The sequence below is a fragment of the Mercenaria mercenaria genome, chromosome 13 (assembly GCF_021730395.1).
Source record: "Mercenaria mercenaria strain notata chromosome 13, MADL_Memer_1, whole genome shotgun sequence".
Lineage (NCBI taxonomy): Eukaryota > Metazoa > Mollusca > Bivalvia > Venerida > Veneridae > Mercenaria > Mercenaria mercenaria.
In genome coordinates this window covers 6,134,232-6,206,320 of record NC_069373.1, presented here as the reverse complement: position 1 = coordinate 6,206,320, position 72,089 = coordinate 6,134,232, and the positions used below count along the sequence as shown (strand labels likewise).

General features: G+C 37.3%; 2 protein-coding genes across 2 annotated transcripts; one reads left to right on the top strand and one right to left on the bottom strand.

The window, feature by feature from the left end:
- Positions 1–12,161: 12,161 nt before the first annotated feature.
- On the bottom strand, positions 12,162–31,915 carry LOC123530027 (elongation factor Tu-like). The gene is made up of 2 exons (XM_045310711.2): positions 31,457–31,915; positions 12,162–19,232 (listed from the first exon to the last, which is right to left on the bottom strand). The coding sequence occupies exons 1-2, from the start codon at positions 31,881–31,883 to the stop codon at positions 18,247–18,249; spliced, it is 1,413 nt and encodes a 470-aa protein (XP_045166646.2). The 5' UTR covers positions 31,884–31,915; the 3' UTR covers positions 12,162–18,246.
- A 14,675-nt stretch (positions 31,916–46,590) lies between these two features.
- Positions 46,591–69,874, top strand: LOC123530118 (mitochondrial carnitine/acylcarnitine carrier protein-like). The gene is made up of 8 exons (XM_053520699.1): positions 46,591–46,644; positions 49,749–49,876; positions 53,543–53,633; positions 56,530–56,647; positions 59,927–59,999; positions 60,965–61,074; positions 65,740–65,864; positions 68,673–69,874. The coding sequence occupies exons 1-8, from the start codon at positions 46,591–46,593 to the stop codon at positions 68,736–68,738; spliced, it is 765 nt and encodes a 254-aa protein (XP_053376674.1). The 3' UTR covers positions 68,739–69,874.
- Positions 69,875–72,089: the final 2,215 nt, after the last annotated feature.

The following is a 72,089-nucleotide window of genomic DNA, read 5'->3' as shown; positions in this document are numbered from 1 at the left end:
ACACTGAATTGTTGATCTACGTTAGTTTTAAATAGGCAGTACGACATCTGATATGTATCCCAATCCTTGATTCAATTACCTCCCCTGACGGTCAGTCTCCGACCGATTCGAAGTAGGCCCCTAGTTACAGGTAAGCATCCATATTCTAGGTAGATGCGTACCTTGTTTGCCACTTGCTAACTTTATTTAATAACTTCAAACTAGGTTAAACGGAAAGTTTCAGTTTACAATATTTCTCCCGACTTCCTTCTTTAAACGACCAGTTTACATCACTTTGGTACAAAGGGAATTTTTATCAAAATTTTAAAAATATTTGTGTTACGGCCATACCAAAATAGATCTATGTTTAGCGTCCTCCGTATAGTGCAAATAAATTTTCTAAATATTTTCGACTTTCAATGGTTCTTAAAATTTAGCAGACGTGTGTTGTTATACCCTTGCTGTAGTTTCTTGGAGTATTTTCAACAACGAATATTGTCGCTTTTATTATTTGAGTTGCCGGAGTCTATAGGCTATCGTTATTAACCTTTAGCCTGCTGGCGGCTAGTGAGTCTGCCTTTGCGGCCAGTGCAAACTAAGATCAGCCTGCACGTCACTGTTCGCTATTCAGCCAGTAAATTTTCAGTGAACACCCCTTTGATGAACAAGAGGCACTGCCCCAACTGAATGATGGACTAGTCCTTTTTAAAACTTTAGCAGGCTAAAGGTTGAAGTTGGTACAACTAGAATGGAATGAATATAACTGTGTGTTTACCGGATCAGTGAAGTTTTACCAATAACTAAGAAACATTAAGTCTGGTCTGGACTAATGCAGAAGACTCATTGGTACTAGTATCATTGTCCAAATGTCTTTAGAATAAATATATATTACTGATTAGTGATTACATTTTAAAACCAGTGAAATTCCTGCAACTAAACATTGTCTTTGCTGATCTTGATTATATTTATAAAGAATCGTTCTTACCTATTTAATGGAGAAAAAATCCGTGACACAGACCTGCTCAAGTCAGAACACTGTATAATTATATCTCCGACATAAAACTATCTCTTCCTAATTCGCCTTGTTTAGCAATAAATGTTTAACAATGATGGAAAAATAAACCTGGTCTTAATCTTGTTTAACACGACATGGTTGAGATATCCGAGTGAAATCGGTACTTTAAAAACAGTTTTTAAACCAGAGCTTGACTTCCTTGTCCAAAACAGAATTATTTGTAAAAAAAAATAAATACTTTGATAAACTTTCATGAAATCTCAACCAATCCAGTGGAATAGTTTGTAGGTTTTTAGCTTCTTGCATAAAAAAACAACAGATTCAAGTAAATCAGGTATAGATGTTACGTTCACAGTGTTAACAGGGTTTTCTACAATTTGACCTAGTGTCCAATTTGTTGACCCCAGATGACCAAGTTTCGAATTCATCCAAGATATAATTAAGGCGAAAATACTGGCCAAATTTAAGACAAAATTTTGGCCTCTGGAGTTTTAACCGAATCATCTACCCATACTTACAGTTGATCCTGAATATTTCATTCTGATGAGCTAAAATAAACCTTAAAGTAGATAGAGTTATTGGTAAAAGACTGTGCCTATTCCAATGACCACAATAGGACCACGACGGCCCTTAATCGCTCACCCTACTGACATGTGGATTGAAAAAAAATGGTAGAGGGTCACCTAAGGAACATTGCTGTGAAATTATTACGAAATAAAGACATTCTGATGTTTTCAAAAAGTCATATAAAGGAAATTAGTGCGAGCGCTGGTGGCCAATTTTTACTGCACAAATGACAATGAATTGAAAGAATATGGCCGAGATTCACCTAAAGAACACTGATGTGAAATTATTTCGAAATCGGGACAGCTGTATCCGAGGAAAAATATTGGGAAAACTAGCCCCCCTCTTCTGACAGCAATGTTTTAATGAAACGTAATTTCAAGTGTAAATGGTCACCTAATCCTACTGTGGAATTATTTTGAACCTGGGACTGCTGTTTCTGACGAGAATTTTGAAGTTTTCAACATAGATGTCTAGAGAAAATTAGCCCTTCCCCTTATGACAATGTTGAGTAATGTGAAGGAATTGAATAAATGAACTATACCGTGAATTTATTCTGAACTCAAACCAGTGGATGCAGGGAGAAGACGTATATAGCGTTAACTAACCTTTAATTGTTGTTTTCAAACGAAACAAAATCATTTGGCGGACTTTGGTAGGACATTATTAAATATTTTTTTTTTTTAAATCGGCCCAGCGGTTTCTGAGAATATTTGTAAGCTTTTCCTTTTGGTATTCATGGCAACCAGGATTCTGCATGTATATAACCTACAATTCAAGGAAATTAAGACGGGACCAACCAAGGAATATTCTGTGAAGTTTGGTTGTGATGATGGTTGGACGATGGACATCCAGCAATCCTGAAAGCTCAAAGACAGCACTTTGTGTCCTCGGTCAGCTGAAATATTTGTTCCTGTATTGATTATGCTGATTCAAATCCTATCTTGAAAACTGGACAGGGTTGAAAGTTTGGCCCACCAATATCCGAACTTCGGAGGCACACCTGCGTTAATGGCAAAATCTGACTGTAAAAGGTCTCCCCGTACTTAGATTCAGTGTTGTTGTATTTTCTGGTCTTTTGGGATCATGGAGTGCACTAATTTTTATTATAATAGTCTTAGATTTTTCGCTTAATCCGATGCTAGGGGCGTGAGAAGTGTTGCACATTTTATCAGTACATTATTGGAGTTTTTTTTTTGTCATCTTTTACACAAAAAAGTTGCAAAACTGCACTTTTTATGCTGTGATGTTGGAAATCAACTTACTGATGCTTTATAGGCATAACCCCCTCATTTGTATTCATTTTTTGACACAAAAATGATTTCCGAAAAGTCTCACTTAATAAAACAAGAGGGCCAAGAAGACCCTAGATCGCTCACCTGAGTATTTATTTGGGTTTTACGGCGCAACAACACAGTATAGGTTGTATGGCGCCACACAGGACTACAAATTTTGGTTCCACATCTCATTTACATCGAAATAAAAACATGAGGTATGGAATCAAAATTTGCATACCTGCCGGAATAACAGAGTTACTGCAAAACCAAGTGTTATGACCCTATTAATCGCGTCTTACGATCATGCAAGGGTTCCAATTCTTTTCATACACAGATCGTTCCAGAACCACATGGGGCTCACCTGAGTAACATACCATAACAGTGTAAACATGTCTGACCTAGTGATTTCATAGAGACAAATATCCTGACCAATTTTCATTAAGATTGAGTAAAAAATGTGGCCTCTTCAGTGTAAACAAGCATGTTCTTTGACCTGACTCTAGTGACAAAGTTTTTGACCCGACAGACTCACTTCGTACTTGTCAAAGCTTTCATAAAAGCAAACATTCTGACAAAGTTTGGGGAAGATTGGAGCAAAAAGTGGCCTCTAGAGTGTATACAAGCTTATTGTTTGATTTGACCTGCATGGTGACCTAGTTTTAGACCCTACGTGGCCCAGATAAAAATTCGTTCGAGATTTCGTGCATACAAACATTCTGACAAAGTTTCATGCACATCAAATGAAAAATGCAGGCCCTTCTTCGATTTTAACAGGTGACCTAGTTTTTTACCCCAGATTCAAACTTGGGCTAAAAATTATCAAGATAAACATTTTGACCAAGTATCATGAAGATATAGTCATAAACATGGCCGGTAGAATGTTAATCAGTTTTTCTTTTGATTTGACCAAGTGACCTAGCTTTTGACCACATGACCCAGATTCAAACTTAATCTAATGGTCATCATGACAAACATTCTGGCTAATTCTCATGAGTTTCAAACTTTAAACTGTGGACTTTATAGAGTGTTAACAAAATTTTCCTTTGATCAGGCCTAGTGACCTAGTTTTGGACACCACATGACCCAGTTTCAAAATTGACCTAGAGATAATGAAGACAAAAACTCTGACCAAGTTTCGTAAAGACCGATTCACAACTGTGACCTCTAGTGTTCACAAGCTTTTCATTTGATTTGACCCGGTGACCTAGTTTTTGATCCCACATGACCCAGATTCGAACTTGACCTAGAGGTTATCAAGACAAATATTCTAACCAATTATCACGAGTTTCAAACTTGAAATGTGGTCTCTACAATGTAACAATATTTTCCTTTGATCTGGCCTATTGACCTAGTTTTTGACTCCACATAAATCAGATTCTATCTTGGACTAAAAATCATAAAAAAAAAAATTCTGACCATGTTTCATGAAGATAGGATCATAAATATGGCCTCTAGTGTAAACAAGATTTTCCTCTGATTTCACCAGGGTACCTAGTTTTTGACCCCACGTGACCCAGATTCGAACCTGAACTAGAGGTCATCAAGACAAACATTCTGACCAATTCTCAAGAGTTTCAAACTTCAAATGTGGTCTCTAGAATGTGGAACAACTATTTTAAGCTTGAATCAAATTCATTTAGTAATAACTGAGATAGAATGAAAGTGCATCAAAACTTAAACCTGAAATTCTAAGTAAAAAGGGGGGGGGGATAATTCATGAAATATTGGTGCAAGAGTTATGACCATTGTGTCATATGATGTGAGTGATGATGTTGAACAACTAAATTAAGTCTGAATCAAATCCATATAGTAATAACTGAGATAAGAGTGAAAGTGCATGAAAACTTTAACCTGAAATTCTAAATAAAATGGGAGGGGGGATACTTCATGAAATATTGGTGCAAGAGTTATGGCCCTTGTGTCATATGATGTGAGTGATGATGTTGAATTACTATTTTAAGTTTGAATCAAATCCATTTAGTAATAACTACATCATGTAAGATAGAGTGAAAGTGCATCAAAATTTTAACCTGAAATTCTTAGTAAAAAGGGGGGATAATTCATGAAATATTGGTGCAATATTTATGGCCCTTGTGTCACATGATGTGAGTGGTGATGTTGAATAACTATATACAGTCTGAATCAAATCCATATAGTAATAACTGAGATAAGAGTGAAAGTGCATGAAAACTTTGACCTGAAATTCTAAGTAAAAGGGGGCATAATTAATGAAATATTGATACCAGAGTACTGGACCTTGTGTCATATGATGTGAGTGATAAGGTGGAACAACTATTTTAAGTTTGAATCAAATCCATTAGTAATAACTGAGATAGAAAGAAAGTGCATCAAAACTTTAACCTGAAATTCTAAGTAAAAAGGGGGGATAATTAATGAAATGTTGGTGTGAGAGTTATGGCCCTTATGCCATATGAAGTGGGTGCTGATAAGGAATAACTATTTTAAGTTTGAAAGAAATCCATGAAGTTATTACAGAGATTACGTGAAAGTGAACCAAAACTTTAAGTGTGGACGCCAACGCCGGGTCGAGTAGGATAGCTTTCCATACTTCGTATAGTCGAGCTTAAAAAAAACGTAGAGGAAAAGTAGGAACAGACCGAAAAAGTAGGAAAAGTAGGACCACTTGAAACCCTAAGTTTTGACCACTTTAAGCCTGAACATTCACATAGTATTAATCAGAAACACCAAAATGTCTACCGGACAGATATGAACAATATATCCAACATCCTCAAAGTCGGCATAGCAACTAGGAAGATAGACACAGGGTCACACCACATGATCTCTCCTTGTGAACTTTTTACTTAAGGCAAGCTAAAAATTACTGCAGCTGTCTGCGATTTTAACCGACAAGTGGAAACACCGTTATGATACAGAAAATTGGACATCCAATGGGATCATTCTTACTATATTGTAATCTATAATTGCTTTAGTTTCTAAGTTGCAGTTCAAAGGATCTGTAAAAAAATGCATCTTGATCTTAGTTAAAACATTTGTACCCACCTTTTATTTGTCACACATTTAACAAATCTAACGTAATACTTGACTGAAAGCAATTTATTAAAAAATACATTTTTGAACTTTATTACACTAAAAGATATGCTTTTAATATAATGATGTAAATTTCAAAGAAATTGAATTAAGCAAAATTAAACAAGAGGGCCATGATGGCCCTATATCGCTCACCTGAGTTTAATTGCTTTCTTAAAAAAAATTCTTTGCTAAAGCTAAACAAGCAAATTCGATGAATTGGTATCCCCCGCCGAAAGGGTTTGTGGTGAGGAATGGCAAAAACATATATCCGGCAAAAAGTTAAGGATGTTAGTAAGAAGCAGATAATTTCATTAGTCAAAATCAATTTAACAGAAAACAAATGTTTAATTAAAGAGTACACAATAAATGTATGATAGTCTGATCTGGACTAAAGAATTTATTTTGAATGGGATATGCTTACTGTAATAAGCTTAGCTTTTAAAATTAAATGCAGTTAATTGAAATGTGAGCTTGAAGTTTAACTGGAATGAAATATTGTCTTTGAGTGGTTTGGCACCAGGTGTTGCTGTTTTACATGTACATTTGAACTTAAAAGATCAGATGTCCTTAAGAGAACACAGATAAGATATCTTGAACATGGCTGAGGGCAAGGTTTGTGCAGTCACAACTTAACATGTTGAAGGTTTGAACATTTAAAAAAAAAAAAAAAAAGGATGGAAATATATATATCTATATATAGATATATGTTTATATATATTATTTTAGGGGGTGGGGGTGCAGGGGAATGGGAGAGGAAACAAAATTTCACATGCTGATTATAAATATTGATTGAAAATTAAAAATGAAAAAAAAAAGGTAAAAGGGGGAAGTTGGGGGTGGGGGGCAGAGGATGCATGATCAGTGGTGGGCATGACTGGGTGGAGAAGTGAGGTGGGGGAATAGTACAACTTGGAAGGTTTGAAAAAAATCTAAAATAAATGAAAAAAAAAAAAAAAATTGGGAGGGGGGGGGGGTGGGGTTGGGAGGGGGAGGGGGTGTGACCAAGGCAAGTGGGTGACCAGGTGTGGGTGCGCAACTTCACATGTTTATAATAAATGTTCACAGAAAAGAATGAAAGAAATTTAATGAAATTCTGCAAAATGGTAAGTTTGTTATGTACAAATATGTGGATTTTTAGACAATTAAAGGGCAATAACTCTGAAGTTACAAAAAGAAATCCTTACAAAATTGTCTGTGCACAACCACATTATAGTGCTCTAAATTCTGTTAAAGTTTCAAAGTTTTAGGTCAAATATATCAAAAGTTATGATGCAGAAATTGGCATATCTATAGTACCCTATATAGTTAACACTAGAAACTTCTAAGGGCCATAACCCTGGTGTTACTTGGGCAATCTGTCTGAAACTTGATGGGCCCCATAACCTCATAGTGGTGAACATGTATATGAAGTTTGTTTGAAAAAAATCTAAAATAAGGAATGAATTTTTTTTTTTTTTTTTTTTTGGGGGGGGGGGGGGGGGAGTGTGTGATCAAGGTAAGGGGCGACCAGGTGTGGGTACACAACTTCACATGTTTACAATAAATGTTCATGGAAAAGAATGAAAGAAATTTAATGAAATTCTACAAAATGGTAAGTTTGTTATGTACAAATATGTGGATTTTTATACAATTAAAGGGCAATAACTCTTAATTTACAAATAAATCCAAATGAAATTGTGTGTACACAACCACATTATGGTGATCTAAATTCTGTTTAAGTTTCATAGTTCTAGGTCAAATATATCAAAAGTTATGATGCAGAAATTGCCATATTTATAGTACCCTATATAGTTAACACTAGAAACTTCTAAGGGCCATAACTCTGGTGTTACTTGGGCAATCTGACTGAAACTTGACGGGCCACAAGAACTCATTGTGGTGAACATGTATATGAAATTTTAAATAAATATTCCCAACCATTTCCTAGATATGGCTCCGGACGGACGGACGGACAACGCCAAAACTATATCTCTCCGACTTTCGTCAGGGGATAACAAGTAACCCCATGGGGTGGGGTCTATTTGACCCCGGAGGTCATGTTTTGAACAAATTTTGTAGAAGTCTACTAGGCAATGCTACAGGTCAAATATCTAAGATCTAGGCCTTCTGGTTTATTTCTAGAAAATTTTTGAAGATTTTCCTATGTAAAATCAAGTGACCCCTGGGGCGGGGTCAATTTTGACCCCAGGGGTCATGATTTGAACAAATATGTAGAGGTCCACTAGGCAATGCTACATGTGAAGTATCCAAGCCCTATGCTTTCTGGTTTATTTTTAGAAATTTTTTGAAGATTTTCCTACATAAAACCAAGTGACCCCTGGGGTGGGGTCAATTTTAACCCCGGGGGTCATGATTTGAACAAATTTTGTAGCGGTCCACTAGGCAATGCTACAGGTCAAATATCTAAACTCTAGGCCTTCTGGTTTATTTTTAGAAATTTTTTGAAGATTTTCCTATGTAAAATCAAGTGACCCCTGGAGCAGGGTCAATTTTGATCCCGGGGTTCATGATTTGAATAAATTTTGAAGAGGTCCACTAGGCAATACTACTTGTGAAATATCTAAGCTCTAGGCCTTCTGGTTTATTTTTAGAAAATTTTTGAAGATTTTCCTATGTAAAATCAAGTGATCCCTGGGGCGAGGTCAATTTTGACCCCGGGGTCATGATTTAAACAATTTTAGTAGACGTCCACTAGGCAATGCTACATGTCAAATATCTAAGCTCTAGGGCTTCTGGTTTTTGAGAAGATGACTTATGAAGATTTTCCTATGTAAAATCAAGTGACCCCTGGGGCGGGGTCAATTTTGACCACGGGGTCATGATTTGAACAAATTTGGTAGAGCTCCACTAGGCAATGCTTCACACCAAATATCTAAGCTCTAGGGCTTCTGGTTTTTGAGAAGAAGATTTTTAAAGTTTTTCATTTTGGTTGCCATGGCAACCAGAGTTCTGCATGGAATTCAATTCTTTGAATAATTTTGAAAGGGGGCCACCCAAGGATCATTTCTGTGAAATTTGGTGTAATTCTGCCCAGTGGTTTTCATGGAAGAAGATTTTTTTAGAAATTGTTGACGCACGACGGACATCAAGCGGTCACAATAGCTCACCTTGTCACTTCGTGACAGGTAAGCTAAAAAGTCATTGAACAAATCTGACAGAGGATCAACAAAACAGGGATGATACAGACCAAGTCTGATGAAGATCTACCAAATGGTTCATATGAAGTCTTTTTAAGATTTTCTATTTTAGCTACGGCATCCACTGAAAGGGTCCGGCTGAAACTTTGAATGAATCCGACAGAGGACCATACAAGGAGTGGTTCATGAAAAAAGATGTTTAAAAGTTTTTCCATTTTTATCTTTGGTGCCCCCTTAAAAGAAGCTAAGCATTTAATAACTTGCATTTGTTGGATTTAACTTCGCATCAACACAATTATACATGTAGGTCATAATGGAGGAAGACCCCAGGTGCCCCTCCGTGCATAATTTCAAGAGCAGGCAGCTGGGTAGAACCACCAACCTTCCGTAAGCTAACTGGATGGCTTCCTCACATAAAGAATTCAATCCCCGAGGGAGGCTCAAACTCACATCTATGAGGGGCAAGTGATTTGAAGTCAGCGACCTTAACCACTCGGCCACTAATAATTTGAAAGAACTTGAGATAGGTCTATACAAGTTTGCTACAGACTAAGACTGATGAAGATCCATCTGCTCAGGTTCATTAGAACAGCCCTAAAAGGGGCCAGACAAATCTGACAGTCAATACTATGATGCTACAGGCCAAGCTTGGTGAAGATCCATAAAGTAGTTCATCCGAAGTCCTTTAAGCTTTTATAATTTTTAGCTCAGGTGCAAGTCCCTAAAAGGGGAAAAGCAGAACCATTTGAATAAAACAAGAGGACCATGATGGTCCTGAATCGCTCACCTCTTCCCACATGACCCAGTTTTGAGTATGACGTCGTTTTTTTCTATTATTTGACATAGTGACCTAGTTTTTGAGCTCATGTGACCCAGTTTTGAACCTGACCTAGATATTATCAAGATAAAAATTCTGACCAACTTTCATGAAAATCCATTGAAAAATATGGTCTCTAGAGAGGTCACAAGGTTTTTCTATTATTTGACCTATTGACCTAGTTTTCGAACTTTACCTAAATATCATCAAGGTGAACATTCTCACTAATTTTCATGAAGATCTCATGAAAAATATGGCCTCTAGAGAGGACACAAGGTTTTTCTATTTTTATACCTACTGGCCTAGTTTTTGACCACACGTGACCCAGTTTCGAAACTGACCTAGATATCATCAAGGTGAACATTCAGATCAAATTTCATGAAGATCCATTGAAAAATATGGCCTCTAGAGAGGTCAAAGATTTTAATAATTTTAGACCTTCTGACCTAGTTTTTGACCGCAGTTAACCCAGTTTCGAACTTGACCTAGACATCATCAAGACTAACATTAAGACCAACTTTCATACAGATCCCATGAAAAGTATGGCCTCAAGAGAGGTCACAAGGTTTTTTTATTATTTGACCTACTGACCTAGTTTTTTATGGCATGTGACCCAGTTTCAAACTTGACCTAGATATCATCAAGGTGAACATTCTGACCAATTTTTATGGAGATCCATTCATAAGTATGGCCTCTAGAGAGGTCACAAGGTTTTTCTATTTTTAGACCTACTGACCTAGTTTTTGACCGCACATGACCCTGTTTCGAACTTGACCTAGATATCATCAAGATGAACATTCAGACCAATTTTCATACAGATCCCATGAAAAATATGGCCTTTAGAGAGGTCACAAGGTTTTTCTATTATTTGACCTACTGACCTAGTTTTTGAAGGCACGTGACCCACTTTTGAATTTGACCTAGATATCATCAAGATGAACATTCAGACCAACTTTCATACAGATCCCATGAAAAATATGGCCTCTAGAGTGGTCACAAGGTTTTTTATTATCTGACCTACTGACCTAGTTTTTGAAGGCACGTGACCCACTTTCAAACCTGACCTAGATATCATCAAGGTGAACATTCTGACCAATTTTCATGAAGATCTCATGAAATATATGGCCTCTAGAGAGGTCACAAGGTTTTTCTATTTTTAGACCTACTGACCTAGTTTTTGACCACACGTGACCCAGTTTCGAACTTGACCTAGATATCATCAAGATGAATGTTCAGACCAACTTTCATACAGATCCCATGAAAAATATGGCCTTTAGAGAGGTCACAAGGTTTTTCTATTATTTGACCTACTGACCTAGTTTTTGAAGGCATGTGACCCACTTTCGAACTTGACCTAGATATCATCAAGGTGAACGTTCTGACCAATTTTCATGAAGATCTTATGAAATATATGGCCTCTAGAGAGGTCACAAGGTTTTTCTATTTTTAGACCTACTGACCTAGTTTTTGACGGCACGTGACCCAGTTTCAAACTTGACCTAGATATCATCAAGGTGAACATTCAGATCAACTTTCATGAAGATCTTGTGAAATATATGGCCTCTAGAGAGGTCACAAGGTTTTTCTATTTTTAGACCTACTGACCTAGTTTTTGATGGCACGTGACCCAGTTTCGAACTTGACCTAGATATCATCAAGATTAACATTCTGACCAACTTTCATAAAGATCCGATGAAAAATGTGACCTCTAGAGTGGTCACAAGCAAAAGTTTACGGACGGACGCACGGACTGACTGACGGACGGACGACGGACACCGCGCGATCACAAAAGCTCACCTTGTCACTTTGTGACAGGTGAGCTAAAAACATCATACAGGGATGCTAAAGTTCAAGCTTTGTGAAGACACATGAAGTGGTTCTTGTGAAGTTGTTTAAAACATTTCTATTTTTAGCTCTTGACAGCCCCTTAAAGGGGTCAAGCAGAACCATTTTGATTTAACAATAATTAGAGAAAAGACAAGGATGCTGCTGGCCAAATTTCGCACAGATCAATCAAGCTGTTTGTGAGAAGAAGTTCTAAGTTGTTAAAATGTTTTTTCTCTATTTTTAGCTCTGGTGAGCCATCAAAAGGATCAAGCTCAACCATCTGAACAATTTTGAGAGATGTTCATTCCAGAATGCTACAGATCAAATTTGGTGTAATTCTTATCTGTAGTTTCAGAGATGTTCAAGTAAAAATGCTGACACAGGACAATGGCAAAACAGCCAACTTTACAGACAGCTCTTCCTGAACTATATTCAGATGAACTGTTTACATTCTGCATTTAATTAGAATATCAAAGAAATACAAAAGACAAAAATACACAAACTCTTAATTTTAATATACTGCTATATCACATGATTTCCAGCAATTGAACTATTATTAATACAATACAGAAAACTCAGTAACAATTATACATTAAATTCTTTCAACAGTTGATTCAACATTCAAATTCCAGTTCAAAGCTCATATTTATGTTAACATTTTTAAAGTGTTAATAATAATACCATTTACAGTCAAACTTCATTAGTTAGAACTTGAATAATTCAAACACTGTATGCTAAGCACTCTCTAGCCCTTTAATTTAATATCCTGCTTAATTTCTATAATGAACATGTCCATCTTTCAATTTGGGCAGATGATTAATACCAAAGATACTGACTGAATGGCAAACAGTGTAGATCATGATCAGACTACATGGATGTTCAGGCTGATCAAGATCTACACTATTTGCAAATGCAGAATCAATTATGTCCAGCATGTTAAGGGCTTGTTATTCATTGTAAACTAAATAGTCTAGCTTCCAACTGACTGACATGAGGACAGAAAATGACAAAGAATGAGCAAAACAATGGCATTTGAAATTATTTATAACACTGATTTCTGATTTTCAGCATTTCTAAACTTCCAAGACCTCACTAAAATATAAGAAGTCCTTGGTTTCTGTAATTAGTTTTCTCAAAGCAGCATGCCCCAATATTCATTACATTTCTTTTTTTTTAATTTGGAACAAGTAAATTGAGCAAGCACATTTGTGCAACTTGTTATTGGAAGTTACAGGTTATAATTCTAATGTAACACTAGTAACATGCTGCAAGATTAAAGCATACCTTCAAAGTGATAATAAAAAATAATCATTCTGACCAATACTCATGAAGATCAATTGAAAAATACAGCCTCTATCGCATACACAAGGTTTTTCCTTGATTTGACCTAGTGACCTAGTTTTTGACCCCGGATGACCCATTTTCGAACTCGGCCTAGATTTCAAGGTAATCATTCTGACCAATATTCATGAAGATCAATTGAAAAATACAGCCTCTATCGCATACACAAGGTTTTTCCTTGATTTGTCCTAGTGACCTAGTTTTTGACCCCGGATGACCCATTTTCGAACTCGGCCTAGATTTCAAGGTAATCATTCTGACCAATATTCATGAAGATCAATTGAAAAATACAGCCTCTATCGCATACACAAGGTTTTTCCTTGATTTGACCTAGTGACCTAGTTCTTGACCCCAGATGACCCATTTTCAAACTCGGCCTAGATTTCATCAAGGTTATCATTCTGACCAATATTAATGAAGATCAGTTGAAAAATACAGCCTCTATTGCATACACAAGGTTTTTCCTTGATTTGACCTAGTGACCTAGTTTTTGACCCCAGATGACCCTTTTTCAAACTCGACCTAGATTTCATCAAGGTAATCATTCTGACCAATATTCATGAAGATCACTTGAAAAATACAGCCTCTATTGCATACACAAGGTTTTTCCTTAATTTGACCTAGTGACCTAGTTTTTGACCCCAGATGACCCTAGATTTCTTCAAGGCAATCATTCTGACAAAATTTCATGTAGATCAGTCGAAAAATACAGCCTCTATCGCATACACAAGCTAAATGTTGACGGACGACAGATGACAGACGACGGACATCGAGCGATCAGAAAAATTGCTCAGGTGAGCTAATAATCAGAATTGTAACTGGCAATTTTCTCATGAAATCTCCTGCATGAACCAACCTGACCAATTAAATTAGAAGATCCTTTTTTGGATTCATGTACTGTGAAATTTTCGTGGGGGATTAATTTACGTGGATTTCGTGGTTTAGTCAATCCACGAACTTAAATCCCAACGAACAAGTAAAGTTCCCATTCATCATTTTTTCAAAAGTTGAAATCCACGAATTCATATCCCTACGAAATTGCTGTTTTAACCAATACCACGAAATTTCATGCCCACGAAATTAAATGATTTTACAGTATACACATCACTAGGCCAAAGGTTAGCATCTAATCAAATGGTGATTGGTTTCACTCATTGTAAAATATTTAAGCACATCCTGTTTACATCCCTAGGCCAAAGGTTAGCATCAAATATATCACAATTTTTAAAACATACTGATATACATCTACATCTTTCACTCAACTGTAGATTTCCGACTATCACTGGGTGGCACCGTCACAGAAACAGTCGTTAAAGAAATGAATATGCTACTACAAATGTTATGAGAATAAAAGCTAAAAAGACAGTGTGCTAGTTAAAATAGGACAGATGAGGTATATCAAGATATCAGAAGTCAGTAATCAATCTTATTTAAAGTGGAATTATGCACATTCACATTTTTTAAGTAAAAATCCAGCTGAAATAGTTGTGTGTAAAAAGGGTGGACGACATTATAGCTTTTAACCCAATATACCAAACTCTTCTGTTACCAGTATGAAATAATAACTTTTTAAATATGATTTTTCTTATTTTGACTGGGGCAGTCTTTTTAACAAGAGGGCCAAGATGTCCCTAGGTTGCTCACCTGAGAAACACACCATAACAGTGTAAGCTTGTTTGACCTAGTGATTTCATGGAAACAAATATTTTGGCAAATTTTCATTAAGATTGAACCAAAAATGTGCTCTTATGAATTTAAGTAAGTATTTTCTTAAATATATCCTGGTGACCTAGTTTTTGACCCAAGATGACCCATATTCAAACTTTACCTAGATTTTATCAAGGCAATCATTCTGACCAAATTTCATAAACATCAATTGAAAAATACAGTCTCTATCACATACACAAGATTTTCTATAATTTGACCTAGTGACCTAGTTTTTGACCTCAGATGACCCATATTCAAACTCGACCTAGATTTCATCAAGGCAATCATTCTGACCAAATTCCATAACAAGAGCTGTCCATAAGGCAGCCAAGCTCGACTATTCGAAATATTGTCACAGAAGCTGGAAATTATTACCCAAAATGTTAAATATCAAAAGAGTTTTAAGTTCAAAAGGGGACATATCAGAGTTATGGGACTTGATGCTATCAACTAGTTTTATAACCCCGAAGAAACATGTTAAGTTTCAATTCAATATCTGCATTAGTTTTGGGGATAGTAAGTTGCATGTAAAACTTTAACCAGAATTTTCTAAGTCCAAAAGGGGGCATAATTTGCTCAAAATACATGTTAAGAGTTATGGAACTTGACCCAGTGAGGTAGGTAATTGATCTAGAAAAAGAATAAATAAGTTCCAAATCTATATGCCTTTTAGTAATAGCTGTATGTACTTGCACGCAAAACTTTAACCAGAATTTTCTAAGTCCAAAAGGGGGCATAATTTGGCCAAAATACATGCCAGAGTTATGGGACTTGACCCAGTGAGGTAGGTAATTGATCTAGAAAAAGAAAAAATAAGTTTCAAATCTATATGCCTTTTAGTAATAGCTGTATGTACTTGCACGCAAAACTTTAACCAGAATTTCCTAAGTCCAAAAGGGGGCATAATTTGGCCAAAATACATGCCAGAGTTATGGGACTTGACCCAGTGAGGTAGGTAATTGATCTAGAAAAAGAAAAAATAAGTTTCAAATCTATATGCCTTTTAGTAATAGCTGTAAGTACTTGCACGCAAAACTTTAACCAGAATTTTCTAAGTCCAAAAGGGGGCATAATTTGGCCAAAATGAAGGTCAGAGTTATGGGACTTGGTGCTATCAACTAGTTTTATAACCCCGAAGACACATGTGAAGTTTCAATTCAATATCTGCATTAGTTTTGGAGATAGTAACTTGCATGTAAAACTTTAACCAGAATTTTCTAAGTCCAAAAGGGGGCATAATTTGCTCAAAATACATGTTAGAGTTATGGAACTTGACCCAGTGAGGTTGGTAATTGACCTAGAAAAAGAATAAATAAGTTTCAAAGCTATATGCCTTTAAATGATAGCTGTATGTACTTGCATGCAAAAACTTAACCAAGGTGTGACGCCGACGCCGACGCCGACGCCAGGGTGAGTAGAATAGCTAGACTATTCTTCGAATAGTCGAGCTAAAAATCAATTGAAAAATACAGTCTCTATCACATACACAAGATTTTTCTATAATTCGACCTAGTGACCTAGTTTTTGAACTCAATTGACCCATATTCAAATTTGACCTAGATTTCATCAAGGCAATCATTTTGACCAAATTTCATGAAAATCAATTAAAAAATACAGTCTATATCGCATACACAAGATTTTTCTATAATTTGATCTAGTGACCTAGTTTTTGACCTCAGATGACCCATTTTCGAACTCGGCCTAGATTTCATCAAGGTTATCATTCTGACCAAAATTCATGAAAATCAATTGAAAAATTCAGCCTCTATTGCATACACAAGGTTTTTCTTTGATTTGACCTAGTGACCTAGTTTCTGAACACAGATGACCCATTTTCGAGCCTGGCCTAGATTTCATCAAGGTTATCATTCTGACCAAAATTCATGAAGATCAATTGAAACATACAGCCTCTATCGCATACACAAGCTAAATGTTGACAGACAGACGACAGACAGATGCCTAACATCGAGCAATCACAAAAACTCGCCTGAGGGCCAGCTAAAAATGGGTCAAACAGCATACAGGAGTTGCTTCCCTTCAACTTCAGAAATTTCTACATATAGGTAAGGGAGATCACTGCGCAGAAGACTGAAGAAAAGAATTATTATTTTATTAGTCCGCTTTCTTTATTTCTGAAGCATCAATACTTACGCAGCATTATCATTACTTTAACATTTAAATGCAAAGCAACCAAAAATAGTTTTTATAAAACATTCACCTAAAACACACTATGTGCAGTAAGATGCGCATAATGCCACATTAAGGTAGGAGGTTAGCATTATGATATAATATACAGCTTACTTTCTTCTCTTACTTTTTTTTTAAAATCTATATTATAAATTCTTTTTCAAGATCTATAACTTATTTTTATTAATAAACAAATGTGTTTTATCCATTAATACTGAAAGATACTCGCTGAATCACTAGTACTTGTTTCTACTGATTACCGTATAAGTACTTTTTTCTGCTGGAAAGTTTTTTCTGCGTTTTCTGCGGAAGACAATAAGACCGCAGATTTAAAATCCGCAGAAAATTTTGTCCTGACATGCCGTGATACGACGATTTAAGCCGCCATTATAATCTGGTTAAGTATAAGACAATGTTCGATAGCGAAATCGGCTTCTGTCCCACATGTAGCCGAAGGCCTACGAAGCAAGTTGAAAATTTAGTAGTAACGGTAATAAAATAGAACCGTTTTATAATTGTTTTGCTGTTGAATAAACCATTGAGCAGTCAGCTGTCAGTATCAATTTTCTTAAATTATTTGACAAACTGTTAACACAATCCATTGTATCCTTTGTGTCTATTGTTAGCCGATCCGTCTGGCGATGGTTATATTTTCCGTTATTTGTATGGGACCTGAAAAAGGCGTGATTAACAAAAATTATCATACCGTTATAATGCACAGATGAGAATGTTTGCAAAATATAGATTCGGGCATTTTTCGTGTCTGTTTGGCATGACTGTATATTTAAAATGACTTTTTCCTTGCGTTTAACACTCAACATTATGTGATGATGACGGCGATGTTACATCTATTCAGTATCCGTCAAATTTTATCTTCAAACCGGAAGCCAACATAACTGTCAAAATAAAAACAAAAAACGTACCTGTCTATTTGAAATTAATGAAACAACTGGTGAATACAGAACCGCATAAATAAATCCCATCAACGTGCGAAGGAAGACACCGCAGAAATAAGGTACGCAGAAATTTAATACCACCTCATTTTTGACAAAATCGCAGATTAAGCCCGCAGAAATAAGTACTTATACGGTATTTACTGTAATTACTAATTTCAACTAAAATAAATCTTGAGGCATGTCCCTTTATGTTTTTACTTCTGGAACATTTGTTTGTTTTACGTTTCTACAGTTAGACTGTGAATACATATCCAAATCAATACATAAAACCAATGTCATATCAATATTGTTTCTACCGCTGAAATCCTTACAAGGATGCCTGCCATAACATTTATTTGTGTTGGGGTAGCTTATGAAAACAAGTTTTTCAATTCCCATTCTATTCATTTTAAGCCTCTCCAGCTGCCTCCTTTGCCTTCCTGTCAGCCTTCCTCTTTGCTTTGATCATTTCTTGGTACTGATGAATATCTACATTTTCCAGGAATTTTGTAACAACGCCATAACCAAGGGTTCGACTACCATCTCGGATTGTGAACCTGTCTCCTAATGCTAGGCCCATCTTATAGCCAAGGGTGAAGTGAACTGTAGTGTCTTCGCCTGGCATTATCATTTCTCGATCTGGTATTTCCAGACTGGCCGTTACTGAGAAACTTCGATTATACATCATCGAATTGAAATACGGCAAAAATGGCTTATCTCTTCCACCTTCTTCCTTCTTTAATAAGTAGATTTGTGCTTCAATTTTGTTATGGGGCTTATACAGACCAGGTTTTGCAAGAACCATCCCCCTTCGCAAATCCTCTTTTTTCAGTCCACGTAAAAGACAACCCATTTGATCTCCAGCCTCGCCTCTGTCGAGAAGTTGTCTGAACATTTCAATTCCTGTAATTGTAGTTTTGATTTTCTTATCAAATCCAATGACCTCTCCTTCATCACCTTTCTTTATGATACCTTGATCCAACTTCCCTGTAACAACAACACCACGACCAGTAATAACCATTACACTTTCAATAGGCAGACTGAATGGTTTATCCAAGTCTCTTGGCGGTAGTGGGATGTATTCATCAACATTTTTTAACAGTTCCTTCACCTTTTCCCTACCGATTGCAGGATCTTCATCATTCATTGCTTTCAGAGCAGAGCCAGCAATAACTGGAGTATTTTCTCCGTCAAAACCAATTTCAGTCAACAAATCGCGCACTTCCATTTCAACAAGGTCTATCATCTCAGCATCGGCTGCATCTGCTTTATTGATAAACACGACAAGTTTTTCTATGCCTATCTGTTTGGCGAGAATGAGATGTTCACGTGTCTGTGGCATTGTACCATCAGTTGCTGCAACCACCAAAATGCAACCATCCATCTGTGCAGCACCTAAAAGAGAAAACAATTTTACATTTATTTAACAGCTGCAGCCTTCTTTTAAGTATCAATATTCACTATAATAACCTGATTCAGGGCTTTTTCACAGTATAAACCCTTCATAGCAAACTACTTTTGACTTGTATCAAAACATCCTATTTTTTGCGCACTGACTAGTTGTCAATTAAAATGAATTTTCTCAATTTTAACTAATCTGAGGGCTGTAACTCCAGAAAAACAAAGAATACCCAGCTACTGTAGTTACCAAACTTGACCAAGATAAAATGCCTATAAACATTCTTGATCAGTCTGGTAAGTTTTTGACTGGAACTGCTTAATTTATATTTTAACTAGAATGTGTCTGTAGGACACAGGGTGTGCCCCCACTGGTACATTTCTCACAAATAAGGGGCAATAATTCAAATGTTTCCAGTCTTAAGGGGTATAGCCTCAACAAACATTTTATATAAAGGATTCATTATTCCAGGCCATATACTTTTGGAGCTATGCGCATCACAAACAACAAGACTTGAAGAGGGCCAAGGATGGCCCTAGGTTGCTCACCTGAGAAACACACCATAACAGTGTAAACATTTTTGACATAGTGATTTCATGGAAACAAATATTCTGACCAATTTTCATTAAAGTTGGACCAAAAATGTGGTCTCTAAAGTGTAAACAAGTATTTTCTTCAATTTGTGACCTAGTTTTTGAGCCAAGATGACCTACATTCGAACTTGACCTAGATTTGATCAAGGCAATCATTCTGACCAAATTTCATGAACCTCAATTGAAAAATTCACCTCTATCACATACAAAACGTATTTATTTGATTTGTCCTAGTGACCTAGTTTTTGACCCCAGATGACCCATATTCAAACTTGACCTTAATTTCATCAAGGCTATCATTCTGACCAAATTTCATGAAGTTCAACTGAAAAATACAGTTTCTATTGCATACAGAGGTTTTTCTTTGATTTGACCTAGTGACCTAGTTTTAGATCACAGATGACCGATATTCTAACTTGACATAGTTTTTTTTCAAGGCACTCATTCTGACTAAATTTTACTAATATCCAGTGTAAAATGCAGCCCCTATTGCATACACGAGGGTTTTCTTTGATTTGACCTAGTGACCTACTTTTTGACCCCAGATGACCGATATTCGGAACTCTAGCATTCATCAAGGTTATCATTCTGACTAAAATTCATGAAGATCAATTGAAAAATACAGCCTCTATCGCATACACAAGGTTTTTCTTTGATTTGACCTAGTGACCTAGTTTATGACCCCAGATGACCCATTTTCGAACTTGGCCTAGATTTCATCAAGGTAATCATTCTGACATAATTTCACAAAGATCAATTGAAAAATACAGCCTCTATCGCATACACAAGGTTTTTCTTTGAATTGACCTATTGACCTAGTTTTTGACCTCAGATGACCCATTTGCGAATTTGGCATAGATTTCATCAAGGTAATCATTCTGACCAAAATTCATGAAGATCAATTGAGAAATACAGCCTCTATCGCATACACAAGGTTTTTCTTTGATTTGACCTAGTTTTTGACCCCAGATGACCCAATTTCAAACTTGGCCTAGATTTCATCAGGGTCATCATTCTGACAATATTTTATGAAGATAAGTTGAACAAGAGCTGTCACTAATGGTGACATATGCCCCTGCAGCACCTTGACCTTTGACCTGGTGACCCCAGTCAGTAGGGGTCGTGTACTCAATAAGTACTATCAGCATGTGAAGTTTGAAGGTCCTGGGTGCAGTGGTTCGTGAGTAAAGTGCCTTCATGCAACAAGAGATCACAGAGTGATCTTGGCGCCCACCACTGAGCCATTTTTGATTGTTCCAAATTTCAAGACTAGCTCAAGGTCAAAATCAAGGTCAAATTTCATTTCAGTACACATCACTGTGCATGTGGTCAAAATTTGAAAGCTGTAGCTTGAGAAATGTGAAAGTAGGTCACAAGATCAAAATCAAGGTCAAAGTTCATTTCGGTATACAAAAATTTGCATGTGCATCAAATTTGAAGGCTGTAGATTGAGAAATGTGAAAGTAGGTCACTTGGTCAAAATCAAGGTCAAATTTCATTTGGAACATAAAACTATGCATGTGGTCCAAATTTGAAGGCTGCAGCTTGAGAAATGTGAAAGTAGGTACTAGATAAAAATCAATGTCAAATTTCAATTCAGAACACAAAAATATGCATGTGGTCCAAATTTGAAGCCTGTAGCTTGAGAAATGTGAAAGTAGGTCACTAGGTTAATCTCAAGATCAAAGTTCATTTCAGTAAACAAAACTATGCATGTGGTCTAAATTTGAAAGCTGTAGATTGAAAAATGTGAAAGTAGGTCACTAGGTCAAATCAAGGTCAAATTTCATTTCGGAATACAAAACTATGCATGTGATCCATATTTGAAGCCTGTACCTTCAAAAATGTGAAAGTAGGTCACTAGGTCAATGTCAAGGTCAAAGATTTTTCGGTACATTAAACTATGCATGTGGTCCAAATTTGAAGGCTGTAGCTTGAGAAATGTGACAGTAGGTCACTAGGTCAATGTCAAGGTCAAAGTTTTTGTCGGTACACAAAACTATGCCTGTGCTCCAAATCTGAAGGCTGTAGCTTGAGAAATGTGAAAGTAGGTTACTAGGTCAAAATCAAGGTCAAATTTCATTTCGGAAAACAAAACTAAGCATGTGGTCCAAATTTGAAGGCTGTAGCTTGAGAAATGTGAAAGTAGGTCACTAGGTCAAAATCAAGGTCAAATTTCATTTCGGAACACAAAACTATGCATATGGTCCAAATTTGAAGGCTGTAGCTTGAGAAATGTGAAAGTAGGTCACTAGGTCAATGTCAAAGTTTTTTCTGTACACAAAACTATGCAAGTGGTCCAAATTTGAAGTCTGTAGCTTGAGAAATGTGAAAGTAGGTCACTAGGTCAATGTCAAGGTCAAAGTTTTTTTCGGTACAAAAAACTATGCATGTGGTCCAAATTTAAAGGCTGTAGCTTCAAAAACGTGAAAGTAGGTCACTAGGTCAATGTCAAGGTTGAAGTTTTTCCCGGTGCACAAAACTATGCATGTGGTCCAAATTTGAAGGCTGTAGCTACAGAAATGTGAAAGTAGGTCACTAGGTCAAAATCAAGGTCAACTCATGTCAATGTTCATCTTGCCACTCAAAACTATACATGTGGTCCAAATTTGAATGTTGTAGGTTATTGACAAGACGATTTTAAAAGCTTTTCCCTATATAAGTCTATACGAACCATGTGACCCCCAGAGCGGGACCATATTTGACCCTAGGGGGATAATTTGAACAAACTTGGTAGAGAACCACGAGATTATGCTACTAACACTGGATAATAACTTCCATTTAAGAGAATGGGCATCTTTCGTGGTTGCCCCCCCCCCCCACCACCTGCTATAGTCAAAAATAAGGCATGCCAAATCATTGCAATGAACAAGTGTGTTTACATGTCGTTTTAATCTTTACTAAGATACCAGCTAACATAGTATTATTACAACAAGAGGGCCATGTCGGCCCATATAGCTTGCCTGATTAAATAGGTAAAAGCTTTCTTGGTAGAGGAAACCGTGTGGGTGGGGCATATTTGACTCCAGGGGCATGATCTGACCAAACTTGGTACAGGACCATGTAAGTCTATGTAAAACAAAAGCATAATGGAACAAACTTGGCAGAGGACCATTACACAATGCCACATGCCAAATATTTACGTTCTGAGCCTTGCAGTTTTAGAGGAGCTTTTTAAAGTTTTTCTTACATAAGTCTGATTCTCTATGTAAAACAAGTGAACATCGGAGTGGGACCAATTCTGACCCCAGGGGCATGATTTGGACAGATTTGGTAGAGGACCATAATGCAAGGGTACATGCCAAAAATCTAAGCTCTAGGCCTTGCCATTTTTGGAGAAGACTGTTTAAAGTTTTGCTGTCTGCATGCCACAGAATTGAATTCTTTGAACAACTTTGGTAAGGGACCATACAACTTATAAGGAACATCCAGGCCAATTTCATCAACTTCTACAGAATGGTTTCAGAGGTGTCCTTTGAAGAAAAGTGTGGATGGATAGATGATGGACAGTGAGTGATCACAATAGCTTACCCTGGTGGTCATGTTTTTAGACATATCTGAATAATTTGAATCGTTTTGGTAGAGGATCAGAAAGGGATCATTTGTGCGAAATTATTTCAATATCAGACTTGTGGTTCAGGAGATGTCATTTGAATATTTTTTCTATTTTTTGCTCTGAAAGCCTCTATGAGCAACAAAGCATAACTGTTTGAAATATCTGGAAGAAGACTACCCTAGGAACATCCATGCCAAGTTTCATTAACCTTTCACAACTGAGTTTCAGAGGAGATGATGTTTAAATGAAAGTGTGGACAGACAAACTGCAGATGGACAGATGCAGAGTGGTCACTTGTGCTCTGGTAAGCTAAAATGCAAAACTGAAATACGGAATGTGCAAAATGGAAGTTAGAATATCACAGCAAACAAATTTTAAAGTTTCAATGCATTCCCACAAATAGTTACTGGGATACCAGCTAACAGACAATCTTAATAAGTGTGAAAGTCACAACATATACATGGCTAAAAATTCCCCTTTTTGTCTTAAAACGACTAAAAATTCCCCTTCCTGAGGGTATGGGTACCTGTCCCCAAAAGTTGTCTAGTGCCCTGCTTTGTAAAAGGTTTTGATATGTAACCCATTAACTGATTAATAAAAGTGTTATAATCAATTCCCACAGGAGGATTCTGAATTTCTGAGTTATCAGCTTACAAACACTAGATGCCCACGTGCAACATGTCGAGCCTGCCAGCTGTCAAAAGGTCTAACATTTTGACCTCTTAGTATGACCATGACCTCATCAGCTTTTCGCGAATCAGTGTGCAGACGTTGCAGTTTGGTCTGTTAGGTAAGCAAATGGCGTTATGCTATAACTTAATGGACATGACTATCAGAATATAAAAATAGTGTCAGTTAAGTTATGGTAGCCAGAAGAAGGTGATTATTTGAACAAAGTTTCATGAAAAGCCTTCAAGAGGTTTAAGTTATATAGAGCAGACACAATTGTTAAGGATGGACGGAGACCATTCCTTTAGCCCAGTCCCCCCAACCACTTGTGATGAGGCAGCATTCCCACTGACATTTTGAAAAGTGGGTATATATACCCACATACAGATGATAATCAAGAGGACCATGATGGTCCTGAATCGCTCACCTATCCCCACATGACCCAGTGCTGAACTGAGTATGACATCGTTATTTCTATTATTTGACATACTGACCTAGTTTTTGAGCACATGTGACCTAGATATCATCAAGATAAAAAATTCTGACCATGAAGATCATTTGAAAAATATGGCCTCTAGAGAGGTCACAAGGTTTTTCTATTATCTGACCTAATGACCTAGTTTTTGAAGGCACGTGACCCACTTTTAAATTTGACCTAGATATCATCAAGGTGAACATTCTCACCAAATTTCATGAAGATCTCGTGAAAAATATGGCCTCTAGAGAGGTCACAAGGTTTTTCTATTTTTCGACCTACTGACCTAGTTTTTGACCGCACATGACCCAGTTATCAACCTGACCTAGATATCATCAAGCTAAACATTCTCACCAATTTTCATGAAGATCCATTGAAAAATATGGCCTCTAGAGAGGTCACAAGGTTTTTCTATTATTTGACCTAATGACCTAGTTTTTGAAGGCACGTGAGCCACTTTTAAATTTGACTTAGATATCATCAAGGTGAACATTCTCACCAATTTTCATAAAGATCTCGTGAAAAATATGGCCTCTAGAGAGGTCACAAGGTTTTTCTATTTTTCGACCTACTGACCTAGTTTTTGACCGCACATGACCCAGTTATGAACCTGACCTAGATATCATCAAGCTGAACATTCTCACCAATTTTCATGAAGATCCATTGAGAAATATGGCCTCTAGAGAGGTCACAAGGTTTTTCTATTTTTAGACCTACTGACCTAGTTTTTGACCCCACGTGACCCAGTTTCGAACCTGACCTAGATATCATCAAGGTGAACATTCTGACCAATATTCATGAAGATCTCATGTAAAATATGGCCTCTAGAGAGGTCACAAGGTTTTTCTATTTTTAGATCTACTGACCTAGTTTTTAACCCCACGTGACCCAGTTTTGAACTTGACCTAGATATCATCAAGCTGAACATTCTGACCAATTTTCATGAAGATCCATTGAGAAATATGGCCTCTAGAGAGGTCACAAGGTTTTTCTATTTTTAGACCGACTGACCTAGTTTTTGAACCTACATGACCCAGTATCGAACTTGACCTAGATATCATCAAGGTGAACATTCTGACCAACATTCATGAAGATCTCATGAAAAATATGGCCTCTAGAGAGGTGACAAGGTTTTTCTATTTTTAGATCTACTGACCTAGTTTTTACCCCCACGTGACCCAGTTTCAAACTTGACCTAGATATCATCAAGCTGAACATTCTGACCAATTTTCATGAAGATCCATTGAGAAATATGGCCTCTAGAGAGGTCACAAGGTTTTTCTATTTTTAGACCTAATGACCTAGTTTTTGACCCCACGTGACCCAGTTTCGAATTTGACCTAGATATCATCAAGGTGAACATTCTGACCAATATTCTTGAAGATCTCATGAAAAATATGGCCTCTAGAGAGGTCACAAGGTTTTTCTATTTTTAGACCTACTGACCTAGTTTTTGACCCCACGTGACCCAGTTTCGAACTTGACCTAGATATCATCAAGGTGAACATTCTGACCAATTTTCATGAAGATCTTGTGAAATATATGGCCTCTAGAGAGGTCACAAGGTTTTTCTATTTTTAGACCTACTGACCTAGTTTTTGATGGCACGTGACCCAGTTTCGAACTTGACCTAGATATCATCAAGGTGAACATTCTGACCAACTTTCATAAAGTTCTCATGAAAAATGTGACCTCTAGAGTGGTCACAAGCAAAAGTTTACGGACGGACGGACGAACGCACGGACGGACGACGGACGCCGCGCGATCACAAAAGCTCACCTTGTCACTTTGTGACAGGTGAGCTAAAAAGTTGGGTACAAACCATACAAATTGAAAACAAGAGGACCATGATGGTCCTGAATCGCTCACCTCTTCCCACATGACCCAGTTTTGAGTATGACGTCGTTTTTACTATTATTTGACATAGTGACCTAGTTTTTGAGCTCATGTGACCCAGTTTTGAACTTGACCTAGATATTATCAAGATAAAAATTCAGACCAATTTTCATGAAGATCCATTGAAAAATATGGTCTCAAGAGAGGTCACAAGGTTTTTCTATTATCTGACCTATTGACCTAGTTTTCGAAGGTACGTGACCCTGTTTTGAACTTTATCTAGATATCATCAAGGTGAACATTCTCACTAATTTTCATGAAGATCTCATGAAAAATATGGCCGCTCGAGAGGTCACAAGGTTTTTCTATTTTTATACCTACTGGCCTAGTTTTTGACCGCATGTGACCCAGTTTCAAAATTGACCTAGATATCATCAAGGTGAACATTCAGATGAATTTTCATGAAGATCCATTGAAAAATATGGCCTCTAGAGAGGTCAAAAGATTTTAATAATTTTAGACCTACTGACCTAGTTTTTGTCCGCAGTTGACCCAGTTTCAAACTTGACCTAGATATCATCAAGATGAACATTCAGACCAACTTTCATACAGATCCCATCAAAAGTATGGCCTCTAGAAAGGTCACAAGGTTTTTTTATTCTTTGACCTACTGACCTAGTTTTTTAAGGCACGTGACCCAGTTTCGAACCTGACCTAGATATCATCAAGGTGAACATTCTGACCAATTTTTATGGAGATCCATTCACAAGTATGGCCTCTAGAGAGGTCACAATGTTTTTCTATTTTTAGACCTACTGACCTAGTTTTTGATCGCACATGACCCTGTTTCGAACTTGACCTAGATATCATCAAGATGAACATTCAGACCAATTTTCATACAAATCCCATGAAAAATATGGCCTTTAGAGAGGTCACAAGGTTTTTCTATTATTTGACCTACTGACCTAGTTTTTGATGGCACGTGACCCACTTTCGAACTTGATCTAGATATCATCAAGATGAACATTCAGACCAACTTTCATACAGATCCCATGAAAAATATGGCCTCTAGAGAGGTCACAAGGTTTTTCTATTATTTGACCTACTGACCTAGTTTTTGAAGGCACATGACCCACTTTCGAACTTGATCTAGATATCATCAAGGTGAACATTCTGACCAATTTTCATGAAGATCTCATGAAATATATGGCCTCTAGAGAGGTCACAAGGTTTTTCTATTTTTAGACCTACTGACCTAGTTTTTGACCGCACGTGACCCAGTTTCGAATCTGACCTAGATATCATCAAGATAAACATTCAGACCAACTTTCATACAGATCCCATGAAAAATATGTCCTTTAGAGAGGTCACAAGGTTTTTCTATTATCTGCCCTACTGACCTAGTTTTTGATGGCACGTGACCCAGTTTCGAACTTGACCTAGATATCATCAAGGTGAACGTTCTGACCAATTTTCATGAAGATCTTGTGAAATATATGGCCTCTAGTAAGGTCACAATGTTTTTCTATTTTTAGACCTACTGACCTAGTTTTTGAAGGCACGTGACCCAGTTTCGAACTAGACCTAGATATCATCAAGGTGAACATTCTGACCAATTTCCATGAAGATCTTAGGAAATATATGGCCTCTAGAGAGGTCACAAGGTTTTTCTATTTTTAGACCTACTGACCTAGTTTTTGACGGCACGTGACCCAGTTTCGAACTTGACCTAGATATCAACAAGATGAACATTCTGACCAATTTTCATGAAGATGTTATGAAATATATGGCCTCTAGAGAGGTCACAAGGTTTTTCTATTTTTAGACCTACTGACCTAGTTTTTGACGGCACGTGACCCAGTTTCGAACTTGACCTAGATATCATCAAGATGAACATTCTGACCAACTTTCATAAAGATCCCATGAAAAATGTGACCTCTAGAGTGGTCACAAGCAAAAGTTTACGGACGGACGCACGGACACACGGACGCACGCACGGACGGACGACGGACACCGCGCGATCACAAAAGCTCACCTTGTCACTTTGTGACAGGTGAGCTAAAAATGTTCCAAATGAAACAAAATTATAAAGAAGTATATGGGAAGTAACACTTTTATTCAGCCTGTGTAAATGACAGTTGAGAGACTTCTAGTAGAAAAATAGAAATTTATGAACATCATTTCTAACTCAATATAACACCCCCCCCCACACACACCCAGCAAGCTTGTGAAGCAATTTGAAAATCTGGTTATAATTTTCTTGTTTCAATATGGATAAAACTATTGATTCAATTTCTTAGATACATCACTTTTCCGTGCAAAGAGTTTTTCTGTATTCCATAATTCTGAAAAAAAAAAACCATTTTCAAAAATTCAAGCAGACGCTGATAAGTATCACCCGCCGAGTTTTTATAAAAATTTTTTGCTGCTATATCTTGCTGCAGGGCACTAGACAACTTTTGGGGACAGGTACCCATACCCTCAGGAAGGGGAATTTTTCGACAATTTAAGACGAAAAGGGGAAGTTTAAGCCATGTATATGTAACTACTTTTCACACTTATTAATACTGTTATCAATCATTCCTAACTGATGTGACTATATTGCAACAGTAATCTTCCTTAGAGGCACTATTATAATGTTAAAAGAAAGAGTTCATATCTATTTGTGTCAAACAACCTATCATCAGGGAAATTTTCTTCTGAGAAAGGGGAAAAAAAACATATTATTTTAGGAGGGGAATGGTACCCATATTCGTCCCCAAAAATGGCCAAACGAGTTCCCTGTGCTGCAACATTATAGAAACAAAAAAAATGATATAAAATAAAAACTCAGCGGGTAATACTTATTTAACAAATTGCCCGATGAAAGTCAGTCCGCAACCGGTCATTTTGTAAATACACTGACGAGATAAAGAAGCGCCTCATTCAAACTCGGTATACAATTTTTCGTTAACCGTGATTCAAAATTAGAAAAGAACAATTCCATTCACAAATTAGATGCTTTACAAGAATTTATGGTCAATAAGAAATCATTTCATTGTCGCATTATGCTTAAATCTTGAATTTTAATAGCCCGGTCGGAGAAATTGCATTAGAAAAATCAGTAGCGCGCGTGGCCACCTCTGCTAGCAACCACAGCAGCAAGGCGACGCCTCATAGAGCCGCACCAGTTGCGTAACAGATACCGTGGGATTCTGGCCCACTCCTGGTGCAGCGCTGCTACCAGTTCCCGGACGTTTGCTGGCTGGGGTTGACGTTGGCGTAACCGCTGTCCGAGATAATCCCACGCGTGTTCAATCGGATTGAAGTCCGGTGAACACGCCGGCCAAGGTAAAACATTAATGTTTCTAGCCTGTAGAAAGTCCCTGGTGATGCGTGCAACGTGAGGTCGCGCGTTGTCGTGCTGATAGACTAATCCTTGACGTTGACGGAATAAAGGGACAACTACATGACGTAATATCTGGTCGATGTAACGCCTGGCTGTGAGATTACCTTGGTAAACGACGAGTTGGGACTTAAACCTATGGTTGATTGCTGCCCACACCATTACTCCACCTACACCGTAACGATTGTGCTCCAAAACGCAATTGTTTGCGTAGCGTTCATGGCGTCGTCTATAGACACGGATACGTCCGTCGGCGTTCCACAAGTTGAAACGCGACTCGTCACTGAACACTACGTTCTGCCAACGCTGGCCGCGATGGCTGCGGGCCCAGATAAGACGTTGTTGACGGTGGCGTAACGTTAGAATTAGACCGCGGTAGGGCCTACGACAGGTAATTCCGCGTTCTCTGAGTCGATTTCTCACTGTATGTCGACTAATTGGACGTCCACGGTTACCTACAACTATACGTGACGTAGATTGCGCTGTCACAAATCTGTCACGTAAATGACGTTGACGTATATAATTATCCTGTCGTATTGACGTTACACGCGGTCTACCTGAACGTGGTCTATCGATAGACGTTCCCGTGTCTCTAACACGTCGAATAAGACGCACAATTGTCGAACGAGAGACGTTAAAACGTCTAGCAACTTGTTCCTGCGTTCCCCCACATTCAAGCATAGCCAAAACCTGAGCCCTCTCTTCAGAATTCAGCCTCGGCATTACGAAAACTAATGTTTTTTTCAGAGAATAGCTGAAAATATGGTTGTGTGTCGTATTACACATGTACATGTGCAAAAATCGTTCAATCAAACCACATGGTTTACATGCACGGACTGCACGAGGAAATCATGACCAGGTACATGAAGTGAACAAATGGCTGAATGAAATCGCGGGAGTTTTTGTTCACCGTGTTTGTCGGTCAGAGTACATGTAGATTTACTACATTTCACAACAATTAAAAGCGTTAGGAAAAAAATAACGCCAAATTTCAATGAGGCGTTTCTTTATCTCGTCAGTATATTAATAAACATGCAGCTTACGAGTCTTTCTTTCACAATGGAGACCAAATAATTGTGTAGTAAGATGCCAGCTGACCGCTTAATTATTCAACAACTTGTTGAAAAAACGTCCAAATCGTTGTTTTTGCACTCGCACATGTCAACAATTATCTGAAAGTGTCAAAGATGTAACTGCGTCTTTGATTGGCTGAATACTATCGCGTCTAGTTTTACAATTTATTTGATTCGCTGTCACAGTTCTCGCGAAAATCTCGCAAGTACCTGGACTCTTGGAGTAGGCGGAGCTTAAATTATGCCACTGGCATAGATATTTAACTCATCATGACATGTAGCAAATTGTCAACAGTGTGTATTGCGGTAATTTGTGTGTACGGATCAAAAATAATGTCTGGTTACTTGAATTTCGGCTCTTTATCGACGAACAATGTATTTTCTGTCAGATTTTATATGCGTGCATTGTACCCGTGGAATTTTAAAACTGGCGTGCAAGTGACTTTTTATGCGTGAATTACGCGGATTTTTGCGTGAATGGGAATGCTGATGAGGGATTAAAAAATCTTAAAAGATACCCTCAGCTACCAAAAATCAATGATATGATGGCTAAATCTGTTAGAAACAGTACAGCAACAGCAATCTTAACTTCATCAGAAGAAGATAAATAAGGGGCAATAACATAAAATGCACCTGTGATCATGTTTTTTATGTAATCATGATGTCCGGGGCAGTCAACATGACCATAGTGTCGCTTCTCGGTTTCATAGTTAATAACTGCAGCATTGATGGTGATTCCTCTGGCTTTCTCATCAGGAGCTCTATCGATCTCGTCGTACTTCATATACTTTGCCATTTTGTCGTCTGCGAGCACACGGGTGATTGCCGCAGTCAAGGTCGTTTTTCCGTGATCGACATGTCCAATCGTCCCGATGTTCAAATGCGGTTTATCGCGTTTGAATGTCCCTTTAGACGCGCTAGGTGGTCCAGGCTTTTGAAATATTGAAGCTGACATGCATATTTGACGACGACATACATATTTGTAAATGTCGTGGCTCAACTTGATTGAAAATGCGGAATTATTTGTCGCAATTAGTTTACGAAACACATGGGCGGCCATTTTCCTTGGCACATGTAACCGGTGTGATGATATTATGTCCAGACCGTAAAAAATTAGAAAGGCATTTGTACACCAAATCTTTCTATTTTCCCTTACAGGCATACAGGGGTATGACTGAATAGCGAAATCTAGTAGATTTCGCGAAATCTAATCAAATTAGCGAAATCTAGACATAAAATTCAAACTAATGTATATTTTTAAAAATCCTTTTAAGCTTTTGTTAAAAGTGTAAATCTACGTTTGCATGCCGATTTTCAAGAAAAAATATTTATATTTAGGGTGGTTTTGAAGCGAAAAACGTATACGGGTCTAGATTTCGCCCGATTCTACATGCGCGGAAATCTCAAGTGTCAGGCAAAATCAAGATATAAAATCTAAAGTGATGAATTTTCTTTCTAAATCTTTTTAGGTTTTTATTAAGAATATATTTATAAGTTTGCATGTCAATTTTCAAGAAAAAATATTTATATATAAGGTGGTTTTGAAACGAAAAACGTATACGGGTGATGATTTCGCCAGAGTTTATATGCGCAGAAATTTCAAGTGGCAGGCAAAATCAAGACATAAAATTGAAAGTGATGGATATTTTTTGAAAATCATTTAAAGGTTTTATTCAGAATAAATTTCTACGTGTGCATGTCTATCTTCAGGAAAAAATATTTATATTTAGTATGATTAATAACATATAATGATGTTGATTTCGCCCGATTTTATATGCGCTGAAATCTCAACTGTGAGGCAAAATCAAATCTTAAAATTTTAAGGAATGAGATTTTTAAAAAAAAATCCTTGTGAGCTTTAATTAGGAATATATTTCTACGTATCCATTTTAAGTTTCAAGAAATAATAATAATTAGTGTGGCTTTGAAAAGAAAGCCTATGAATTTGCCTGATTCTATATGCGCAAAACTCTCATTTTGTCAGACAGAATCGAGACTTGTATTCTTAGGTAATGAATATTTTAAACCTCATTTTGAGCTTTTATTCGGAATGTATTTCTACCTGTCCAAGTCAAATTTAAAGAAAAAATACTAATATTTAGCATGGTTTTGAAAAGAAAATCCTATAAGAATGTTCCTTTCATCCATTCTGCGCGGAAGCAAAATCAAATCGTTGATTATAAGTTTGTATTATTTATTATATAATTCCACATTTATATGTCGAAAAATAGTATTGTTTTGTATAAAGTATACGTGTGTATCTTGATGCATTATTCCAATATTAAATCTAAATTGGGTTTTAAAGTTGCTACTTATTTTCATAATAATCTGGTAATTTAATCAAATAAGGAAGGTGTGATAATAACTGGACCGTGTTGCAGTGGGACAGTGTTACATGCAATGCACGCGGTGGCAATATACAACACAATACACAAAGCTTTTATCAGGAATATAAATATACGTTAGCATGTCAATTTTCAAGAAAAAATATTTATATTTCTGGTGGTTTTGAAGCGAAAAACACAATTATACGGGCCTAGATTTCGCCCGATTCTATATGAGCGGAAATCTCAAGTGACAGGTCATAAAATTTAAAGTGATGGATATTTTTTGATAATCCTTCTAAGTTTTTATCAAGAATACATTTCTATGTGCGCATGTCAATTTTCAGGAAAAAGTATTTATATTTAGTATGATTAATAAACGAAAAACTTATACGGATGTTGATTTCGCCAGAATTTATATGCGCTAAAATCTCAACTGAGAGGCAAAATCAACTCTTTAAGTTTTAAGGAATGAAATTTCAGTCGTGTAATTTAAATATTATTAAAAATATCGCAGTTATAGTCGTGACCGATTTTAAAAGTCTATGAATGTATAATCAGTACACTAATATTTAAACATCACTTGGATTTGAAATTAAGATTTCAACATGACGAAAATAACCCCAGATGTATCTAAAAAATGCGATTGTGTTTTTACGCTCGTTCCAACAATTTTCACGGAACTGCAATCCGTTGATATACAGAGACTATAATTTTCTACAAAAATTTGATTTCTGTAAGTTAAATATTTCTAATCTTACCTCACAGAAGATACAACGGTCGTCACACTGGTCGGCACATACAGTTGATTAGTTAATCAAATTAAATTTAATCCAACGATAATCTAATTAAAGGTGGTTTTCTCACACGTTTAAAGAGGTGCGAAATGCAGCAGGTAATCATTCGGTCAAAACTGAGCCGATTTATATCATCCGACAATTATTAATTTATTATGTGACAAACAGTAATTATTTAGATTTGCAATTTATTTTTCATTAACACATTTTCCATATGAAAACGTCTTTCTAAGAATTAAATTGAAGTTAAATGTTTAGGATATGGCCCATTTTCTTAATGTCATTCATATATGCATTCTTTCTCCAATCATTGTTGAATACAATCTCTTTCAGGTATTAAAAAATTTAGATGATGATTGATAACTATGACACGTGCAAACATAATTATATTCTCAATAACGGCTCAACACGATTTTAATAAATAATACAAACTTTTAATTTTTCGAGTTGATTGTTTTTTTCGTGCAGAATAGGACGAAATCAACACTCGCATAGGATATTCTTTTCAGAACCTTGCTAAATATAAATATTTTTTCTTGAAAACTGACATGCACACGTAGAAATGTATTCTTAATAAAAGCTTAAAAGGATTTTAAAAAGTATTCATCACTTTAGATTTTATATCTTGATTTTGCCTGTCACTTGAGATTTCTTCGCATATAAAATCTGGCGAAATCAACATCCGTATACGTTTTCGTTTTAAAACCAAACTTTGTATAAATATTTTTTCTTGAAAATTGACATGCACACGTAGAAATATATTCTGAATAAAACCTTTAAAGGATTTTTTTTTTAAAATCATCACTTTAAATTTTATGTCTTGATTTTACTTGTCACTTGAAATTTCTGCCCATATAAACTCTGGCGAAATCATCACCCGTATACTTTTTTCGTTTCAAAACCACCTTATATATAAATATTTTTTCTTGAAAATTGACATGCAAACTTATAAATATATTCTTAATAAAAACCTAAAAAGATTTAGAAAGAAAATTCATCACTTTAAATTTTATATCTTGATTTTGCCTGACACTTGAGATTTCCGCGCATGTAGAATCGGACGAAATCTAGACCCGTATTCGTTTTTCGCTTAAAAACACCTTAAATATAAATATATTTTCTTGAAAATTGGCATACACACGTAAATTTATATCTTTAATAAAAGCTTTAAACGATTTTTAAAAATATTCATTAGTTTGAATTTTATGTCTAGATTTCGCTAATTTGATTAGATTTCGCGAAATCTACTAGATTTCGCTATTCAGTCATACCGGGCATACAGACACTAAATAGAAAATGGCGCGAAAAAAATGGTAGTCGCATAATGGCGGACACAAATAGTCCTTAGTTTTTTTGCTCTGTAGAGCTATTTTCCTTATTTTCTTTGCATTTTTTTTGCTAAAATCACATGACAGATCTATGCTTGACATGTAGGTAGCATTTTCATAATGAAATAACAACATGACAAAATTTTTCATGGAAACTTAGATCATACACCACCAGTACAATTTGGGGTCTCATTTTTTAGCTGATTTTGCAGTTTGTGTGTTTGACTGAAATTATTTTTCTCGCATCAAACATGACCCCCACTTTTCTTTTGATTTTTAGTTAGCACTGACAATATTCTTCAAGAAAATGTAAGTTACAGAAATTTAAAATGGGTCCTGATGTGTGCTGCGGTCATTGGAAATAGGTCAGTTTTATATAGAATAAAGAACAACAACTATTTAGTGTGTTATAACCTACAGGCTATATACCAATAAAAGAAATTGTTCTTTGTTTCATATAAAATTCAGCTACTTCAGAACAATTTTGTTACAGTTTCTAGATTTTCACTCCATCGTAGACCTATTTTCCACAAGATATCCATACATTTGCTTCAAGAAAACGAAAAGAAAAAGGGGTGTTGAATAGTATGCAGTGAAATGCAAGTCAGCTGAAGTCAGGTACCCTCATATTGCCGCATTTCAGAAAGCGGTCCGCAGAATAAACACCCTACTTTCGTTTTTCAAGTAAACAACTCGAAAACATGCGAGTATTAGCATGAAACGTGTAAAATTCATTCCACGAGTGAAATAATGCCCATTTGGTCCCCGATTTATGCGCAAATGCGCGAAAAATGGAAAAATTAGGATCTATTTATTAGGGACTTCTTTCTACACCACGGAAGCACATTTTTCATTGGCACCGAATTACTGCATTATAACCTACACACCACTAAATCCGGCTGTACTTTATTTCATATACAATCAACTTACTTCATAACGGTTTTTCGACATTTTCTAGCATATCAGATTTTCAGAGACTTATATTCCCATAAAGAACTCTATCGCTACTTTAGAAAAACAAAAAGAAAAGGGAATGTTAACTTTTATATAAGAAAACTACAGTTCGTTAAATGCAACCCTAACATGTATTGCTTCTAAATTAATGGAACATATTCTTGTCTCAAATATCATGTCCCACTTCGACAGAAATTGTCTCCTTAGCCAGTATCAACATGGCTTCAGGTCAAAGCATAGCTGTGAAACGCAACTTATAAGTTTCACACAAGAGGTATTTGACAATCTTGAGAATGGCCAACAGACTGACGTCATCGTCAAGGACTTCAGTAAAGCCTTGACAAGCTTGACCATCATAAATTGATTCAAAAGCTCGATACCCTGGGAGTCCACCCATTAGTATCCCAGTGGATCAAGTCATTTCTCAAGGACCGATCCCAAAGAATAGTTGAAGATGACTTCACCTCAGACGAACTTCCTGTTCTTTCTGGGGTTCCACAAGTATCAGTTATTGCCTACATAAATAACCTCCCAGAGTCCATATAAAGTAAGTCACGACTTTTTGCAGATGACACTATTGTCTATCTGACAGCTAAATCCTCCCTTGATTCCCAATCCCTACAAAATCATCTTCATTCCCTAGAAGCCTGGGAAAAGGACTAGTCAGTGGAGTTCAACCAAGCGAAAAGAATAGCAGACTCGGATTGAATTAGCCTGTCCATGGTAGGTAATGTAAAGTGCAACTCCCTTTATGTCCCCGAACACCGGCTTAAGCGGAATTCAATTATATAGATGATATCAATATTATTGAAAGAACTTCATGATTCTAGATGACAAAAAATATAACAACAGAGAATCCAAGTACAATGGAACTTTTTATGCTCGTGTAAAGACGGTAAATGTCAAAGGAATGAACAACCACAGTCTCGAGAGGTCAACGGATTATTGAGTAAATATGAATTATTTGATATTAACTCACACGAGCCATTGTTAATACAGATACTGGTGCTATACATGTCATTTACAATGTCGCACTGACATTAACCTAAATATGTCATCGCTATAAATGAAAACGTTTCACTGTCCAAAAACATTACGAAAAAGCATATGATGTACTATTTCAAGTCATACCATCGCATATACACTGATGATAGTAAAATTTCCGGAAGTAACATAGCAGGTGCATCCTTTGTGGTCTTTTACTCTCGTGGCAAAGACATTTGCTCGTCAACCTTTAAACTTGATCCTTAAAAGTGTCCCCATTTTTACATATGAGGCGATAGTCATCCATTTAGTCCTGAATAGGATATCTGAATCACAGTCCAACAGTGTAGCAATATTTGGTGATCGTTCGTCAGTACTACAATCAGACATGTCACAAAGAAGATCTGAAATAATAACAAGAATTTTATAAAAAAAATCAGCCATCAAATGAATTAAGGCATCAACATTATCCTGTTATGGGTACCCAATCATATAGGTATTACTGTAAATGAAAGGGTCAATCAACTAGCCAAATAAAGATCCACAAGAGGAAACCACCACAAATTAAAACAGTACAAGAAACAAAATATCTAGTTATTTTCGAAAGAAATATTAAGTTATTGGCAATTATAAAGAAACGATCCAATAAAATTAGCCATTATTGCTAAACAGTATCTGTATAACTTTACATAGCGCGACTCAAAATCGTGCCTTCACTTTAAAGAAACTACTTATAAACACTGCAAGTATAGATAATATTTGGCATGGAAACAAATAGATATTTTACATCAAACAGATAAATATTTTACATTAAATAAATGGCAGGATTTTTGAAAATAAGTACTTAAATGCAGAAATGCAGGCTATTATGTTAATGTACATATGCTATAAATATGGTCCCGACCAAAGATTTCAATCTTGACTTACTTAGCAGGTATGAAAAGGAACTATAGCCTAAATTGAATAGTAAAATAGAACCACTATAAAGGTCCGAGAAAAGATAAATATTTCCTCCAAAAAACGCCAATATCGTCAAAATACAATTTAAAAAGTTGTTATGATCACTGCGCGTAAGTGTAATGAATTTATTTAAATCAATTTAATTGCGGATAATATAACGTCAAATTATTTAACCTGTTGTTAACATAAAAATGATCTTTCTACGTGTAAGTAAGGAGTTAGGTTCATCATTGTAGGAGACTTTAACAGTCACTCACAAAGCTGGGGATATGACCACCTGGATAAACGTGGAGAGGAAGTTGAGACCTGGCAAGATGATAACAAGCTAAACCTCATCAACAAGCCAGATGATCCCCCAACCTTTTACTCCAGAAGCTGGCGAACAACATCAACCCCTGATCTTGCTGTACTGATGACACACATGGACATGTCAAGCGGGAAGTCAGTGAACAACTAGGAGGTAGTGACCATCGCCTAATCCAACTTACTATGGACCGTATCGCCTCTAATTCACCTAACATCCCCAGATGGAACTACAAGAAGGCCAGGTGGACCTTTTACCAAAGTCTGAGTGATGAGCTCTGTAAAGACATTAGAGTGGAAGTGGAGACGTCAACCGGGTTGTCAAAGACTTCAACGCCAGTATACTTAAGGCTGCTTACAGCGCCATTCCAAGGGGAGCAAGAAAGGACTATAAGCCATACTGGAGTGATGAGTTGGAGAATGTACAGGCAAAGTTATCAGAAGCCAGGGAGGAAGCAGAAAACAATCCCTCACAAGAAAGTAACCTCTCTCTACAGCAAACCAAGGCCAAATTCCTCAGACACAAACGGGAAGCACAGAGGAAGAGCTAGAGAAACAAAACAGCCTCGCTCAACCTAGAGCGAGATGGCCAAAAGCTGTGGAAATTGACGAGACAGCTGAACGATGAAGACACAAGAAGAGGCTCAGTAACTTTGGAAGAGAATGGTGAACTGTTGACGGGTAAACAAGCGGGAAACACTTTTGCCTCTAACTACAAAGATGTTTCCAACATCCCAATCAACAGGGAACGGCAAAGGGAAGCCCGAAGCAGAGTCTTAAACTGCATGAGCTACAGACAGCTCTTTGGCAGTTGAAGACAAAGAAGTCTCCTGGACCAGATGGAGTCACAAATGAAATGCTGACCCATCTAAGCACTGCAGCAATTTGCAAACTCCTGGAAATTTACAACTACAGCTGGACACAAGGACTGCTTCCACGGATATGGAAAGAGGCAGTCATGATCCCCATCCACAAGAAAGGGAAGGATCCAAAGAAGGCTGCAAGCTATCGCTCAATCAGCCTTACCAGCTGTGTTGGAAAGACCATGGAGAGGATTGTGAATGCACGTCTGAAGTGGTACATGGAGACTAACAACCTATTCGCAACGCAACAAGATGGCTTCAGACAATTCCGGTCCACTGAGGACCAGACCACTTATCTATCGCAAGAGATAGAGGACGCCTTCCAAGAGCAGAAAGTCATGCTAACAGCATGGATTGGTCTGCAGAGGGCGTTTGACAAAGTCTGGACTAATGGACTCATTGTCAAGATGATGAGGACTGGAGTAGGAGGTCACATGCTGAGGTGGATTAAGTCATACCTCCACAACAGGAGAGCAAGAGTCAGTTTAGAACACGCCAACAGTAGGAAGTTCCTGTTGCATCATGGTGTCCCACAAGGCGTAGTCTTATCCCCTACACTCTTCTTGCTTTTCATCAATGATCTGGTGTCTGAACTACCGAAAGGAGTTAAGGCTGCTCTCTACGCAGACGATCTGGTGTTATGGTGTAAGGAAGAACATGCCACTACAGCCACATACAGGATGCAAGAAGCCATCAACAAGCTTTCAGCTTGGGCTGAAGATTGGTGTGTATCGATCAATACAGAGAAATCGTCCACCACACTATTCTCCCTGTCGTCAAAGCAGAGGGCGGGTAAAACCAAGATGGGAAATACTTCGCTGATTGTAGCAGACGAGGCAAAATACCTTGGAGTGATCTTTGACAAACGGCTAACCTGGAAGCCCCACATTAGTCAAGCAGAAGGGAAGGCCCGTACGAAGCTTGCCATGATGCGCAAACTTGCTGGAACAACGTGGGGAGCAAATGAGCAAATACTCAAGACAGTATATCAGGGAACAGTGAGACCCCATTTAGAGTATAGCTCAACTGCCTGGTCCACTACTGCTAAAACTAACCAACAGGCTCTACACCAATCTCCTTCATGGAGAAGCTAACAGGCATACAGCCGTTACAAGACAGAAGACATGCAAAGGTTCTGCTTCAAGCAGAGAAGTTCAGGTCTTTTCAAGACCATCCCGTGAAAGCCAAGCTAGATGGCTACACAAAGAATTGGCTCAAACGTAGCAGCTTCGTACACGAGGCAAAGACACTCAACCGAGAGTTCAAAACTGAGCTGAGCATACCAACGACTCCCCTAGTGAAGACATTATAAACCCACTATCGAATGATCTGTCCTCAGTGACTGTGAGACTTGCTGTTCCTCGTCTTGACCGCGGGAAGCAAGAGGATGAAGACATTCGGAAGAGCCTCACACTTGCTATGATCAATGAAGACTATCCTCCGGAATCATGGACTCATGTCTATACAGACGGATCAGCCATATGCGCCGTCAAAGATGGAGGAGCAGGAGTTTTCATTCAATACCCATCTGGCAAGAGAGAAACACTACATGCAGCCATAGGAAAACACTGCAGCAATTACAAGGCAGAAGTGAAGGCCGTCTCAATGGTTGAAGACTCATGAAGGCCGTCTCAATGGTAAAAGACTCGGCAGAAGAAAGCTCCTCAGTCGTCTTTCTCACAGATGCACTGTCTGTCATGGAAGCTCTGATCAACAATAAAGCTCCGCAGCTAGCCAGGAGAATGCAGAGCCTGAGTATAACCTGCAAAGTAGCACTTCAGTGGATTCCATCCCATTGTGGACTTGCAGGCAATGAAGAGGCAGACAAACTGGCTAAGCTAGGAGCTCAGTCAGAGCAACCAACAGAAAGTCACCATCATCAAGGCACTAACGAGACCAAGGATGGAGGAAGATGCTTTTCATCTCCTTGATCGGTCTGAACAAGTGATGATGGTCAGGCTCCGCTCAGGGACAACAAGCTCAATGCTCACATGTACAAGAAATACAAACTGGCATCATCGCCAACTTGTCCATGTGGTGAAGAAGATCAGACTGCGGAGCATATACTTCAGAGATGTAAAAGGCATGATCAGGAGCGACTTGGCCGATAGATACCTCAATCCACCAGAAATTGTATGGAGGCATGGCATTGTGGATCTGCGGCAAACCACAAGTTTCATCGAGGCTACTGGTCTGACAGTATAGTCGCCAACGACAAGAAGAAGAAGAAGTAAGGAGTTTTTATTAGGCATAAAAAATGTTTGTTTCCGGTATCCCGACCTACCCTAAATTTTTGGCCTCGACCCTAGTTTTTATGGCCTTGGGGAATATTTTTTTCAACTTTTTAACCAAAAGTTGCAAAACTGCACTTTTTATGCTTTAAATATGGCCAGTGATGTTAGAAATCAACTTACTGATGCTCTAAAGTTATAACCCCCTTATCTGTATTCATTTTTTGACACAAAAATAATTTCCGAAAAGTCTCCCTTCATAAAAAAAATCAAAAAAAAAAAAAAAAAAATTCTGACCTACCTACCCTATTTTTTTAGCATGTTACCGGAAACAAAGAATATTTTAGGCCTTATGTAACCATAAGATCATGGCCATGCCTATTAGTAGAGACTTACCCTAAGCCCTCTTTACACAAAGGAAACAATCTGTTTATAGGGTGACATTGTTGAGTGAACACCGTGTGTCAATCCTGTCCATGTGGAAAAGTAAGCTATCTATGTTACCTGCTATATATACAGGATAACAGTTATTCATCTAACAGTCATGAAAATGTTTTCTTTGATTTTCTCATATTTCTAGATATTTTTCCCATACTTTGACGCATATATATTGGTAGCAGAGATAATTTTCTATATAAAGTGCTGATCCTTACAGTAATTATGCATGAATTTTTTCCTGCATAGAGGCAAAAAGTGCATGGTTTGCATGAGATACTATGTACAGTCACCTAAACATGCAATACAGTTTTAGCAGAGTTGTCTCCATTTTTTTCCAAATATTTTAAACAGGATCTTTTTTTTCATCTCAAGTAACTTTTTCAGACAATGATATTTCAAACAATTTTTCATAAGTATTCTTTGATGCAGTTAACTACACATCTATTTAAAATAGATAGTGCCTACTTGAAGTTTGTATTTTAGTTCCACTGCCTACAATTAGTAACATAATATTACGCGAGGTCATAGACGTAAAAAAAGCTACAAAAACAGTTTTTTTTAACTAATAGCATGTATGTTGTTTTAGTTGCTTTTTATGGTGGCATATTTCTGCCAGCCACATATTTATATCTACTTATTTATCTCTAAATTTTTAGTAAAAATGTCACTTATTCAGTTATTATCTGGCTAGTGACAAAACTGTGTGTTATCCACATATGTATCTTAACAGGACAGAACTGCCTGTTGGTGCCCATTTATACTGCCATCCACATATTCACTTACGTAACTAGGTATCATGATTTTTGTCACTTAGTCAGTTATGATTGGCAATATCCCGTAATCATCCCCTATTATTACGGAATTAATGAAAATATATTAAGGGGCATAATAGATATGCAAATTTATCATTTCTTCTGAATGTTATAAATCATATCTGTACGTTGCACAAGATATGCACTCATGGACGAAAAGTCTTACCGTTAATCGCCAATATGGGTACGATCGAATATTAACTGGATATCAGTAACCACTTATTTATGTGAATGTGTGGATGGCAGAAGTGGGCGCTAACAGGCAGCTTGTCCTGTTAACATAATTATCTGGATAACACGCAATTTGGCCACTTGCCAGAAATAAATGGATATGTGACATTTTTAGAGAAAACTGACTACATAAATAAGTGGATATGTGGTTGGCAGAAATATTCCCCTATAGCTTTTATATATATAATACATTACCTTGAAATGAAATTGCAATGTTCGTGCTTATTAAATAAAGTAGGGCGTAGATAGTTCATGGCAGTGACAGCTGTCCCTTCGATGTTTTGTGTGCGAGTCAGGAAAGAACGCCAATGGCTTGATTTTGGTATTTGTATCTTTAGATGATTTTGCTTTACTTGCAATGTTACAAATTTCATAAAATTTTGCAAATTTACTAGACCGTAGTTTTAAAAGCTTCCTCTGAATTGATCTTCATCATTAATAACAGTAAAACATTATAAAACCAAATTACGTCCATCAATATTCCCAGTGACATCTGTGTTTTGAATTAGAGACTCAGTTTTATGATACAATACAATTTTATAATATTTGGATTGTATTCGGGGTCGACAGTTCTCAATTTTAAAATTCAAAATTCGCCTGGCCTGCGATTTATTAGTAATAGCTGGAAAGAGTTATGACTATGCAGCACAGCGTAAAGAAATAAAAATGAATAAAATAAAACAAAGGAGAGGAGTTTCACAAGCTACGTAAACAGCGATCATGAGTTTGAGTCCCCGCTCTCCCAAATAACATTACTTACACTGGGATAAGATATCGGTGTAGAGGTGCTTTTTATAGAATCTGTGAAAAGATCCTTTGGAAGCATAGAATGCAATCAAGCATAATAATAGCAGACTCTTTTTGACTGAGTCTGTTCGTGAGAGGTAGTGGAAAGTGCAACATTGCTCACGCTCCCTAGCACTACCTATGAACATCGATTGGACTGTATGATCCCAAAGGACCAGAAAATATAACAACACTGAATCCAAGTACCGGGAGCCTTTTTACGGCCGCTTAGCATTCTAAAGAAACCGGAAAGCTTCTGGAACTGGAGCTTCTACTGTATCTTGCACGATCCTCCACAAACATGCCATATCTCACGGCGTGAGACTTTCGTAATGTCATACTGTACTTTCTAACGGTCTCACGGCTTAAGAGCAGCAAATATCCCGTAAAATCGAACTACTGAAACGAAATATTTTTATGTAATTTAGCAAATATGCAATATCTCGGACATTGTTTTCTCATTATAACGATTATGAATTCCAATTCGTGTTTACCAACTGTTAATACTCTTTTACGCAATGTTTGGGTAACCTGTTGATAGGAGCTTTTTACTGCTGGGATAAGTTTGTAGATGAGTTGGAAGGGAACCGTGCCTTTGATCAATAATGATAAGTTATCATCATGTTTTTAAAACATGACTAAATATACATTCTTTTGTCTGTTCAAAATTTAACTTTGATTCATACTCGTATGACTCGTAAAAACACTATAGACCTATACATTAACTGATGTGTGTCCAAAGGACACAGGTAGCCCCTCACTTCCTGTCACTGTACATGGTTTCATGACTCTATGTGAAATATTTTTAAGATGCATGCAACTTTAACTTTTTAAGGACTTTGATAATTATGTGTATGTTTAACTGAGTCAATGGCCATAACCCTGGTCTGGCTTAGTGAAATTCCAAACAGAACACCAAGTGCAAAACTTCACATGCTTTTTTAGATAAATGGAACACAAACTTTTATGCCCTAAATGCATATTTTTGACTAAGGCAAGGGCCATAACTCTAGTCTTGCAGAGTGAAATCAAAAGCAAAACTCAAGTGCACAAATTCATATGCTGAATAATATTCCTGCATGGACTAATGACTCTAGGTCAAACATTTCTTACGATATATGCAACACAAAGGTGTATTTTTCAAATACGATAAATCTGGTCTGGTGGACTGAAATTCCAAAGAGAACACCAAGTGTACAACCTTACATGCTGTATAACAACCCTCTAACGTTTTTGACTCTAAGTCAAATACTTTTTGAGATACATGCGATACAAACTTGTATTTCCTTTATGCAGAATTTGATTAAAAATAAGGGCCATAACTCTGGTCTGACTGACAGTGATAATATACAACGTCCCAGGTGCACAACTGCACATTCTGAATAATATTATTTTCACATTTCATCCTAGGTCAAATACGTTTTGATATACGTGCGACACAAACTTTTATGCACTTTTATGCATATCTTTTAATAATTCAAGAGTCATTACTCTGGTTCGGCTGAGTGAAATCTCATACAAAATCTTAGGTGCATAACTTCACATATTGAAATATGTTCCTATAATGCTTCGTGCTTCGTGCTCCTAGGTAAAATACTTTTTGAGATACATGGAACAGAACTTTTTAGGCACGTTTACGTATATGTTTGACTTAGCTAAGGGCCATAATTCTGGTCTGGTTGTGTAAAATACCAATTAAAATACCAGATGCACAACTTAAGATGCGAAGTCATAATCCTGTGAAGTTTTAATAATTACAAGGTGTCTTCTGTCAGTACATACGATTTTCTACTTTGTACACCAAATACAGCCATTTAATTTGTTCTTGCACCTTGTTTACTTTTACTTTTTCTGTGTTTCTGTATATATTGATAGCAATGTGTCGAAATCTGCATGCTCATATCACAAGCTATATAAAAATAGCGGCGTAAGAATTTTATGACATTTAAAGAAGCGAAAAGGAGTAAATGAGTAAAAAAGAGAGAGTTATATTAAATGAACTGTAACTTTCGTATATATATAAAAAAAACTTGGGTTGCAGACGAACGAACCGAGACAATACTTATTACTTTTTATAAACCATTTAGTTGAAGCCCCTTTGCCATCATACCTTGATCGCCCCGTCTGAATGACTCGCCATATGCATCCACTATCATATAGACCGGTCCATACCTCTGCCAATTATTTCAAGTTTTCTTTTTTCCCCATAAACGGTGATGAAATGGAACAGCCATCCTTCATATGTCATCTTGCAACCTGATCTTAATATATTGAAACAGGCCTTGCACTCCTACTACAATCCCTAGATAGCAGGGTTTTTAATATTTAACTTATCCGATGACGTGCTGTCATCTTTTAACTTCTGTCACTGTTGACAACTGTTGTCAATTATTTTTAACTTTTTCTGACACGCAGCTGCTAGTAATACCCGAAAGTGGGGGAGCAGTATCAATAGATAGAGAGATATTAGTTAACATCCTTTTTTCTTTTTCTATAGTTAAGCAAGTGGATTTTATAAGATAATCGAGAACAGCCAGACTAGATTTAGTGGTGTTCACCCTGTAGTGATTAAGTGGTCTTATACCTATATTTTTGTTATTTTTATACGTAAGTAGTTCGTCCGGACGCCTATTATGATACAACACGCATTTTGATTAGTCAAGTGATGCATGTTAACCAATCATTTCTCTTGTTTTATTTTCGACCTGCCCGGAAGAAACAAAAACCGATCAAGAAAATTATAAATTTTCAGAATCATGTCTATAACGTCAGGATCAGGGATTCCTCCTAAAACATGGCAGCCACCAAATGTAACACTTGAAACTACGTAAGAGCAGCCAAGTTGTCTCGTACCTTTTATTCTTTCCTTTTTTTTGACATCACAATTCGGACATACAGAATTCGTCTGATCAAAGAAGTATCCCTGTTTCTCGTATTCTCAGGGTTTAAGATCCAGGTCACCACTGAAGGTGTGGAAAAACTGCTCTATGGCCTATCCCCACATAAAGCCTCAGGACCTGATGAATTATCCCCACGCATCCTAAAAGAACTCCACCATGAAATTGCTCCTGTACTTGCCCATATATACAGGTTATCTCTCGAATCTGGCCTAGTACCCAGTGATTGGAAAAAAGCCACCGTAGCCCCCGTATTTAAAAAAGGTCCCAAGTCTAAACCTAGTAACTATCGCCCAATTTCCCTAACTTGCATTGCTTCCAAACTCCTTGAACACATTGTTGTTTCCAATCTTATGACCTATTTTGACAAGCATAAGCTACTTAGCCAGTTCCAGCACGGCTTTAGATCAGGTCACAGTTGTGAGACTCAGCTCATTAATTTCACTCAGGAACTTTACAATAACACTGAACAGGGTCAACAAACAGATGTTATTGTCATGGACTTCTCCAAGGCGTTTGACAAGGTCGATCACATTAGACTAATTTATAAACTACAAAGCCTTGGTGTCAACCCACAAATTACCAAATGGGTCAAATCTTTCCTGTCCAACCGCTCCCAGAAAGTCGCTGTTGATGGTCATTTTTCCAGTGAACTTCCTGTACTGTCTGGAGTTCCCCAGGGGTCTGTTCTTGGGCCATGTCTCTTCCTGGTATATATCAATGACTTACCAGATTCCGTCAAATGTAACGCAAGAATGTTTGCAGATGACACCATAATATACCTTACCATCAACTCCATTTCAGATAGTATATCTCTGCAACAAGACCTGATTAGCTTAGAAACCTGGGAGAAGACATGGTCCATGGAGTTCAACCCGGACAAGTGTGAAGTCCTTAGAATTTTTAGAAAGAAAAATCCTGTAGTCTACCCCTACAAACTTCACAACATAGAGTTAAAAACTTGTGAGGCAGCTAAATACTTAGGCATAACCATTTCCAAAGATCTAAACTGGTCCAAACACATTGACAGTATCACTTCCAAAGCAACTTCCACTCTTCGCTTCATACAACGAAATGTCAAAACTGATAATAAAAAGGTCAAAATTGCTGCCTATAACACCTATGTCCGCCCTCAACTTGAATACTGTTCAAGCGTCTGGCATCCTTGGCAAAAAACCTCACTAGCAAAGTCGAAAATGTCCAAAGGTCAGCTGCTAGGTACGTCATGTATGACTACAGTTACACCAGTAGTGTTACACAAATGCTGAAAACCTTAGAATGGAATACACTCCAATATAGAAGGTTACACAATTCATTAGTAATGTTTTATAAAATAAGGACCCAGACAGTTGCAGTCGACCAATCTCATCTTATTCCAACTAGAAACCTAAATTACTTAATCCCCATGTCTCACACTCAGTACTTTTCTAACTCCTACTTGTGGTTTCATTTATGATTTTAATTTTACCAAACTTGAACACAACTTGTATCACCATAAGATCACGGTTCCTTTCTTGAACTGGCCAGATCCCATTATGGGTTCCAGAGTTATGGCCCCTGAAAGGGCCAGAATTAGCTATTTTGACCTTGTCTGCACAATAGCAGCTTTATTTAGGATTTGATTTTTACCAAACTGGCACACAACTTGTATCACCATAAGATCTTAGTTCCTTTCGTGAACTTGCCAGATTCCATTATAGGTTCCAGAGTTATGGCCCCTGAAAGGGCCAACATTAGCTATTTTGACCTTGTCTGCACAATAGCAGCTTCATTTATGATTTTATTTTAACCAAACTTGCACACAACTTGTATCACCATAAGATCTCAGTTCCTTTCTTGAACTGGCGAGATTCCATTATGGGTTCCAGAGTGATGGCCCCTGAAAGGGCCGGAATTAGCAATTTTGACCTTGTCTGCACAATAGCAGCTTCATTTATGATTTGAATTTAATCAAACTTGCACAAAACTTGTGTCACCATAAGATCTCGGTTCCTTTCTTGAACCTGCCAGATCCCATAATGGGTTCCAGAGTTATGGGCCCTGAAAGGGCCAAAATTAGCTATTTTGACCTTTTCTGCACAATAGCAGCTTCATTTATGATTTGATTTTAACCAAACTTGCACACAACTTGTATCACCACAAGATCTTGCTTCCTTTCTTCAACTGGCCAGATCCCATCATGGGTTCCAGAGTTATGGCCCCTTGAAGGTCCAAAATTGGCTATTTTGGCTTTTGCAGCCATATAGAGACTTCATTTATGGTTTTATTTGATACAAACTTCCAAAATACCTTCAACAACAAGAAATCCTGGATTCCATGACAAATCAGATCCAATCATAGGTTCCAGAGTTATTTTATATCCGATTACCTCCCCTGATTGTAATCAAAATGGATTTATATCAGTAAGTACTTACAGGACTTATTTGAAATTTCATTATTGTTAATAGTTGGACTGAGACAATCAGGGTAGATAACTATGGACTGATTTTATGTCAGATTACCTCCCTTTATTCCAAATTAAAATTACTTCCCTTTTACGTTACTATAAATAGCTTATTTTTAGTAACTTTTTTTATTATTTGCCATAGGGAAAACACGAGACCAGTTTTCTGTGGTACAACATGGATGGTACCTCCAAATTTTAGGTGTATTTTAACATATCTATACCTTGTAAGATTTTTTTTTTCTTTTTGGTTAAATTTCTTCCCTTTGTTGTTCCTGTCCTTTGGATTTAGATATTTTTTCTGAGGACCTTCTTGTCCTCAAGTGCAATGATAACAGGTGAGCGATATAGGGCCATCATGGCCCTCTTGTTTTTTATCTGTTATTAGAAACTGTGATAGTGCAAATACATGTTCCTAGAGCCTTGTGAATTTTTGGGATTCCTGAAGTTTGGTAATTTCACTTGCATATAGAAAATGCAAAAAGTGTTTGTAGTATCATTAATTTTAGGTATGATTTTGATGCATACAAAGATATGGCAGTTCCTTTGACTTGCATGTCTCCTATGTTTTCAGGGATTTTTTGGTCTGTACAAAGGCATGGCAGCTCCACTGACTGGTGTATCACCTATGTTTGCAATCTGTTTTCTCGGGTTTGGTGTTGGTAAGAAGCTACAGCAGAAGCACCCACATGATGATCTCACGTAAGTTGTTTCTTGTCATGTTTTATGCGAAAAACTTAAAGGCACTGAACTCCAGATTTTGGCTAAAAATGATCTATCTTTAAAATTTAAGTTTGGTCATATTATGAACATTGGAATATGAGTTTTTGTTTCTAAACTTAAAAATGCCAAAACAGAAGATGCCTGTATTGGGAATCGAACGCCGGGCCACCGCGGCAATAAAAACTTTTTCATTGTCTTTACCAATACCGCCAAGGAGGCTTACGTGTTTAAAGCGTTATATATAGATATTTATAAATTAGGCAGTTTACCTCGAGTAAAGCACTACAAATGCTTTTCAATTTTCATTGTAAAAGTTAGTAAAAACAACTAATTCTCATGTGTTTCCATAACATATAGTCTGTCATTAATCAAGTTTCAAAGCTTTCTTAGGAAATATAGCATTAATTTCCTGTCATTTAAATCTTTTTCATTTTTAGCTCGACTATACAAAGTATAAGGAGAGCTATCCTACTCAACCCGGCTCCTTTTCATTTGCAAAAGTTGACATCCATGAACTTATATCCCGACGAAATAGCAAAATCATGAAATGTTGTGCCCTTGAAATTAAAAGATTCTACAGTTAACATTGAAGGCAGTACTACTATGTAGGTTTGGTAAAGGCTTGCTGTATTTAGTCCACTCTGCTGGAATCTTTTGTGTCTCAGATTAAAGGAAGAAGTTATTGACTATTGGTATAAAGCCAGTGTAATGTGACACCCAATTTTCTTCTATAATTTATGTTTATTTTCTTGTTAATTGAAAGGAATTGCCAGTTTATTTCTCTGACTTACACATGAACTGTAAACTCTCCATGTATATACATTTGCCCTTCACTTCTGATCTGTGTATAGCAGTTGTCATTTACATGTGGAGATTGGTATGGAATTCAGGATCACTGCCACTGTATATAACTGAAAACTTTCAGGAGGTTTACCAGAGGTCATTGGTTGAACACAGTTGCCTGCTCGGGCCTTTAACCTTTAGCCTGCTGGTGGTGGCAAGTGATTCTGCCTTGGAGACCAGTGCAGACCAAGATCAGCCTGCACACCGGTGCAGTCTGATCATGACCTATACTGTTCGCCATTCAGTCAGAATCTTTTTTTGTAAGCACCCCCTTTAACAGTAACTGGTACAGTCCAAACTGAAAGATTATTGTTATTATTATTATAGAAATTCAGCAGGGTAAGGGTTAATTATGCTTGGAGGTGCACCTGGGCTCTCCCTTTACCATTTGAAGTTGTTTAGTCATCATACATCTATTGTCCTGAACTGTGTTGGTGTGACATAACAGAATAACATTTGAAAAGCCGCATTACACCCAACAAAACTCTTTTATTTGGAACATTTTTGTTTCTCTGTTTCAATGCTGGAATGTAAGCAGGTGTGTTCACTACAGCGATAATGGCCCCTGTTTTTCTGTTGTAGGTACCTACAGTTTTTCAATGCTGGAATGTTAGCAGGTGTGTTCACTACAGCTATAATGGCCCCTGTTTTTAGCTCACCTGTCACAAAGTGACAAGGTGAGCTTTTGTGATCGCGCGGTGTCCGTCGTCCGTCCGTGCGTCCGTCCGTGCGTCCATGCGTCCGTAAACTTTTGTTTGTGACCACTCTAGAGGTCACATTTTTCATGGGATCTTTATGAAAGTTGGTCAGAATGTTCATCTTGATGATATCTAGGTCAAGTTCGAAACTGGGTCACGTGCCATCAAAAACTAGGTCAGTAGGTCTAAAAATAGAAAAACCTTGTGACCTCTCTAGAGGCCATATATTTCATAAGATCTTCATGAAAATTGGTCAGAATGTTCACCTTGATGATATCTAGGTCAAGTTCGAAACTGGGTCACGTGGGTTCAAAAACTAGGTCAGTAGGTCTAAAAATAGAAAAACCTTGTGACCTCTCTAGAGGCCATATTTTTCATGAGATCTTCATGAATATTGGTCAGAATGTTTACCTTGATGATATCTAGGTCAAGTTCGAAACTGGGTCACGTAGGGTCAAAAACTAGGTCATTAGGTCTAAAAATAGAAAAACCTTGTGACCTCTCTAGAGGCCATATTTCTCAATGGATCTTCATGAAAATTGGTCAGAATGTTCAGCTTGATGATATCTAGGTCAAGTTCGAAACTGGGTCACGTGCGGTCAAAAACTAGGTCATTAGGTCTAAAAACAGAAAAACCTTGTGACCTCTCTACAGGCCATATTTCTCAATGGATCTTCATGAATATTGGTCAGAATGTTCACCTTGATGATATCTAGGTCGAGTTCGAAACTGGGTCACGTGGGGTTAAAAACTAGGTCAGTAGATCTAAAAATAGAAAAACCTTGTGACCTCTCTAGAGGCCATATTTTTCATGAGATCTTCATGAATATTGGTCAGAATGTTCACCTTGATGATATCTAGGTCAAGTTCGAAACTGGGTCATGTGGGGTCAAAAACTAGGTCAGTAGATCTATAAATAGAAAAACCTTGTGACCTCTCTAGAGGCCATATTTCTCAATGGATCTTCATGAAAATTGGTCAGAATGTTCACCTTGATGATATCTAGGTCAAATTCGAAACTGGGTCACGTGCGGTCAAAAACTAGGTCAGTAGATCTAAAAATAGGAAAACCTTGTGACCTCTCTAGAGGCGATATTTTTCAATGGATCTTCATGAAAATTGGTCAGAGTGTTTACCTTGAAGATATCTAGGTCAAGTTTGAAACTGGGTCACGTGGGATTAAAAACTAGGTCAGTAGGTCTAAAAATAGAAAAACCTTGAGAGCTCTCTAGAGGCCATATTTTTCACGAGATCTTCATGATTATTGGTCAGAATGTTCACCTTGATGATATCGAAGTCAAGTTCGAAACTGGGTCACGTGGGGTTAAAAACTAGGTCAGTAGGTCTATAAAAATAGAAAAAACCTTGTGACCTCTCTAGAGGCCATATTTCTCAACGGATCTTCATGAAAATTGGTGAGAATGTTCAGCTTGATGATATCTAGGTCAGGTTTGTAACTGGGTCATGTGCGGTCAAAAACTAGGTCAGTAGGTCTAAAAATAGAAAAAGCTTGTGACCTCTCTAGAGGCCATATTTTTCACGAGATCTTCATGAAAATTGGTGAGAATGTTCACCTTGATGATATCTAGGTCAAGTTTAAAAGTGGGTCACGTGCCTTCAAAAACTAGGCCATTAGGTCAAATAATAGAAAAACCTTGTGACCTCTCTAGAGGCCATATTTTTCAATGGATCTTCATGAAAATTGGTCAGAATTTTTTATCTTGATGATATCTAGGTCACATGTGCTCAAAAACTAGGTCACTGTGTCAAGTAATAGAAATAATGACGTCATACTCAGTTCAACACTGGGTCATGTGGGGATAGGTGAGCGATTCAGGACCATCATGGTCCTCTTGTTCTGTTGTAGGTACCTAAAGTTTTTCAATGCTGGAATATTAGCAGGTGTGTTCACTACAGCGATAATGGCCCCTGTTTTTCTGTTGTAGGTACCTACAGTTTTTTAATGCTGGAATGTTAGCAGGTGTGTTCACTACAGCGATAATGGCCCCTGTTTTTCTGTTGTAGGTACCTACAGTTTTTCAATGCTGGAATGTTAGCAGGTGTGTTCACTACAGCGATAATGGCCCCTGTTTTTCTGTTGTAGGTACCTACAGTTTTTCAATGCTGGAATGTTAGCAGGTGTGTTCACTACAGTGATAATGACCCCTGGAGAGAGAATCAAATGTTTATTACAGGTAATTTACATTACACTCCAAGTTTAAGAAATCAGCTTAAGATATATTACATATTTGCCTGTAATTTTTACAATACATTATACATTTATAACATACATGTAGTTTTCAATATACAAATAACATGGAAAGTTCAAGTTTATATCATTACATCAGTGTTTTGATAATGTTTTTTATGCCCCAATGAGCTAAGACATGGAAGGTGTTTGATAGAGTGGTTGAACTGTCTGTCAGTTCATAGCATAAGTCCAAGGTCAAGGTCACACTGGAAGGTCATGTATTTCAGCCTGTTAATTGATTTTCAAATAACACTAATAAATGTTCACATAATATGATGAGAATTGTGCATGACTTCGGTCACTAAAGTCAAGGTCAAAGTTTCACTTAGAGGTCAAATGTTATTAAAGGTTTATTTTTCGTACACTCCATTTCTTACAAACCATTTGACAGAAATTTATAAAACTAGCATCATTTGTTAAACGTAACAGGATGTACAGACCTTATGACAGTGATCCCTATTTCAAAGTTCGAGGTCATACCTTGATGTCAGAGTTTAAAATAGTTTTATTTTAGTTCATTTCACACTTGTAAAGCAACATATTGTCTATTACATGGTCAGATAAAATGTTAAGGATTGTGTGCTTATTTTTAGCTCTACTATTTGAAGAATAGTCTAGCTATTCTACTCACCCAGGCGTCGGCGTCGGCGCCATACCTTGGTTAAAGTTTTGCATGCAAGTATGTACAGCTATCATTTAAAGGCATATAGCTTTGAAACTTGTTTTTCTTTTTCTCGGTCAATTACCAACCTCACTGGGTCAAGTCCCATAACTCAGACCTGCATTTTGGCCAAATTATGCCCCCTTTGGACTTAGAAAATCCTGGTTGAAGTTTTGCGGGCAAGTACATACAGCTATTACTTAAAGGTATATAGATTTGAAACTTATTTTTTTTTTTAGATCAATTACCAACCTCACTGGATCAAGTCCCATAACTCTGGCATGTATTTTGGGCAAATTATGCCCTCTTTTGGACTTAGAAAATCCTGGTTAAAGTTTTACATGCAAGTTACTATCACCAAAACTAATACAGATATTGAATTGAAACTTCACCTGTGTCTTCGAGGATATAAACTAGCTGATAGCATCAAGTCCCATAACTCTGACCTGCATTTTGGCCAAACTATGCCCCTTTTGGACTTAATAAATCCTGGTTAAAGTTTTGCGTGCAAGTACATACAGCTATTACTTTAAAGGCATTTACATTTGAAACTTATTTTTTATTTTTCTAGATCAGTTACCAACCTCACTGGATCAAGTCCCATAACTCTGACATGTATTTTGGACAAATTATGCCCTCTTTTAGACTTTGCATGCAAGTTAGTATCTGCAGAACAAATGCAGATATTAAATTGAAACTTCACATTTGCCTTCGGGGTTGAAAACTAGTTGATTGCATCAAATCCCTGACATCCAACTCTGACATGCATTTTGGTCAAATTATGTCCCCTTTTGAACATAAAACTTCCGGTTAAAGTTTTGCATGCAAGTTACTATCTCCAAAACTAATGCAGATACTGGATTGAAACTCTATAAATATTTTAACATTTAGTGTAACATTTTCCTGCTTCTGGGACAATAATTCAAGTAGTCGAGGATTGGCTGTCTTACGGACAGCTCTTGTTTATATATTTCCCTACACTTTATGAGATTCACAAAATTCATGCATATTTAACAGCATTATTAAGAATGATTTGAGCCGCGCCATGAGAAAACCAACACAGTGGCTTTGCGACCAGCATGGATCCAGACCTGCCTGCGCATCTGCGCAGTCTGGTCAGGATCCATGCTGTTCACTAACAGTTTCTCCAATTCCAATAGGCTTTAAAAGCGAACAGCATGGATCCTGACCAGACTGCGCGGATGCGCAGGCTGGTCTGGATCCATGCTGGTCGCAAACCCACTGTGTTGGTTTTCCCATGGCACGGCTCATTTTACATCAACATGTTTGTTAACCTTTTATATTGTTATAAAGAAATGATGTTGCTATTTTTATAAATGTAAATGTTGGATGACATTTATATTGTACATAAGAGGATTTTCCTATCCATATGCCATATCTAGGCTTTATTCTTTGTTTTCTGGATAAATGAAGTAATGTCCTGATTTCTGGATTATCAAACATGCAGAGCTACCTTAAACATAAAAAGTGTTGTTAAAGTTATACCATCTGTTAGTTTACTGTTATTAGTTTGTTATAGTTTGATCGTGATGAAAGCATTTAGCTTATTTGAATCGCTCTCAAGTCCACTTCCTGGTAAAGGCAGTACTAGTGTCACTCTCAAGTCCACTTCCTGGTAAGACAGTACTAGTGTCACTCTCAAGTCCACTCCCTGGTAAAGGCAGTACTAGTGTCACTCTCAAGTCCACTCCCTGGTAAAGGCAGTACTAGTGTCACTCTCAAGTCCACTCCCTGGTAAAGGCAGTACTAGCGTCACTCTCAAGTCCACTCCCTTTTAAAGGCAGTACTAGTGTCACTCTCAAGTCCACTCCCTGGTAAAGGCAGTACTAGTGTCACTCTCAAGTCCACTCCCTGGTAAAGGCAGTACTAGTGTCACTCTCAAGTCCACTTTCTGGTAAAGGCAGTACTAGTGTCACGTCACTCTCAAGTCCACTTCCTGGTAAAGGCAGACTCTCAAGTCCACTTCCTGGTGAAGGCAGTACTAGTGTCATTTAAGAAGGCATGGTCATGACCCCTGTGGGGCTTGAACCCACAGCCTCCAGGTTAAGTGGCTGCCACCTTAATCACTAAACCACTGCTTGCCTCGATTTACACATCTGTTAAAATATTTCTTTCAAAGGTTGTTGCCAGCATCATTTATATGTTTTCTCCCTTGCAGATTCAAGCAGATTCAAAGCATAAATTATACAATGGGCCTGTAGATTGTGTGAAGAAACTGTACAAAGAGGGTGGTATAAGGAGTATATACAGAGGCACTTGCGCAACTCTGTTAAGAGGTAGCATCATTTAATCTTCTTGTTGGCATTAATGTCTTTAATACAGTGAGCCACAAGTGACAATAGTCAATTTCCATTAGATAACATATATTCAGTATGCAATTTCTTCATTCCCTGTCTGGCACTGAAAGCCACTAAGCCTAAATGGCCAAGAATGCAGAGATGTTATATGTGAATAGGTAATCACACAATAATTATGTCTCCCCCCCCCCACACCTCTGGGGGAGACATATTGTTTTTGCCCTGTCCGTCCTTCCGTCCGTCCGTCCACCCGTCCTTCCGTACGTCACACTTCATTTCAGAGCAATAACTGGAGAACCATTTGACCTAGAACCTTCAAACTTCATAGGGTTGTAGGGCTGCTGGAGTAGACGACCCCTATTGTTTTTGGGGTCACTCCGTCAAAGATCAAGGTCACAGGGGCCTGAAAATTGAAAACCATTTCTGATCAATAACTAGAGAACCACTTGACCCAGAATGTTGAAACTTCATAGGATGATTGATCATGAAGAGTAGATGACCCCTATTGATTTTGGGGTCACTCCGTCAAAGGTCAAGGTCACAGGGGCCTGAACATTGAAAACCATTTCCGATCAATAACTAGAGAACCACTTGACCCAGAATGTTGAAACTTCATAGGATGATTGATCATGAAGAGTAGATGACCCCTATTGATTTTGGGGTTAAGGGGTCATCTCCGTCAAAGGTCAAGGTCACAGGGGCCTGAACATTGAAAACCATTTTCGATCAATAACTAGAGAACCACTTGACCCAGAATGTTGAAACTTCATAGGATGATTGTACATGCAAAGTAGATGACCTCTATCGATTTTGGGGTCACTCCATTAAAGGTCAAGGTCACAGGGGCCTGAACATTGAAAACCATTTCTGGTCAGTAACTTGAGAACCACTTGACCCAGAATGTTGAAACTTAATAGGATGATTGGTCATGCAGAGTAGATGACCCCTAACGATTTTGGGGTCACTCTGTTAAAAGTCAAGGTCACAGGGGCCCGAAAATTGAAAACCATTTCCGGTCAGTAACTTGAGAACCACTTGACCCAGAATGATGAAACTTCATAGGATGATTAGTCATGCAGAGTAGATGACCCCTATTGATTTTGGGGTCATTCCGTCAAAGGTCAAGGTCACAGGGGCTTGAACATTGAAAACCATTTCCGATCAATAACTAGAGAACCACTTGACCCAGAATGTTGAAACTTCATAGGATGATTGTACATGCAAAGTAGATTAGCCCTATCGATTTTGGGGTCACTCTGTTAAAGGTCAAGGTCACAGAGGCCTGAACATTGAAAACCATTTCCGGTCAGTAACTTGAGAACCACTTGACCCAGAATGTTGAAACTTAATAGGATGATTGGTCATGCAGAGTAGATGACCCCTAATGATTTTGGGGTCACTCTGGTAAAGGTCAAGGTCACAGGGGCCCGAACATTGAAAACCATTTCCGGTCAGTAACTTGAGAACCTCTCGACACAGAATGTTGAAACTTCATAGGATGATTGTTCATGCAGAGTAAATGACCCCTATTGTTTTTTGGGTCACTCCGTTAAAGTTCAAGGTCACAGAGGCCAGAACATTGATAACCAGTTCCGATCAATAACTTGAGAACCACTTGACCCAGAATGTTGAAACTTCATAGGATGATTGAACATGCAGAGTAGATGACCCCTATTGATTTTGGGGTCAGTCTATTAAAGGTCAAGGTCACAGTGGCCTGTTCATGTAAAATCATTTTTTTGAAATAACTTGAGAACCACTTGACCTACAATGTTGAAACTTAATAGGATGATTGGACATGCAGAGTAGATGACCCCTATTTATTTTGAGTCACTTGATCAAAGGTCAAGGTCACAGGAGCCTGAACAGTGACTTGAGAACCACTAGGCCAAGAGTGTTGAAATTTAGCTGGATGACTGGACATGCCAAGTAGATGATCCCTATTGCAGCCAATCATCAGTGTCTCTTTGACTTTCACTTGACCCCTATTGACTTCTTGCCTATAGGACTTTACATTGGGGGAGACATGCGCTTTTTTACAAAAGCATTTTCTAGTTGTTGATTGTTATTACAGATATTTTAAATTACATGTTCAAATTCCAATGAAAAACTCCTCAAACAGTCAAACCTGTATACAAAAACTGCCTGGAGGAAAGTGAAAAGCTTGTCTTTATTTGTGGGTATTTAAAGGTTTAGTTATACTGTAGATTTTATAATCTGTGTTTGTAACCAGTTTGTCGTTTTTTTTCGCAGGTGGTCTGTATTATATGTTTTATTGTATTTGTTAAGTGAGCCTTTATGGCCGAGTAGTTAAGGGGTCACTGACTTTGAATCACTTACTATTTAGCAATGGGAGGTCAAGCTTCACTCAGGATGTTGAACACATGTGATGAAGCCATCCAGCTGGCTTACAGAAGGTTGGTGGTTCTACCCAGGTGCTTGCCCCTGATGAAATAATGCACGAACGGGCATCTGGGGTCTTTCTCTACCACCAAAAGCTGGAAACCATATGACCTTTAATTGTGTAAATGTGATGTTAAACTTGGCAAAAAAAGAAAACCCCACAAAAAAAGCCCACAAAAATGTATTTGAGATGATGTATGGAAATTTGGGCATTTTGTTCATTTTAAACCTGGTAGGATAATACTGTTTGTTAGATATTTGGTTGAGAGTATGTCCAGGATGTTCTAGTTGACTGATTTTCAACAGATTTATTGGACAGTGTAGAGAGATTAGTCATTATCATGAAACATGCTGTGTTTTGGACATAGTTTACATCCCTGTATACAGATATTCCATAATTGGCACAGTCGAGTTTTAAGTTGACCTCTTCCTGTCCTATTTAAATGATTATCCTCTCATTGCCTGCATTGCAAGAAGGCCGTACATTACTTCCTGTTTGCCACTCATTAAAAATGAGGTCAAGCTTTTCTTTGTCTTCAGTTTGATATTGTACTATAAAGGTATAGAGATAAGAGGTCAGTAAACAACTGGGGTACCTTCTAGCCAGAATTACACACCTAGCTCTACAATGGACGGAGGACAGTGATGAAATTATGTGTACCATTGTAATAAAAAGGCTCACCCTAGTTCCTTATATATGTAGCTATGTAATATTGAGATGAGAACCACAACATATGGGACATGAACCTGTATCACTTGAGCAAGTCAAATGGTATTTGTGTTATTTTAATGTGTATTGTTGCAATATGTTGCAATTTACAGAAAGGTATAATTATAAAAGAAATATATTTTCAGATGTGCCAGCCAGCGGTATGTACTTCATGACATATGAATGGTTGCAGCATGTGTTAACTCCAGAAGGACATAAGTAAGTACATATCCTTTGACAGCTGACTGCTAGTAGCCTGGACAGCTCTTTGCTTGTAGCTGGACTATCCTATATCCTTTAACAGCTGACTGCTAGTAGCCTGGCCAGATCTTTGCTTGTAGCTGGACTATCCTATATCCTTCGACAGTTGACTGCTAGTAGCCTGGCCAGCTCTTTGCTTGTAGCTGGACTATCCTATATCCTTTGACAGCTGACTGCTAGTAGCCTGGTCAGCTCTTTGCTTGTAGCTGGACTATCCTATATCCTTTGACAGCTGACTGCTAGTAGCCTGGCCAGCTCTTTGCATGTAGCTGGACTATCCTATATCCTTTGACGGCTGACTGCTAGTAGCCGGGCCAGCTCTTTGCTTGTAGCTGGACTATCCTATATCCTTCGACAGCTGACTGCTAGTAGCCTGGCCAGCTCTTTGCTTGTAGCTGGACTATCCTATATCTTTAGACAGCTGACTGCTAGTAGCCTGGCCAGCTCTTTGCTTGTAGCTGGAGTCACTATCCTATATCCTTTGACAGCTAACTGCTAGTAGCCTGGCCAGCTCTTTGCTTGTAGCTGGATTATCCTATATCCTTTGACAGCTGACTGCTAGTAGCCTGGCTAGCTCTTTGCTTGTAGCAGGACTATCCTATATCCTTTGACAGCTGACTGCTAGTAGCCTGGCCAGCTCTTTGCTTGTAGCAGGACTATCCTATATCCTTTGACAGCTGACTGCTAGTAGCCTGGCTAGCTCTTTGCTTGTAGCTGGACTACAATGTAATACTTTATGCTATTCCTTTGAAGTGTGTTTGCTTGAATTCTAGCCAGCCACACTTATGCTTTATTCTTGTTATTTCTATGTATATGTATTGGTATGTAAAAACAAATCAAGACCAATAAGTTATCAGTTATTTATTCTGCATTCAAATTTACTTTACTGAATAGCACAGACATTTTTCTGTTTATATTTTCAGCCGTAATGAGTTGAGCATAAGCCGTACACTGTTTGCTGGAGGTATGGCGGGGATTTTTAACTGGACTGTTGGTATAGCACCAGATGTCTTGAAATCACGTCTACAAACAGGTTCCTAATTTTTTTATATTAGTTCAAATATTTAGCTCGACTATACGAAGTATGGAGAGCTATCCTACTCAACCCAGTGTCGGTGTCCTTCCGTGTCCGTACTTGGGTTAAAGTTTTGATGCACTTTCTCTTGAGCTTTGTTATTACTTGATGGGTTTCCTTCAAACTTAAAATAGTCATCACCCACATCATATGGCACAAGGATCATAACTCTGGCACCAATATTTCATGAATTATCCCCCCCCCCTTTTTACTTAGAATTTCAGGTTAAAGTTTTGATGCACTTCCACTCTATCTCAGTAATTCCTATATGGATTTGATCCAAACTTAAAATAGTTTTTCAACATCATCACTCACATCATATGACACAAAGGCCATAACTGTTGCACCAATATTTCATGAATTATCCCCTTTTTAGCTCACCTGAGCACAAAGTGCTCAAAGGTGAGCTTTTGTGATCGCCCTGTGTCCGTCGTCTGTCGTCGTCCATCTGTCCGTCTGTCGTCAGTCATCAACAATTTGACTGTTAACACTCTAGAGGTCACAATTTTGGCTCGATCTTAATGAAACTTGGTCAGAATGTTACCCTCAATAAAATCTTGGACGAGTTTGATATTGGGTCATCTTGGAACAAAAACTAGGTAACCAGGTCAGATCAAAGGAAAAGCTTGTTAACACTCTAGAGGTCACAATTTTGGCCCAATCTTAATGAAACTTGGTCAGAATGTTACCCTCTATAAAAGCTTGAACGAGTTCGATATTGGGTCATCTAGGATCAAAAACTAGGTCACCAGGTCAAATCAAAGGAAAAGCTTGTTAACATTCTAGAGGTCACATTTTTGGCCCAATCTTAATGAAACTTTGTCAGAATGTTACCCTCAATAAAATTTTGAACGAGTTTGATATTGGGTCATCTGAGGTCACAAGGTCAAATCAAAGGAAAAGATTGTTAACACTCTAGAGGTCACAATTTGGGCCCAATCTTAAAACAAGTGCTCAAAGGTGAGCTTTTGTGATCGCCCTGTGTCCGTCGTCTGTCGTCGTCCATCTGTCCGTCTGTCGTCAGTCATCAACAATTTGACTGTTAACACTCTAGAGGTCACAATTTTGGCTCGATCTTAATGAAACTTGGTCAGAATGTTACCCTCAATAAAATCTTGGACGAGATTGATATTGGGTCATCCGGGGTCAAAAACTAGGTCACCAGGTCCAATCAAAGGAAAAACTTGTTAACACTGTAGAGGCCACATTTTTGACTTTATCTTCCTTGAAACTTAGTCAGAACGTTAATTTTGATGATCTTAAGGTCAAGTTCAAATCTAGGTCATGTGGGGTTAAAAACTAGGTCACCTGGTCAAATCAAAGTAATAGCTAGTTTACACTGTAGAGGTCACATTTATGACCATATCTTAATGAAACTTGGTCAGAATGTTAATCTTGATGATCTATATGTCAAGTTCAAATCTGGATCAGGTGGGGTCAAAAACTAGGTCACTAGGTCAAATCAAAGGAAAAGCTTGTTAACGCTCTAGAGGCCACATTTATGACTGTTTTTTCATGGAATTTAGTCAGAATGTTAATCTTGATAATCTTTAGGTCAAGTTCGAATCTTGGTCATGTGGGGTCAGAAACTAGGTCACCGGGTCAAATCAAAGAAAAAGCTATTTAACACTTCAGAGGCCACATTTATGACCATATCTTAATGAAACTTGGTCAGAATGTTAATCTTGATGATCTTTAGGCCAATAGGTCAGGTGAGTGATACAAGGCCTTTATGGCCCTCTTGTTTACTTAGAATTTCAGGTTAATGTTTTGATACACTTTCACTCTATCTCATTATTACTAAATGGATTTGATTCAAACTTAAAATAGTTGTTCCACCTTATCACCCACATCATATGACACAAGGTGCATAACACTGGCACCAATTGTTCATGAATTATGCCCCCTTTTCTTAGAATTTATGGTTAATTTTGATGCATTTTCACTATATCTCAGTTATTAGGAAATGCATTTGATTCAAACTTGAAATAATTGTTCCACATCATCACCCACATCATATGACACAAGGTGCATAACTCTTGCACCAATATTTTATGAATTATGCCCCCTTTTTGCTTAGAATTATACTTATATAGTGTTTTGATACACTTTATCTTTGCCTCTCTTATTGCTTAATATTTTTGACACAGACTCAAGCTATTGTGCAATATCTTCATCCACCATTGGAGTCATTAAACACTCCAGTGACAGCCAGTTTCCTCAGATGTGCCCAGTTTCACTTTCCAGCATCGAAATAGACGAGCGCGCTGTCTTCTATGGCAGCTCTTGTTAGTAAGGCTTACATGGACAAGAATTTCTATATCCCACCAAAATAGATTTTTGTAATTTAAAAAAAATGGAAATACTTAAAATGTCCTATTACCATTCTTGGAATTGTTTGTTTGTTTTGAGTTTGACGCAGTTTTTCAACAGTATCTCAGTTATGTAACAGCGGGGAGTTTACCTAACCAGTGTTCCTGGATTCTGTACCAGTACAAACCTTTTCTCCGCATGTAACTGCCAACTTCTCCACATGAATCAGCAGTGGAGGACAAATGATTTGAGACACAATGTCTTTAATCAAATTGTCATGGAGAACATACGCCTTGCCTTGGGATCAAACTCAACGACTCCACGATTCTTAGATCTGTGCTCTCCTTATTGAGTTAAGCAGGCAGGTCTACTGTTTTTATGCCCTCGGCATCTACTGATGCGGGAGGCATATAGTGATTGTCCTGTCCGTCCTTCTGTTCGTCCGTCCGTCTGTCTGTAAGAGGTTAACCAAATGGGACCGTTTCATCTAGCATCAATACCCCTTACTTGAATGACTTGATACTAATGCAGATGTAACCTGTGACCATTCCTCATCTTCAAACATCACCTGACCTCAGTTTGACCTTGACCTTGACCTCGTTTTGGACTTAGGTTGCTTTGTATTGACAAGGATGCCACAGCTTCTTGAGTTCTGTGAAATCATGTATAATATACAGAAAACCTCACTTTTAAAGAACTCGGCTGTAAGGAACACTCGGTTACATAACTGAGTGTTCCTTATAACCGAGTTCCCTATAACTGAGGATTTTTACATTGAATAAAGGAGGAATTAGATCAAGGAATTGGTAAGGAACACTTTTTCCAGTCCCAAAGTATGAAATTCAATGGAAAACCCTTCGGGTTATAGCGAACAGACATAGAGAATGAAAATTATTAAAAATTGGAAATAAACAGGAGAATTTCTGATGAACTCAGAGTAACCTTGGCATATTCACGCGCATAAACACAATCTATGATCTTTAGTTTGTTAATTCACGGATACAATAAAAAGAAAATATAATATCATCAATAACATTTACCAAATACTAGACGATTGTGTATTACGCTTCATTCTTTAAAACATACTCGTAGATTGCACACTTGTGTTGTTTAGTTTATAACCCTACATTTGTAGAGACTCACAAAAAGTATTTTAACCAACGTAACCAAATAATACAACACGCTTAATTCTGCGTATTTGGATGCATACTTGTTGAAAAAGGACGTTAGAAAATCCCAAATTCCAAATCACAGATTCGCAGATGCATATTTTTTGCCATATGCGTGCTTGCTCAATACACAATGAATTACATTAATGGAAAACAGTTGCGCCTGTCAATCAAAGGGCATAGTTTATGATCTTTGTGCTCCTGGCCAATCAGAGATGCACGTTTTCCAGTAGGTGCATGGTCGATTAAGGTAGTATTGTGTGTTTACGTAATCTAATCAACATGTGACAAACCATTTTTGATTTATTGTTCTAAATATGTCACAGATAATTTGGTTTTTAACACGCGGCCTACTTAGGAGTTTTGATATTTGGATTAAATGATGATTGAAATTAGAATGTTTGCGGGACAGTCACAGTACATGTGTTGTTTTTCATAGCCCTTCCCGAATTAATTAAACAATAATTGGCTCACTTTTTTTTCAAAATGGATGCGATACGAAATATATTCCCTTGGCTGGCATCGTTTAGTCATTTTAAGTATAAAATTTCCTTTTCCAAGATAAAATATTAAAAAAATGACAAGAGACTCGCAACTTTCTCACATAAAGATTCATGGTCGGCCCGGAATGTGAATACATAGCCCTTTTCAAATGTCAGTCAAACAGTGTTCGCTATATACAAATTTTGTTCGTTATACAAACCTTGGTTACAAGCAACTAGTTTGCTATACTCATATAAGAAACCTCGGTTATAAGGAACAATTTTTAGAGGTACCAAGCTGTTCCTTATAAGCAAGGTTTATGGGGCTCTGTTGTAGATCGGTTAAGGTTGCTGACTTATATCACTTGTCCCGGCACTGCTGAAGTTCAAAACTTTGCTTTAGGTGTTGAATTCTCTCATGTGAGGAAGCCATTCAGCTAGCTTATGAAATGTCTGGAGGTTCTACCCACACACACACCCACTATAAAAAAATGCGTCGAGGGACACATGGTTTCTTCCTTCACCATCAAAAGCTAGAAAGTCTCCATATCAAATCTAACAAAACAAACAGTTTAGGAGAGACATCTAAATTTTATTAATGTAACCTTCTGGTTCATCGTTTATATTATTAAACCTTCTTATATTTGTGTTCATTTTAGCCCCAGCTGGGATGTATCCAAATGGAATAAGAGATGTGTTTAGACATGTGATAAAAGAGGAAGGACCATCAGCTTTGTTTAAAGGACTTACTCCAGTCATGCTTCGTGCATTCCCAGCAAATGCTGTAAGTTTTGTTCAAAAGCCTTACTCCAGTCATGATTTCTGCTTTCCCAGCAAATGCTGTAAGTTTTGTTCAGAAGACTTACTCCAACCATGCTTACTGCATTCCCAGCAAATGCTGTAAGTTTTGTTCAGAAGACTTACTCCAACCATGCTTTCTGCATTCCCAGCAAATGCTGTAAGTTTTGTTCAAAAGCCTTATTTCAACCATGCTTTCTGCATTCGCAGCAAATGCTGTAAGTTTTGTTCAGAAGACTTACTCCAACCATGCTTTCTGCATTCGCAGCAAATGCTGTAAGTTTTGCTCAAAAGCCTTACTCCAACCATGCTTTCTGCATTGGCAGCAAATGCTGTAAGTTTTGCTCAAAAGCCTTACTCCAACCATGCTTTCTGCATTCGCAACAAATGCTGTAAGTTTGTTCCAAAACCTAACTCCAACAATGCTTCATGCATTCCCAGCAAATGCTTTTAGGTTTGTATCAAGGCCTATCTCTAGTCATGTTACCTGCATTCAAATGAAACGCTGTATGTTTTATTTATAGGCCTAAATCCAGTTAGGATACAGGCATTTCCAGCACATGATGGCCACATTGATTCATTTTCTTACTCAACTTGCGTGCATTTCAAGCAAACACTAAGGCTTTAACTTGAACTTTCTCCATCATGTTAAATGAAAAAATGCAGCAAATGGTGTAGATTGCAATCAGTGTGAAATTTGGTATCTCCAACACCGATCTCATGATGTTGTATTAGAATTCAATCTTTGTGTATTTCAACTCCATTTAAGATAGAATTCAGTATACTGAAACTCTGGTTATGCCAAAGCAAATTTGATGCATCTTTAGTCAACTTCTATACATTCACCTCTTGATGTGTCTTAGTGAGTCAACATATTTTTGTCTCATCAAAGCAGCAGATATAGTAAGGGCTGAACATGTGTTGCAGTTTCATCTCAGTTGTAACTGTTTGTTGTTAAACAGAACCTGATCTTGAAATTTTAACAACATATCATTAATGCATAGATGTGATAAACAAAAGCTTGATTGAAAGCTTTTTAGAAGCCCTTTTTAATAGCAGATTTTTTATGCTACAAAATTAAATAAAATTGTGCTAGTTTATATATAAATTCTACTGTTCAAATTGCTTGATACTTATAATTTCAATCTATGATAGACAAAAAAAATAGAAATAAAATTGACTGTGTTCAAACGATCATGGATGTGTTACATAATGATAACATGTATGTGGCCACCAGGGGGCAGGGCTAGTTTTCTCTAGACTGCTGTGTCTGTCTGCCACACTTGATGTCTCGTTTATAGTTCTGCCATTCTGTCAAAAGATTGTAATATCACTTTGCACAAATGTTCCCATAACTAGACATAGTATTATGTTTAAAACCCAGGCCCATATCTTCAAGGTCAAGGGAACACTTGGAGCTCAAAATGTTTACAGGGTCTTGTATCTGTTCTATAACACTGCCATCGGTCAATTTATTTTTGAGACGTATCAGTGTCTGAATATTTAACATGGCTGGCTTTGAATCACTTGCCCCTAACTAACCTGGTTTAGACTCAAGGTGTGGAATTCTTCATGTAAAGAAGCAATCCAGCTGGCTTATGAAAAGTCAGTTCTACCCAGGTGCCCATCCATGATGAAATAATGCCCGGAGGGGCACATTGGGTTTCTTCTACCATAAAAGACTTGAAGTCACCATAGGACCTATAATTGTGTTGTTGCGGACAACAAGAAGTCAATTTATTTTAATATCACTTATCACTTGGCACAAATGCTCACTATATATAAACAAAATTATGTGTTATGCAAGACCAAGGCTTGTAACCCCCCAAGGTTAAGGTCATTTTTAGGTCATATTTTACAGGTTGTAAATAGTATGCCTGATTATTGTGTTATTATGAAAGGTTAAGTATTTGTTGAATACCTTTGTATTTCAAGACTGTGTTATCGATATATGAACATTGTAGTTAAAACTCCCTTATCTCAAAAATATATTTATCAAAAGATTGTCTCAAATCCCATCAGTATTGATTCTTAAGATATGTATTTTCACTCTGTTTATGAGGAATTCTGCATACTGCAACTTTGGATATGTTGAATTGAATGTGATGTCCCTTCAGTCAATTTCCTATATATTTACATCTCAAAATCTATGGTGTGTTGCTCACATAAAGGCATGATCATGCATTGTAAGATAGGAATCTTTCACTGGTTGAAGGCAGTGTGGATGGAAATATCTGGCGCAAGGATAACTCTTGCATGCCGTTCATACTTCAGTTAATAGAAGAAATAAAGTTAACAAAATGCTTTTCTCTTAAGCTCTGTTTTATCATAAATTACAGTATGCAAGAAACATGTATCAAAAATGTGACAAAACTGCGAAAAAAATGCATATCAGATTGTTTAGTACTCCTGAAATGTACTAGCATATAAAATTAATATGCCATTTTAACATGTACAAGTATATGAAGCTATAATAAGGTCAAATTCTAATCATCTTGAACTAAGAAGCTCAGTCCCTGGGAACTAGAGGTACTGAATTTCAAATGTATGTATGAATCAACATAGCCAATTTGTGTAATCTGTGAATTTATATTACCAATTTGTGTAAGCTGTAAATGAAAATTGCCATTTTGTGTGATATGTAAATGAATATTGCCATTTTGTGTGATATGTAAATGAATATTGCCATTTTGTGTGATATGTAAATGAATATTGCCATTTTGTGTGATATGTAAATGAATATTGCCATTTTGTGCTTTGCTTTAATTAATAATGCTATTTTTTCTAATTTCAGGCTTGTTTTATGGGCTACGAAGTAGCTATGAAGTTTTTGCACTTGATTTATCCAGAGGCAGATTGATGATTTAATAAATGTAGGACCAGACATACTCCGATTGTGATATGTTACTTGTATATAAAACCACACCACTGTTTATGTACTATATAATAGTGAAAACTGTAGCGTGAAGAAAAGTAATTGAAATGAACACACTTGAATACCATCATTGTAATTGTCTGCTGTTTTTGCAGGTTGTACAAGTGCACTGCCTTATTTTTTATAGCAGAATACATAGTCAAACTACACACACTTGCATCTATAGGGATAATGCATGTTTTTTTTATGTTTAACATCTGCAGATTTCTGGGGGATTGGCGTGTGCCCAAGGCCAGTAAGGCCAAGGTACCAACATATCGTGAGGGATTCTGCAGGTGTTATATCAAGTAAACATGCATTAAGTTAAACACTATCCTGGCATAAAAAGTGTAAAAAGTAAAAAAAAGATGAATATTTTGTCCATCAATGTTGCTAAATGTCCATGAAATGTGTGGGAATTTCAGCAATGTCATTTCCTTCTGAAATATCTGTAATAGGGCTGTAATTCAGTTCTGTTATGCCATTAAAATTGCATGTGTAAAAAGGTGTATTAATAGTGTGTGAGTGCAAGAATCTCTCTGTGCAGTTAAAACACCCCATAAAAACAAATGACATGCTAAAAATATTTCTTAAATGTATAGAGAACATTATGGCAGGAAAATTTAACCTCTGTACTTTGGAAATAGAATGACAAGAAACCAGTTCTTCAAAAGTTTGCAATAGACCAGTTTCCTTAGTTGCAATTCCCATGGAAACTTTGGAGGTAAATAAAGTTACTGCATCTTGCTGATCTGTGTAAATACAAAGTTAAAATATTTGGTATACATTCCTCAAATGATCGTATAGTTTAGTATATTTTGTATAGGTAACCACTCCATTCAGTAAAAAATTGACACCAGTAAAACATGACATCAGGTTCTCTATGTTAAATTTATAGATGTTTATGTTCAATTAAATCTCAATAAAGCAGACACTCAGATGATAAACTGAAACTGACCTTTGACACACACAGGTTGCATATTACAGGTCGGAATCATTGGAGTAAAGGGTGTCTGTTTAATAGAGGTGTTTTATGATACATGATTGACTGTATGCTTTTCAATAGATTCACATTTTTATACCCTCAACCCTGCCTTTAACAGTCACCTTTGGGAAATGAAAAAAGTTGTTTGTTGACAGGTGGCTTTCAGCACAGGTAGATTTACACAACTTATGGTTAAACAGGAAGGGAAAGATAGTGGCCTTTATAATCAGGTTTAACAGTAACAGTTCTGTATTGAGAGGTAATTAGCACAGATGTATACTGTATTCACAATATGTTTGTTGTATTAAGTATAAATTATATGTCTAGAGTTGGTAAATGCCAGAACTGTAGACTATTCTACAACCTTAAGACATTCAAATAGAGTACAAATGAAATTTGAACTACTCTTGTGAAAACAATGTCTGTGTTTACAAAGAAAAGATTCCTCATAATCTAGCAAGAAATGATAATACATGTATATAAACTTTTACATTGCATTTGTAAAACTTCTATTATATATTTTTTTTTCAAAAAGTATAAAAAAAAAATAAAAGGAAAAAGTTATCAAGGAATTTCTTGTCTGTTTCCTGTTAGTAGAATCAGCTATCCAGTGTCTGGTGTTGTGCAATTACAGTAAGAAGTTGCCTACTAGTTATGCTCCCATTTGAAGAGGGGGTATATTGCTTTGCACCTGTTGGTATGTGGGTTGGTCTATAAAGCAGTTTCTGCCCAATACCTTGAGCCCTGAAAAACGTTCCCCCTCAATAACTTGAAAACCACTAAACCTTCAAACTTGATAGCATTATTGGGCTTATAAAGTAGATGATACCTATTGTTTTTAGGGTCAGTTAGTCAAAGGTCAAGGTCACAGGGGCCAGAAGCTTGAAAACTGTTTCTGCCTAGTAGCATGATTGAGCTTATGAAGTAGACACCTATTGTGTTTGGTATCAGTATATCAAGGGTCAAGGTCACAGGAGCCTGAACCTTGGACCCAGAACTTTTGGGGTCATATGACATTTACCTTCAAACCTAAAACCTTAGAAAAAGATTGTGGTCCTACAGCCCACATAATGACCCCATTTAGTTCATATTCACTCTCAACAATCCTTGTGGCTAGACCTACAAAGTAACTTATATATAAATGACCTTTACCTTCAAACTTGAAACCTCAAAAAACCCATCTTTGGTCACAAACCTGCAAAATTTGCAAATCAAGGTATTTTCAGCTATAGTAGCCCCTAAGAGCCTTATTCTCCCATTTGAACAAACTTGGCAGAAGACCTTATAATGATGTTACAGACCATGTTTGATGAAGATCCATCAAGCAGTTCATGAGAAGTTGATAAAAAGGTGTATCTGTTTTTAGCTCTCACACGCCTAAAACTGGCCAAGTGCCCCTTAGAAAAAAATGAGAGGCCCCATAATGATGCTACAAATATTTCTATTTTAGTTCTAAGAGCCCCTAAAAGGGACATTTGAACAAATTTTAGAGAGTACCTTATGATGATGCTACCATTTATAATTTTGATGGACATATATACGACTGATTGTGAAGTTGTTTAAAGGTATATCTATATTTAGCTCTAGTGGCATGTGAAAGGGGCCAGATGCCCCCATTTCAACAAATTTGGGAGAGGGCCTCATGATGCTCCAGACCAAGTTTGAAGCAGTTCATGGATTGCTAAGAAGTCATTTCACGATTTTTCCATTTTAAGCGCTCCCCCACCCGCCACCCCCCTTAAAAAAAATGGCCAAGTGCTCCCAATTTGAACAAACTTGGCAGGTCCTTAAAATGATGCTACAGACCAAGTTAAATGAGGATTTATTAAGCAGTTCTTGAAAAGAAGCCGTTTGAATGTATCTTTTAGCTCTTAAAAGGACAAGTGCTACCATTTGAACAAAATTGGAAGAAAACCATAAAAATGATGCTACAGTTTGATGAAGCTCTATTGAGCAGTTCATGACAAGAAGCCGTTTTAAGGCATCTCTATTTTAAGCTCTAGCGCAATGCACCCCCATTTAAACAAACATGGGAGAGGACCTAACAAGATGCTATAGCCAAATTTGACAAGGTCCATCGGGAAGTTCATGAGAATTCTTTTAAAGGTAGTTCTATTTCTAGCTAAGGCTGGCCCTTCAAGGGGCAATCCTAATCAATTTGAACAAACTTGACAGAGGTCCATAGCAGGATTTCACCAAGTTTGGTGTTATTCTGACCAGTAGTTTCAAAGGAAAAGTTGTTCAAGTAAAATTGTTGAAGCCGGTTCATGGAAGCAGGACTCTGGGTGATCAGTCTATACGTATAGTTCACC

Excerpts from the sequence above, each read along its gene's own strand:
- LOC123530027 (XM_045310711.2), bottom strand. The coding sequence starts at position 31,883 with ATGGCCGCCCATGTGTTTCGTAAACTAATTGCGACAAATAATTCCGCA. Across the intron at positions 19,233-31,456 it reads CATAAAAAACATGATCACAG|GTGCTGCACAGATGGATGGT; the intron begins GTGCATTTTATG and ends TTTCTCTTTTAG.
- LOC123530118 (XM_053520699.1), top strand. The coding sequence starts at position 46,591 with ATGTCTATAACGTCAGGATCAGGGATTCCTCCTAAAACATGGCAGCCA. Across the intron at positions 49,877-53,542 it reads CACCCACATGATGATCTCAC|GTACCTACAGTTTTTCAATG; the intron begins GTAAGTTGTTTC and ends TTTCTGTTGTAG. Across the intron at positions 53,634-56,529 it reads GAATCAAATGTTTATTACAG|ATTCAAGCAGATTCAAAGCA; the intron begins GTAATTTACATT and ends TCTCCCTTGCAG.